At 42.2% G+C, this 72,089-nt stretch overlaps 1 protein-coding gene and 1 long non-coding RNA gene across 2 annotated transcripts; one reads left to right on the top strand and one right to left on the bottom strand.

The window, feature by feature from the left end:
* Nucleotides 1-14,729: 14,729 nt before the first annotated feature.
* Nucleotides 14,730-35,147, bottom strand: LOC110492873 (uncharacterized). Its single transcript, XM_090188538.1, has 11 exons — nucleotides 35,137-35,147; nucleotides 21,638-24,999; nucleotides 21,372-21,436; nucleotides 21,025-21,179; nucleotides 19,960-20,609; nucleotides 19,729-19,793; nucleotides 19,415-19,569; nucleotides 18,043-18,716; nucleotides 16,065-16,123; nucleotides 15,842-15,975; nucleotides 14,730-15,712 (listed from the first exon to the last, which is right to left on the bottom strand). Exons 1-2 carry the CDS (start codon nucleotides 35,145-35,147, stop codon nucleotides 21,864-21,866), a joined length of 3,147 nt encoding a protein of 1,048 aa, XP_090044664.1. The 3' UTR covers nucleotides 14,730-15,712; nucleotides 15,842-15,975; nucleotides 16,065-16,123; nucleotides 18,043-18,716; nucleotides 19,415-19,569; nucleotides 19,729-19,793; nucleotides 19,960-20,609; nucleotides 21,025-21,179; nucleotides 21,372-21,436; nucleotides 21,638-21,863.
* Nucleotides 35,148-37,649: 2,502 nt separating this feature from the next.
* On the top strand, nucleotides 37,650-52,397 carry LOC149980101 (uncharacterized). Its single transcript, XR_016483854.1, has 3 exons — nucleotides 37,650-37,791; nucleotides 51,321-51,433; nucleotides 51,869-52,397. It is a non-coding gene; the product is annotated as an uncharacterized LOC149980101 (long non-coding RNA).
* Nucleotides 52,398-72,089: the final 19,692 nt, after the last annotated feature.

The raw sequence follows: 72,089 nt of genomic DNA, 5'->3' as shown, positions 1-72,089 counted from the left end.
TTGGAAAACAGCACGTCGCTCTCAGCAAAAAAATCTGCACGCTCATTGAAAGAGACAGAAAATCTCAATGTAATCTATTTTAAAATCAGGCTGTAACACAATAAAATAAAATAAAAAGTCCAGGGGTGTGAATACTGTCAGAAGGCACTGTATTTCTCAAATCTCTGAAGGGCTGCCAATCAGATGTAGAATCAGTCCGTCTAGCCATAGCCCAAGCTACATTTATTTCCTGTAATTTCTCAGACAATTCATGAGTAAACCATTGCATCAGTCTTTTACCCTTAGTCTTTTGTATGGTACATGTTTCTCTGCATCAGAGTGAAACAGGGAACATAAATAATTAAGGGCCCGATTCGAGTCAGGATAGGGCAGGTAATTTTGTAGGAGGACATCATGAAAACATTCTCCAGTTACAGTCTCTAGTAAGGAAAACTTCTAGGACAGAGACATAATAGTAACATCATATTCAATGCTGTCTAATTTTAGTATAACGAAGCCAGTATTTTTTATATTTTCTGTCCTCATTTACTGAGAGCTGTGAAAACCTGTCCACAGATGAAGCGGTCCCAATGAATGTCCCAAGAGATGAGGGGTATATCCTTGTATACCACAGGCTATATGTGTACCTATTAGCAAAGGTTGTATACAAGTTACAAGTCATACACAATAGCCCTATTGTATAGTCTGCTGGGTGTGCAGGCTTCTGTTCCAGCCCAGCACTAACACAACTGATTCAACTGATTCAAACTAACGAGTTGACAATAAACGGTGCCATTGCTGGGCAGGAATAGAAGTCTGCTCACCCAGTAGATCAGGAATCAGTGGAACATGGTTGAACTATTTTTGTTCATCTGAAGTTATGTTTTATTAATAATAGCCTGCATGTTGCTCAATTATCTATTGTTGATTGGACTAATATGTCTAACCTTTACGTTGGACGGGGCCATAGTGTCCCCTGACCCCCCCGTCTCAGTGTCCAGTATCTATGCTGCAAAAGTCTATGTGCCGTTGGTCTAGGTTCAGTCTGTCCTATCTGGTGTCCTGTGATCTTAAGTATGCTCTCTCTCTCTCTAGTTCTCTTTCTCTTCCTCCCGGAGGACCTGAGCCCTAGGACCATGCCTCAAGACTACCTGGCCAGTATCTTTGGAACCCTGACCTGATCACCGGGCGTGCTACCTTATCCCGGATCTGCTGTTTCGACCCTCTCCCTCTTTCTTTCTGTCTCAACCTCTGAATGCTCGGCAATATAAAGCCAACTGACATTTACTCCTGTGGTGAAGATTTATTATTGTTTCTAATTTATTACAAACATCTCAAGGATGATCAATGGAAACAGGATGAATCTTAACTCAAATTCGCATCTCATAGCAAAGGGTCTGGATACTTTTGTAAATAAGGCATTTCTGTTTTTTATATTTAATACATTTGAAAAAAACTCTAAAAACTTGTTTTTGCTTCGTCGTTTGATGTGGTATTGTGTGTAGATTGCTGAGGATTATATATATTTTTATCAATTTTAGAACTTTTCAGCGTAACAAAATGTGGAAAAGGTCAAGGGATCTGAATATCTTCGGAAGTCACTGCATGTGTTTATCATGTAGTCTTAGCTTCACCACAGCTGTTTTGACTGGGATGTTCCTGTGGTACTTTTTGGTGAACTACTTGTTCTGTGGTAACTATAACAAAATAAATAAGTTACATTTAAACCAATAAAAGCAATTGAAATACTGTATTTTACAAATACGATGCATAAAACAAGATTGTAAAGAATGAATTAGAACAAAGTCTAAGAAATTAACTCTTAATATTTTTCATTGACAAGCATTTCTGGTGGGGTTGAAAATGTATCACTCTGGCAGCAAGACTCCCTCAACGTCTCCACCTCTGGATGCAGAAGCATCACTTTCTCTGAAAATATAAGCTAAGACCGTATATAGATCAGGATTCATTCACATTTTGAGAGATGGAATTTCATTACTTTTATATGACTTCTCCATGACTTTTAACCACATTTCCATGACCAACACATCTCTATGTACAGTATACATGAAAAAGTAAGCATAAATATGGTATTTATGCTTACCTTTCATTCGTTTTTATTGCTGTTTAGGTGTTGAGGCCTTCAACAAGAATGTGCAGGTAAATGAAAATGTATCTAATTTTGGACTCAACTGTCTATTGACTGCCACCTGTGAGGAGTGACTGCTTTGGATCTTGGGTCCTCTCTGTCCCTTTCAGACAGCCCTACCTAATCTAGTCTTTCTGTCACTCAGTGGGAGGTTTGTTGGGGAATGTGCACTTTGTGACTTCAGGGCAACACATGGGTGTCATTCAAAAGAGCTCATGTACTGAGATGATCGGTCGGATTAATAGGGCTGTTTACACCAGTTTATTGGCAAAGTGGAGTCTTGTGCATTCCAAATATTCAAAAGGTGTAAACGTCATGGAACTACTGATGCTGTTGGTCGAGCTATTATTGGTGGTGTTCCTGTATATGCATAACAGTACAAAACCATGACATCTCATGGTGGGAATTTCTGTAACCTGAAACCATATGCCAAGTCTTCTTCCTTGCTGAGAAGGAAATAGACACAATTTCCTGGATCAGGACAGTGGATTTCACTTTGGACATGTGGAGTAGGTTGCGTAGATCATTGAAAAAGCCCAATAGGAACTGTTGAGGTAGATTAGATAGAACCCGTAGAGAAAACACCACCAGTGTTGTGTGCACACACTTAAGGTCTGACACTACTGACCTGTAAGTATGTCAACAAATAATGAAGACTGATCTTTTCTTTACTCAGTTAGACAAATAGTTGTATAGAGTATAAAATGTCACTTTTATTGCCAGTTATTGATAGCACAGTATGATATTAGTTTATGCTCTTTCGTTGAATGAGGGTAAGAGGGAAGTAGTTGTGAAAATACTTCTTACTGTCGCTAAATTGCTTACAGGGTTAGACAATTGCTAATGACAATAGAGCATGCACCTCATAGTTTAATTGAAAAGGATTAATGCATATAGAGTCAAATAAACATTGTTTCCTCCATTATTGAGAATACTGTCATGGGACTTCTAAATTATTGTCATGGACCTTCTGAGTTTGTCTGATCACACCAGCATTGTCAATAAGCATTTATATTATAATCAATATACTCAATAATCGAAAATATACATATTATTATCAAAAAACATCTATATCTATATTCAGCATCTACAATGAAATGTGAGCTGACGTAACCAGTGATTAACTGAATACTTGAGCAAGTATTCATCAGAGTTGTGTCAGGGTTTTCTCATGACTTAGCTTTATCGTCTTGGATCATTTGGAACAAACATGTTGTGTTATCTGACTTAATCGTTTCTCATAAGTCATATGACTTCTCAGAAACTTCCAGAACTATCCCTTAAAAATGCACTCAATGAACCGAGATCGATAAATCCTGTTTTACACATGTCCATGTCATCACTTTTCACTTTGATAGTATGCATCTTTCCTTAAAGTGATTTGCACATCGAGTTTGTATTTATCTATATGGTATCAGAGTATTTTATTAATATAGTCATCGAGATCTGATGAATATAATTTATAAATGCCTCATGAGCGCAGTTCAACTGTCTTACCCCAACAAAGCCCAAATAGGCTTGTTTTAGTTTGGATACAAACACTGTATAGCTTTCTAGCATAATTCTGATCTCATGGATGGTCGGTTCTTGTCTTCATAGTTCTGTCTATGAATTAGACAGTGGTTTCATTTCTTTATCCCCATCGCTCAGCTGTTAACCAAAAAGTGGTGGGGTTGCCGTTTTTGTGTTGTTTGAATTACAGATTGTAGCTTTTAAATTACAATATTATATGAATAGATACTGTACGTGATAGTATTGTCATGACGTTGGCCTGGAGGTATGTTTATGACAGTCATAAATACCTCTTCCCTTTTTCCTCTCTACAGACCCATATGCCAGTTTATAGGTTATATAAAGATGAAATACCAAGATGTCAGCATTTTGACGGTTTCTAATCATAACATGATGGAAATTATGACAGTCAAACAGAAAACAGATACACAGATACACGCATCTGCCCGAACCTGAATTTACTTCTTCAATCCTCTTAGATCATTACACTTGGGGCCAATGGCATAGGCAGAAATCCCTTGATGGGCACTCAAATCCTCATAAAATTATCATAAATTCATAGCTTACCCAATACCCTACTGTAATCGATCACACACAACAAACCATGTAACATGTGATTTCGCATTACCGACCAAATAGCCTTTTAGGCCTATGTAAATCCATGACTCTTGCATTTCACATTTGACTCAAATAGACCCACACATAATACATCATAGCCCTACAATTAATAGGCTATGAGACTAGAACATAATGCCCTGATGTAACAGTAATTATCACAATAGGCTTGGCAACATCTAACTGGCTCATTGACAAGGAGCTAGTAGGCTAGGCTAGGATCAGTGACCAGGAGATAGTAGGCTAGGCTCAGCGACCAGGAGATAGTAGGCTAAGCTTAGCGATCAGGAAATAGTAGGCTAGGCAAATGTAACTATTTAACACTAAGAGAGAATCATATTGATGACTCCAAGTGTATGTAAACTTCCAACTTCAACTGTAGCGTAGAGACTGTTATATTTCGAAACATGAGTCTCAAGTTATTTATATGATTACACTGGTAATAGGACAGTTGTAGCCTATTTTTTGCAAGGCACATCAGAGTATAAATGTGAAGAATTTGGAGAGGTTCTGGAATTGGCTATACCTGTGAAGTTTTCCAGGATTCTAAATAACAGATTTTCAAACTTTCTTCCCTGATCGTGATGGATTTTTGATACAAAGTCTATCTTTGGTAAAAAGTCCTCGAATACGATTTGGGCTGCAGTTTTCCATGACTTATTTCTGTTGACGTAGGCTTGTGCAAATTTTGTAAAGTTATCTAAAATAACTCAAATGTACTCGTAGCCCCCTCTGCTTTTCTTCAAATGCACATTGTCAATTGAAATCATCTGGAAAGGAGCTGTAGACCGTACGTGTTGCATTGGGGACATAGTTCTTACACTGGATTTCATTTGTTTGATTCACTTACACACTTTAGTGATGAAGTGTTCAATGTCATGCTGCATGCGTTGCCAAAAAAAGCATTCTCGCGATAAATTCAACACTCTTTCTGTTCCTAGATGGGCCATTTCAGTGTGTAAGTACTTGTAAGTAAGTGTTCCGTACTGACTTGGTACCACAACTTTTATTATTTTTGTTGTTTCTGTTTTCCTTTGTAAACATTCCCTGTCTTAGGTCAGTTAGGATCACCACTTAATTTTAAGAATGTGAAATGTCAGAATAATAGCATAGAGAATGAATTATTTCAGCTTTTATTTCTTTCATCACATTCCCATTGGGTCAGAAGTTTACATACACTGAATTAGTATTTGGTAGCATTGCCTTTAAATTGTTTAACTTGGGTCAAACGTTTCACAATACGTTGGGTGAATTTTGGCCCATTCCCCCTGACAGAGCTGGTGTAACTGAGTCAGGTTTGTAGGCCTCCTTGCTCGCACACGCTTTTTCAGTTCTGCCCACAAATATTCTATAGGATTGAGGTCAGGGCTTTGTGATGGCCACTCCAATACCTTGACTTTGTTGTCCTTAAGCCATTTTGCCACAACTTTGGAAGTATGCTTGGGTTCATTGTTAATTTGGAAGACCCATTTGCGACCAAGGTTTAACTTCCTGACTGATGTCTTGAGATGTTGCTTCAATATATCCACAAAATGTTCAATCCTCGTGAAGCCATCTATTTTGTGAAGTGCACCAGTCCCTCCTGCAGCAAAGCACCCCCACAACATGATGCTGCCACCCCCGTGCTTCACGGTTGGGATGGTGTTCTTCGGCTTGCAAGCTCCCCCTTTTTCCTCCGAACGTAATGATGGTCATTATGGCCAAACAGTTATTTTTGTTTCATCAGAGCAGAGGACGTTTCTCCAAAAAGTATGATCTTTGTCCCCACGTGCAGTTGCAAACCGTAGTCTGGCTTTTTTATGGCGGTTTTGGAGCAGTGGCTTCTTCCTTGCTGAACGGCATTTTAGGTTATGTTGATATAGGACTTGTTTTACTGTGGATATAGATACTTTGTACCTGTTTCCTCCAGCATCTTTACAAGGTCCTTTGCTGTTGTTCTGGGATTGATTTGCACTTTTCGCACCAAAGTACGTTCGTTTCTAGGAGACAGAATGCGTCTCCTTCCTGAGCAGTTTGACGGCTGTGTAGTCCCATGGTATTTATACTTTCATACTATTGTATGTACAGATGAACGTGGCACCTTCAGGCATTTGGAAATTGCTCCCAAGGATGAACCGGACTTGAGGAGGTATACATTTTTTTTCTAAGGTCTTGGCTGATTTCTTTTGATTTTTCCATGATGTCAAGCAAAGAGGCACTGAGTTTGAATGTAGGCCTTGAAATACATCCACAGGGACACCTCCAATTGACTCAAATTATTTCAATTAGCCTATCAGAAGCTTCTAAAGACATTACATCATTTTCTGGAATTTTCCAAGCTGTTTAAAGGCACAGTCAACTTAGTGCATGTAAACTTCTGACCCACTGGAATTGTGATGCAGTGAATTGTAAGTGAAATAATCTGTCTGTAAACAATTGCTGGAAAGATTGATTACTTGTGTCATGCACAAAGTAGATGTCCTAACCAACTTGCCAAAGCTATAGTTTGATAACAAGAAATTTGTGGTGGGGTTGAAAACTAGTTTTAATGACTCCAACCTAAGTGTATGTAAACTTCCAACTTTAACTGTACATAAGTATTCAGACCCTTTACTAGGTACGTTGATGAAGTACCTTTTGCAGCAATTACAGCCTCAAGTCTTCATGGGTTTGAAGCTACAAGCTTGGCACACTTGTATTTGGGGAGTATCTCCAATTCTCTGCAGATCCACTCAAGCTCTGTCAGGTTGAATGGGGAGCGTCACACTCCAGCTATTTTCATGTCTCTCCAGCGATGTTTGATTGGGTTCAAGTCTGGGCTCTGGCTTTGCCACTCAAGGACATTCAGAGACTTGTCCCAAAGCCACTCTTGCGTTGTCTTGGCTGTGTGGTTAGAGTCTTTGCCCTGTTGGAAGGTGAACCTTCGCCCCAGTCTGAGTTCACAGGGAAGATTTTCATCAAGGATCTCTCTGTACTTTGCTCTGTTCATCTTTCCCTCAATCCTGACTTGTCTCCCAGTCCCTTCCACAGAAAAACATCCCCACAGCATGATGCTGCCATGACCATGCTTCACCGAAGGGATGGTGCCAGGTTTTCTCCAGACGTGACGCTAGGCATTCAGGCTAAAGAGTTCAGTTTTAGTTTCATCAGACCAGAGAATCTTTTTTCTCAATGGTCTGAGAGTCCTTTAGGTGCCTTTTGGCAAACTCCACATGGGCTGTCATGTACCTTTTTCGGAGGAGTGGCTTCCATCTGGCCACTCTGCCATAAAGGCCTGACTGGTGGAGTACTGCAGAGATGGTTGTCCTTCTGGAAGGTTTTGCCATCTCCACAGAGGAACTCAGGAGTTCTGTCAGAGTGACCATTGGGTTCTTCGAAGGCCTTACTCCCCCGATTACTCAGTTTGGCCGGGTGGCACTTCTAAGAAGAGTCTCCGTGGTTCCAAACTTCATCCATTTAAGAATGACGGAGGCCACTATGTTTTTGGGGACTTTCAATGCTGCAGAAATGTTTTTGGTACCCTTCCCCAGATCTGTGTCTCGACACAATCCTGTCTCAGGGCTCTACAGACAATTTCTTCGACCTCATGGCTTGTTTTTTTCTCTGACAGGTACTGTCAACTGTGGGACCTTGTATAGACAGCCTTTCCAAATCATGTCCAGTCAATTGAATTTCCACAGGTGGACTCCAATCAAATTGTAGAAACATCTCAAGGATGATCAATGGAAACAAGATGCACCTGAGCTCAATTTGCAAAACGTACTAAAAACCTGTTTTCGATTTGTCATTTTGGGGTATTGTGTGTAGATTTTTGAGGAAAATGTTTTATTTATTCAATTTTATAATAAGGGTGTAACGTAACAAAATATGGAAACAGTCAAGCGGTCTGAATACTTTCCAGATGCACTGTATGTCAATGGGTTATTTTCACTGTACACTGTCACAGAGGGAGCATAAAAGAGCTAATCTCAGAACCGTTCAGTCACTGTCCATCTGAGGGCCAATAATTCCAGTTTCCCCAAGTGAGGGTGATAGTTTCTCTCTGCTTGTGCTAGGGTGCGGGAGACATATCCAATGACTTTCAGTTCGCCACCTCCCAACCCCTCTTCGGAGGCATCAACGTGCAAGATAAGGGTCCATAAAATCTGGGTAATGAAGCACATGTGCATTAGTCAACACACTCACCAACTATTCTAATGCTATCTGGTGAGCATCCTCCCATATAACCTTCTGGTGGGACAGCTGCATAGCTACCATGGGCCTTCGCTTCCCAGATGCTGGGGTCCCAGACTTCACTGCTAGTAAGTCATAGAGACATTTTGCGTGTTGTGAGAAGTTCTGTACATAACCCCTGTAGTACCCTAGAAACCCCAGTAGTTTCCTCACTTGTTAGTGGCCTGTTAACCTGTTCTTGCACTGCTACAATTTCTTTAACAACCATTCTGTAATCTTCAGAATAAATCATTTTTACAAAATAATGGACCTCATTCTGGAATAGGGGTCCGTTATTTTACCCCATTTATTTTGCTGCCTGATTACCCGACGGACATCTTCCACATGCTATCCAAATGAATGACTAAAAATAAGCACATCATCCAAATATGTTATACAGATTCGATCTCTTATACCCTCTAAACTTTCCTCCATGCTTCGTTGCAAGGCAGGGGGCTGTTTGATAAGTCAAACGTTATTCTGTTCCATTCATGTAAGGCCCAAGGAGGGCTGAAAACAGTGTATTTTCTGGACTCCTCTCCCACAAAGCATTGATGGTTTGCCTTTCATTGATCTAAAACTGTAAACCATGAGTTTCAACCCAAACCATCAAGAATTTCCTGTATTCGGGGTTTGGGTTGCCTTTCCAGAACAGTCTTCTTTTTCAATCCCCTGTAATCAACACAAAGTCTTAAACACCCATTTTTCCATACACAGACCAGAGGTGATGCAGTGGTAATTCATTTTATATTCAGGAGCCTCTGAAGGTGACATTTCTCCTCGGCATTCTGAAGGGGCCATTGTGTTTCTTTTCAACTGGTATGTTATAAGTTAATGTTATCTCAATTTGGAGATTTTTAATGCACCCTATGTTCATGTCATCTAGGCAAAAATGGCAGATTCCTCTCTGAGCATCTATTTGACTAATGCTTGTTGTTCTTAGCTCAAGTGCTGTACATCTACAGGTGGTTCCCACCACTCTGTGTGACAGGTGTCAGTGCCAGGCTTCGGTGGGGATCTGTCATGAATGTGTGCTATAGTAACCTTTCCTTCACTGGGTGCTGGAACCAGGTGACACGCTACCACTGTCTGTAATGCCTTTATCACTGACATTTTCAACATGCCCATGATTGAGTCTGCAATACCAACATGTTTCAAGCAGACCAACATAGTCCCTGTGCCCAAGAACACAAAGGCAACTTTCCTAAATGACTACAGACCCGTAGCACTCACGTCCGTAGCCATGAAGTGCTTTGAAAGGTTGGTAATGGCTCACATCAACACCATTATCCCAGAAACCGTAGACCCACTCCAATTTGCATTCCACCCAAACAGATCCACAGATGATGCAATCTCTATTGCACTCCACACTGCCCTTTCCCACCTGGACAAAAGGAACACTTATGTGAGAATGCTATTCATTGACTACAGCTCAGCGTTCAACACCATAGTACCCTCAAAGCTCATCGCCAAGCTAAGGATCGTGGGACTAAACACCTCCCTCTGCAACTGGATCCTGGACTTCCTGACAGTCCCCTCCTGTACTCCTTGTTCACCCATAACTGCAAGGCCAGGCACGACTCCAACACCATCATTATAGTAATTGTATGTGTGAAATACAGAGATGAAGTAGTCATTCAAAAATCATGTTAGACACTATTGTTGCTCACAGAGTGAGTCCATGCAACTTATTATGTGACTTGTTAAGCAAATGTGTACTTTTGAACTAATTTAGACTTGCCAGAATGAAGGGGTTGAATTCTTGACTCAAGACATTTCAGCTTTTCATTTTCAATTCATTTGTAAAAAAGTAAAAACATTATGGGGTATTGTGTGTAGGCCAGTGACAACAAATCTCAATTTAATCCATTTTCAATTCAGGCTTTAACACAACAAAATGTGGAAAGAGTCAAGGATTGTGATTCGTTTCTGAAGCCACCTCAAGGCGTTGTGTGTGTGTCTGGCACATCTTGGTTGTTGAGAAACCAGCCCTTCCCCATGAACTTCCAGACACCAGAATGTATACTACAAAACAATGTGGACACAAGCGGCAGTTGGTGACGTTTAAGATGAGGGAGGAATATCATTTGTTTCTATTACCTTCACCCTGTGCATGCAGGAAGTGTGTGATCAGAAGAGACGAACCAACACGAGGCTCTGTGCAGATGTCGAAGTCATGTTCCGTAAGGTAGAAATTCTTCTATAACAAAAAGTGCTCTGAAATGTCTCTCAAAAAATAAAAGGAAGGCTCTGCAAACATGACGTAGCATGTGACCTGAGAATGAAATAACCTATTTTTTTCTTAAGAGTCATTCGTCCTGTTTTCTAATCTCAAGTGGTTATGCTTTATTGTCTGCAGTACCACCTGTTTCAAGTGTTTCCAAGAAGCCATGCAACCTAAAAAAACATTGATGTAGTCAAATAAAATTTTATACAATTTGGCGAGAGAGAGAGAGAGAGAGAGAGAGAGAGAGAGAGAGAGAGAGAGAGAGAGAGAGAGAGAGAGAGAGAGAGAGAAAGAAAGAATGCATTTGCTACACACAAATGACCCGTGACTGATGTGGTTCTAACCCTCCCTTTCACTGATGTGGTTCTAAACCCATCTCCGGTTCTATCTCTGTCTTCAACTGATCTAGTTCTATCCCTTTCTTTAACTGATCTGGTTCTATCCCTCTATTTAACTGATATGGTTATATCACTCTCTTCAACTGATCTAGTTCTATCCCTTTCTTTAACTGATCTGGTTCTATCCCTCTATTTAACTGATCTAGTTCTATCCCTTTCTTTAACTGATCTGGTTCTATCCCTCTATTTAACTGATATGGTTCTATCACTCTCTTTAACTGATGTGGTTACATTCCTTTTTTTTAACTGATGTGGTTCTAACCCTCTCTTTAACTGATGTGGTTCTAACCCTCTCTTTAACTGATGTGGTTCTATCACTCTCTTTAACTGATGTGGTTCTATCACTCTCTTTAACTGATGTGGTTCTATCACTCTCTTTAACTGATGTGGTTCTAACACTCTCTTTAACGGATGTGGTTCTATCACTCTCTTTAACTGATGTGGTTCTATCACTCTCTTTAACTGATGTGGTTCTATCACTCTCTTTAACTGATGTGGTTTTAACTCTCTCTTCAATTCTCAGTCATGTATTTATGCCACACAATATGGGATTAGGTTAACAGACATACACAATGCAGCCCAGATATACACCTTTGTATTTACCAAGCTCCATTTTAAAAGTAAATTGTACTACAAATGGCCCTGCAGCCGACTTATGTCTTCTTCAAAAAGTCTGCCTCTTTTGCTTTGTGTTATTGGGCAGTCACTGTTACAGCTTAAAATTTATACAATTTAGATTTTTGTCACTGATCTACACACAATAGCCAATAATGTCAAAGTGGAATTTTGTTTGTAGAAAATGTCCTACATTAATAAACATTTAAAGCTGAAATGTTTGGAGTCAACAAGTATTTATTAACCCATTTTTATATGGAAAAACTAAATAAGTTCAGGAGTAAAAATGTGCATTACAAATCACATAAATCTCATGGACTGTGATGCTAGTGGTTAACATGATTACTCAATGACTACGCCATCTATGTACCCCACACATACAATTATCTGTAAGGTCCTTAATTCAAGTAGTGAAGTTCAAGCACAGATTCAACCACAAAGACCAGGGAGGTTTTTCAACACCTCGCAAAGAATGGCACCAATTGGTCTCCCAAGTGGTGCAGCAGTCTAAGGCACTAAAATCACAATGCTGAGGTACCACTAGAGCCGTGGGTTCGATCCCAGACTATGCCACAGCCGGCCGTGAGCAGGAGATCCATTGGGCGACGTTAGGGCAGGGTTTGGGGGACTGGGATTTACTTGTGTCATCGTGCTCTATGGTTAGTGGCTACATTTCTTTACAGTTATTTAGATATGTAATTGTATCGGTTGGTATTGAATTACGCTTTTGACTGCAAGTTCCAGAATGCCTTGCGACAGGAATGAGAGAGATAACGCGCCAGTTATGTGCAGGTGTAAAGTGTTAAGCTGACCTTTTCGCTAGCATCTTACTTTCATTGCTCTGTAGACTCTAAAGTTGTTAAATGTAACGTGAACAAGTATTATTACTAAAATAAGCTTTCATATCAAACCCGACGTCCCGAGTCATTACTTTGAAGACAGTTATTCTAAATGATCTCATTCAGCCCCACTTGACAGTAGAAGCATCAAACAACGTTCTAAAGCCTATTGACTTCTAATCGAAGCCTTAGGAAGTGCAAGATGACCAATATCCCACTGTATCTTCAATAGGGGCTGAGTTGAAAAACTACAAACCTCAGATTTCCCACATCCTGGTTGGATTTTTTCTCAGGTTTTTGCCTGCTATATGAGTTATGTAATACTCACAGACAGCATTCAAACAGTTATAGAAAATTCTGAGTGTTTTCTATCCAATACTACTAATGATATGCAAATATTAGCATCTGGGACTGAGTAGCAGGCAGTTTACTCTGGGCATGCTTTTCATCCAAAGTGATGCAGCCCAAACAGGTAAGGAAACTGCTCAGGAATTTCACCATGAGGCCAATGGGGATCTACGGCATCGGTGTCCCTAAACCGGGACGGTTGTTGCTCAATATTCGATAATGTGACTAGAAAACGTTGCGAACAACAGCCAACTTTCCGGAACATGGACATGTCTTATATGGGCAGAAAGCGTATATTCTTGTTAATCTACCTGCAATGTCCAATTTACAGTAGCTATTACATAAAAAAGTTTGAGGATAGTGCAAAACAACAAAACACTTTCATCAAGGCAACTGGTTTGATACATTCACATCTGAAGGTAAATAATGTACTTACACTCAGTATTCTTGCTCTGATTTGTCATCCTGAGGGTCCCAGAGATAAAATGTAGTGTAATTTTGTTTGAAAAAATTCATGTTTATATTAAAATGTAGGAACTAGGCAGTACAGTTTGACCCCACTCCTGTCTCTGGCTCCACACCCTTCCCGCCCGGCCATCTAGATGTGTGAAGGTTAGTGTCTTTTCTGTAGTGAAGATAATAGTTCGTCATGTATGACATTCCTGGGAGTGTGTACATTTAAAACCTTTATTACCATAGGACTTGTATATGTTCTCTATAGTTATGAACTTGAAAATGTATAAGTTGACCAATTCAGCACATTTGAGCAAACTCCTGGCAGACTTGATGCAAAATAATGTGTAGGAGGTAATACTTCACTGGATCAGTCTGAAATGTTGCACAGACACACTGCTACCATCTTGTGGACAACACCTAAATTACACATAGGCTCCTGTTTTAATAATGTATGGCCTTTCTCTTGCTTCTCAAAGATGATGGAATTAAAAATATAGAAAACGCATATTTTTTTGTTTGTACTATCTTTTACCAGATCTAATTTGTTAAATTCGTCTACATAAATTTCACATTTTAACAAATGTCCAAGTGTTTCCTTTCAAATGAATATGCATACTGTATCCTTGCTTCAGGTCCTGAGCTACAGTCGGCTAGAACTTTCTTCTGACACCGCCTGTTATAGAGGTCAAGAAAGCTCGGCCCCAGTGATCTACTGGGCCTAATGCATTACCCTCTATAGTGCCTTTACCGTCGGATGCCAAGCAGTTAACATACCAAACAGTAATGCTGCCAATCAAGATACTCTCAGTGGTGCAGCTTTATGACCTTTTGAGGATCTGAGGGCCCGTGCCAAATCTTATCAGCCTCCTGAGGTTTAAGAGGCATTGTCATGCCCTCTTCACAACTGTGTTGATGAGTTTGGACCATGAAAGGTCCTTAGTGATGTGGACTTTGAGGAACTTGAAGCTATCGGCCCGCTCCACTACCGGATGCCACAATTGCCTAGTTAGAAGTTGTACACATGGGCCTGATGTGACAGCTCAGAGCTTCTGCTCCTAACTGTTCATATACTTTTCTTGGGTGGGAGGAGGAGGAGGCAAGGATCAAGGGGTTTACTGATGGTGAGAATTGGTGGTCTCATCATTGAACATTAATTTGCCTAACAGTTTTGATTTATGTTCATCATAATCGATTACACCCCATATTATGCTACTTAGTAATAATATAGAAATATACTTTTCATACTACAAAAACAAGCATACAACGTTGTAGGAGATTTCTAAACTAAACTATTTTCAATTGAAGAAACTTATTTTGTGGAGTGATTGATACTACTAAAGGACAGAAGGAAACTTAAAAAGAGACAATTTCATGGCATTAATTAAGGAGCTTGATGGAGGTTGGTTTATGGTTTATATTTTTGTACAGTATAAATATAAGATTACTGTTTATAAATTTAATTTGGGGTGCAGGTTTGTAAATTGTTACTCACATGGTAACTCATACTATAAATGTTTTATGAATAAATTATTCAACCCAATTACATGACCCAAAAAAGAATTATATTTAAAACAGTAATGAAGAAAATGTACTTCTACGTGTTTTACATATTGGATTGAATATTAACAAGATAAGAAGTTACAATGTTTTTAAAACAGTGCAGTGCTCAGCATTACTTCATCGGCCCCTTTGACACACTTCAGTGATTTGCCCAAAATAACTCAAAGTAAATATCATAAAGGTATTTGGTATTTGGTCTTGGTGAATTTAAAAACAGATATAAAGTAGTTACAATCAGTTAATAACTAAAAATGCAACTATGATCATATAACACAATAAAAAAAAGGAAAGGTTTTCTAATCTTTCAGTTATTTTCCATATTAATCTAACAGATAAAACATGTGCAACCTGCTGTGTGCAAGATGCAAATAAATAAGTCATGTCTTTGAGAGCCTATATGGTTAAGTATAAATACAGTCACTTGAAAGAAAAGGTATATGCATTTAATATTCATAAGCAGAAAAATAAGCAGAAAAAAAAACTATATGATGTCACAAATATCATACTTGACATCAAAATGTACAATTAGGTGTGTTTTGTTTGTGTATGTACTTGGGGGAATGTACATGAAATACATATATATTTTGGCAATTAACACAGGCACAATCCATTGTGCATTCTTCTCCCAAAGCAGGTCCTTAATCTTAAGGCTGTCTCTATGAGAGCTGGAAAATCGTTCATTGGTGAAAAAAATGCCATAGGAGCTATGACACAGGCTATTAGTTAGCCAGCAACTGTACCATTAGCAGTGCCAAAGTGAGAGGCAAGAAAGCCAGACAGAAGGAAGTGGGTCGGGGAGCACTTCCTGAATTGACTGATGACTCTGAAAAAGTAGGAAAAATAAAGATATGGTTCAGTGAATGATGAAAGTAGATTGTCTTTTCATGTTTCAGTTCAAATGTTGACTTTGCTCTTACATATGTGTAGTTGTATTGTGACAATTAATACATACCAACAATGACGCTGCCCGGTAGGATTTCCAGGGAGGTGGAACTGATGGCGAAAGTTGTCTGTGAGCTGCATGCGCTGGGAACCAAAGATTTGTCACTGAACACGAGGGTCATGTTGGTAACTACAGATCCACTCCTAGGAAAGAAAATGGACAACCCACAGAAATCATTATCATCACTGTCATAATCAAAGTATTCAAGTCGGTAATGAGAATTCATACTTACTTGAATGAGTTGACAATGGAACGAAGGAAGCTTGGGGTTCTAGCAAAAATCTTGTTCACCTGCATTGAAATATTAAAATATGATTATCAAAGCTTAACAGAGTCAAAGAGTCAAAACACCAAGCGCTACAAGAAGGTGCCCCAGACTCGTCTGCTAATTGGGATACTTTAGCTGTTTTTTTTCTGAGAGAGGGAAATGGTGTAAATCAAGAGGACTTGATGTGTTCTGAAAAATGAGATGTTGAGGATTATAATAAATTACGCTTTGATGTCATAGAACAAAGCCCAGACTGCTCAAGATTGACCTTGAAATTGGATGCCTGTCCATGTCGTAAAGACATCAGGAAATCCCATAATCCCATAACAACAGATACAAAGGTTGCAGGTTCAATACCAGTTGTAGACACTAGTCTATTAGGTTTTTGTTTCAACTCTATCCCAAACATTAACCGTTAACTTAACCTTTCAGAATGAATGCCTAAACATACTGTTTTAACCCTATCCAAAACCTTAACCATTAAAATGTGTCATGCTATACATGAATGCTGACATACAATACAACGTCAAATTTCGAAGTTGCTCCAAACTTCAAATTTCAAAGTTAGGAATACGCCACTCAAAAACAGACTTGTATTATTTGTTTCATTAGTCAATTGTTGATATAATCCTCAAAATGTTTGCATGTCAGCAATCACATTTTCAAGATATAAACCTCTTGAAACTAGGGGGCACTATTTTCATTTTTGGAAAAATAACGTTCCCAAAGTAAACGGGCTATTATTCAGGACCAGATAGAATATGCATATAATTGACAGCTTAGGATAGAAAACACTCTAAGGATTCCAGAACTGTTAAAATATTGTCTGTGAGTATAACAGAATTGATATTGCAGGCGAAAGCCTGAGAAAAATCCAATCAGGAAGTGACTCTTATTTAGAAACCTCTGCCTTCCTATGCGTCCCTATTGAGCAGTGAAAGGGATATCAACCAGATTCCTTTTTCTATGGCTTCCCTAATGTGTCTAGTGTCACAAGACATAGTTTCAGGCTTTTATTTTGAAAAATGAGCGTGAGCGACAACATTGCGTCAGTGGTCAGCTGGTGGCTCTCAGAGTGATATGTTTCTCTCGCTCCTACTAAAAAGCCAACTGACCCGGTTGATATATTATCGAATAGATATTTGAAAAACACCTTGAGGATTGATTATAAAAAACGTTTGCCATGTTTCTGTCGATATTATGGATCTAATTTGGAATATTTTTCGGCGTTTCTCAGTCAAACGTGAAGAACAAACAGAGCTATTTGGCTACAAAAATATTTTTTATGGAAAAAAGGAACATTTGCTATCTAACTGGGAGTCTCCTGAGTGAAAGTATCATTTCAAAATCTGAGATGACAGGGTGATTAACAAAAGGCTATGCTGTGTTTCAATATATTTAACTTGTGATTTCATGAATATGAATATTTTCTAGTAATATTTTTTGTCCGTTGCGTTATGCTAATTAGTGTCAGTTGATGACACTTCTCCCGGATCAGGGAGCGGTAGTTCCAAGAGTTAACATTCAAAATACAGAAACACAGCAGGTATGATCCATTTTGCATCATAAGATGCTGTGTTTGCTTCATATGATGCTAAATTCATCACACTGGCTATATTTCTGCATTTAAAAGTTGTTTAATATCTTAATGACTTGATTACTGACATACAAAACTGTAAATATTTCCCATGTTGTGCACATTGTACTCTCTGTTGCCCATAATAGCTGTTAGGCAGGCACAAGGGTTCATAGGTAGGCACAAGGGTTCATGTTCACTAAGAAAACCGTAAAAAAAATCTGGACATTGTTCTCAACGGGGAGGTCCAAGAGTACGATAACTTTGTACTGAATAATCTTTGGTTCTATCTAACAATAAGATGCCCACTGATATCCAGTCTCTTTGGTGTGGTGTGTATTGATGAAAAGGCATTTGGATACTTACCTCTGAGACCACTTTGCCAGCCAGAGCCTTGAATGCTGAAGAGGACGGGTTGGCAAGATCCGAGGTGAATATCTCATTGAGACTGAACCGAAGAATCAGGGTTCCTTCACTAGGAGAAGGAGGGTCAGTTGGTGCGAAAGCAGTGGTGGTGGCTGCTGCCGGACCAGTGGTGGTGGTGGCTGCTGCCGGACCAGTGGTGGTGGTGGTTGCTGCCGGAACAGCGGTGGTGGTGGTGGTTGCTGCCGGAACTGCGGTGGTGGTGGTTGCTACCGGAACAGAGGTGGTGGTGGTTTTTACCGGAACAGCAGTGGTGGTGGTTGCTGCCGGAACAGCGGTGGTGGTGGTTGCTACCGGAACAGCAGTGGTGGTGGTTGCTGCCGGAACAGCGGTGGTGGTGGTTGCTGCCGGAACTGCGGTGGTGGTGGTTGCTACCGGAACAGAGGTGGTGGTGGTTTTTACCGGAACAGCAGTGGTGGTGGTTGCTGCCGGAACAGCGGTGGTGGTGGTTGCTGCCGGAACAGCGGTGGTGGTGGATGCTGCCGGAACAGCGGTGGTGGTGGTTTTGGCCACTGCAGGAGGGGTCGTGGTGACTGCCAGTGTGGTGGTGGTCACAGCTGCAGTTGGAGCAGCAGTTGTTGCAGCTGAGGTGGTTGCATTAGTCATTGTAGTAGCGCCTGCAAAAATGCAACATTCAATGCAATGTTTACATTTTGCAATTAATAAAAAAAATATATATATATATTGGTCACATACACGTGTTTAGCAGATGTTACTGTGTGTGTAGCGAAATGCTTGTGCTTCTGGTTCCGACAGTGCAGCAATATCTAACAAGCAATATCTAACAATTTCACAACATATTCCGCAAACACACAAATCTAAGTAACGAATGGATTTAAGAATATATAAATATATGGGTGAGCAATATCAGAGTGGCATAGACTAAGATACAGTAGAATATTATAGAATACCTTAATAAACATATGAGATGAAGTGCCTGATCAGTTGTGTTTTGGGATCTCATGAAGGACAGAATAACAACATAACTGTATATTTGAATGTATATACAGTATTTCCCAGTTGTCAGGGTCATACCCACATTTTGGGGAACTGATATGATTAAAATTGAAACCATTTGTGAGAAGATGTAATGTGCTGGTGAGTTACCGTTGCTCTGATATCTAATAGTGCTTCCCAGCTGTAATAAATAACACGTACATTTTCTGGGCTAACAATGTGAGAAAAAATACATAAAAAAACGAAACACTGCAAAGTCTCCTAAGAACTAGAAGCGAGGCAGCCCTATCTTTCGGAGCCATCTAGTGTTTTGAGTGTGTGAGAATAGGTAAAGCGATGTGTTGATGAATTGTCTTACGTAAGACCACAATGGAGGATGAATTGATAGGTAAGGTCAGGCCAGACGTGTTGGAAGTAATGGCAGTTTGTAACGTTTGTGCTACCAGGCTATCGTTAGGCACTGAGCTGATGTTGTTGAATATCAACGTAGAATCCACCACAATTGACCCTGACCTGAAAATAATATGAGAAAAATGTTAAGAACTTTTACAAGCATTACTTCAGTAACAACCCACTCCCAAGGCATACTAAATAACAATACTCATTGAAATGTTATTTTTCTCCATCATCCACACTGTTTCAAAGTCATTCAGATGATAATTATGTACCCACCTGAAACTATTGACAACAGTTCGAAGGAATCTGACTCCAAATAGAGCCTTGAACAAATTATCCAGCTGAAAAAAATGTATACAGAAGTTATATGATAATAACAATTCAACAATGTAAGGCTGGTATCAAGATGCCATATGATGAATTTTGACGAAGATGATCATGATTATGATTTTTGTCATGCGTCTTTCAAACAACTAACGACACTGTATTAAATTGAATGAAAGTTACCTGTGTAGTCACATGATTTGCCAAAGCCAGGAACTCTGGTGACCTGCTGTTGCTCAGAGAGCTATTGAAGGTAGATGTCAGGCTGAACTGCAGTGACAGTTGTGGGCTGGTCAGTGGCGCCTCTGTTGCACGGGATGCCGTTGTAGTTGGCACTTGGGTAGTTGGTACCGGCGTAGTTGGTAATGGGGTAGTTAGTACTTCGGTCAAATTGGTTATTGGAGCGGTTGGAGCTAGAGATGTTTTTACTACTGCAGTAGTTGGAGGAACTGTTGTGCTGACTACTGGGGTAGTTGGAGTTGCTGTTGTGTTGACTATGGGGGTAGTTGAAGGAGCTGTTGTGTTGACTATTGGGGTAGTTGACAAAGATGGGGTTGTAGTTGATAGTGTTGAAGTTGTATTGCTTTGTGTTAGAGGTCCTGATGTGACATTGACAGCATTTTGGGCTGATGTTAACACATTTATGGGCGCTGATGTTCCATTGGGCACTATGTGTGTTGTTGACAGGTTCACAGGATCCGATGTTGCATTGACAACCATGTTTGTAGTTGACCTGTTTGAGGGGGCCGAAGTTGCGTTCATGACCGTATATGGTGTTGATATTGGAGGATCTGGAGTAGAAGTTGTAGTTGTAGCTGAGGTTGAAACGACTCCTGGAAGACAGCAAATCACCAGATACCATTATGTGTGTATAACAGAAGATGTATTGATCTTAAAGAAAAAAAGAAACATTAAGCATTGCACACAGCTTTGACAACATCTGATCACTGTTAACGATCAGAATTTTATTGTGACATGACAAGATAGAATAGATTACTTGATGTCCAATCAATAATCGTTTACAGGAATTTGTTTCAGTTGTTATAATATTCTTAGAATGTTAAACAGTTAAGTAATATAGAGACCAGATTAATATAATTAATTGAGTATACTCAAACTTAGGACAGTAAAATGCAGATATATAAAGAAGTGCAGCTGTATGATAACTTGATATTTAAAACACCTGAGGTAGAGAGAGTGCAGGGAAATACTAAGTAACTTAGAGTTCAGAATATTAAGGTGTCGTACTTGTTGCCACGATAGAAGTTGTGTTCAGTGGGAGAGAGATAGAAGAGCTGTTGCTTGAGATGTTCTCTATCAAGGTTTCAACAACTGCACTGGACTCAGGGACTGAGCTGTCATTGTTAAATATCAGCTTAGCATCTACCACAACCGAACCTTGACTGGAAAACCAAAAAATGAAAAACAATTAATATGATACCAGTAAAGCAGAATCATATTTAAATGCTATGACAATTATGAACACTTAAACAAAATAATGAGTTCCCTTTAAAATAATTGATGAATACAATTATCTTAAAATGTATTCCAATAATGGCCCAAAATAAAAATAAAACTCAAGAATAACTACGTACCTGAAACCTAGAACCTCTGTGCGATTAAAACTGGATCCATATTTGTTTCGATAAACTTTGTCCAGCTGTAAAAGTAATATAAGCAATTTTAGCAATTTATCTTGAGAACTGAAATGTTGACATAAACAATTTGAGGGAATGTGTTTGACATAATGACAAATATAAAAACTTATTTGGGGGATGAAATGCCCCTTTAAGAACCTGACAGCAGTACAACTGAAGATGAACAGTATAATTGAAAGACTGGAAAGTAAAACAGTATTTACCGCTGTAGCCACAGTATTTGCTAATTCTTTGAACTCTGGTGAAGAAACATTTTTCAAATCTGCTTTGAAGTTTTGCTCCAATTTGAACTCCAACTTAACCTCTGGTGGTGGAGGGGCAGGTTTTCTGATAGTGGTTGAGGAACCAGTTGTAACTGTGGTCAGAGCAACTGTGGTTGTTGTGGGAGTAGCTGTGGTTGTTGTGGGAGAAGCTAAGGTTGTTGTGGATTTAGCTGTTGTTGTTGTTGTGTGAGCAGATGTGGTTGTTAGGGGAGCAGCTGTGGTTGTTGTTGGAGCAGCTGTGGTTGTTATAGCCGCAGTTGTTGTTGTTGTTGGAGCAGCTGTGGTTGTTATGAGGGAAGATGTTTTTGTGCTCGGAGCAGCTGTGGTTGTTTTTAGAACATCTGGGGTTGGTGATGGAGCAGCTGTGGTTGTTGTTGGAGCAGCTGTGGTTGTTGTTGGAGCAGCTGTGGTTGTTGTTGGAGCAGCTGTGGTTGTTGTTGGAGCAGCTGTGGTTGTTGTTGGAGCAGCTGTGGTTGTTGTGAGAGCAGCTATGGTTGTTATGGGAGCAGCTGTGGTTGTTGTTGGAGCAGCTGTGGTTGTTGTTGGAGCAGCTGTGGTTGGTGTTGGAGCAGCTGTGGTTGTTGTTGGAGCAGCTGTGGTTGTTGTGGAAGCATCTAGGGATGTTGTGGGAGCAGCTGTGGTTGTTAGGGGAGCAGCTGTGGTTGTTGTTGGAGCAGCTGTGGTTGTTGTTGGAGCAGCTGTGGTTGTTGTTGGAGCAGCTGTGGTTGTTGTGAGAGCAGCTATGGTAGTTATGGGAGCAGCTGTGGTTGTTGTTGGAGCAGCTGTGGTTGTTGTTGGAGCAGCTGTGGTTGTTGTTGGAGCAGCTGTGGTTGTTGTTGGAGCAGCTGTGGTTGGTGTGAGAGCAGCTATGGTAGTTATGGGAGCAGCTGTTGATGTCGTAGCAGCAGCTGTGGTTGTTGTGGAAGCAGCTAGGGTTGTTGTGGGAGCAGCTGTGGTTGTTGTTGGAGCAGCTGTGGTTGTTGTTGGAGCAGCTGTGGTTGTTGTTGGAGCAGCTGTGGTTGTTGTTGGAGCAGCTGTGGTTGTTGTTGGAGCAGCTATGGTGGTTGTTGGAGCAGCTGTGGTTGGTGTGAGAGCAGCTATGGTAGTTATGGGAGCAGCTGTTGATGTCGTAGCAGCAGCTGTGGTTGTTGTGGAAGCAGCTAGGGTTGTTGTGGGAGCTGCTGTGGTTGTTAGGGGAGCAGCTGTGGTTGTTGCTGGAGCAGCTGTGGTTGTTGTTGGTGCAGCTGTGGTTGTTGTTGGAGCAGCTGTGGTTGTTTTTGGAGCAGCTGTGGTTGTTGTTGGAGCAGCTGTGGTTGTTGTTGGAGCAGCTGTGGTTGTTGTGGGAGCAGCTGTGGTTGTTAGGGGAGCAGCTGTGGTTGTTGTTGGAGCAGCTGTGGTTGTTGTTTGAGCAGCTGTGGTTGTTGTGAGAGCAGCTATGGTAGTTATGGGAGCAGCTGTGGTTGTTGTTGGAGCAGCTGTGGTTGTTATTGGAGGAGCTGTGGTTGTTGTGGGAGCAGCTGTGGTTGTTAGGGGAGCAGCTGTGGTTGTTGTTGGAGCAGCTGTGGTTGTTGTTGGAGCAGCTGTGGTTGGTGTGACAGCAGCTACGGTAGTTATGGGAGCAGCTGTGGTTGTTGTTGGAGCAGCTGTGGTTGTTTTTGGAGCAGCTGTGGTTGTTGTTGGAGCAGCTGTGGTTGTTAGGGGAGCAGCTGTGGTTGTTGTTGGAGCAGCTGTGGTTGTTGTTGGAGCAGCTGTGGTTGGTGTGACAGCAGCTACGGTAGTTATGGGAGCAGCTGTGGTTGTTGTTGGAGCAGCTGTGGTTGTTTTTGGAGCAGCTGTGGTTGTTGTTGGAGCAGCTGTGGTTGTTGTTGGAGCAGCTGTGGTTGTTGTGAGAGCAGGTATGGTAGTTATGGGAGCAGCTGTGGTTGTTGTTGGAGCAGCTGTGGTGGTTGTTGGAGCAGCTGTGGTTGGTGTGAGAGCAGCTATGGTAGTTATGGGAGCAGCTGTTGATGTCGTAGCAGCAGCTGTGGTTGTTGTGGAAGCAGCTAGGGTTGTTGTGGGAGCAGCTGTGGTTGTTAGGGGAGCAGCTGTGGTTGTTGCTGGAGCAGCTGTGGTTGTTGTTGGAGTAGCTGTGGTTGTTGTTGGAGCAGCTGTGGTTGTTGTTGGAGCAGCTGTGGTTGTTGTTGGAGCAGCTGTGGTTGTTGTGAGAGCAGCTATGGTAGTTATGGGAGCAGCTGTGGTTGTTGTTGGAGCAGCTGTGGTTGTTGTTGGAGCAGCTGTGGTTGTTGTGGGAGCAGCTGTGGTTGTTAGGGGAGCAGCTGTGGTTGTTGTTGGAGCAGCTGTGGTTGTTGTTGGAGCAGCTGTGGTTGGTGTGACAGCAGCTATGGTAGTTATGGGAGCAGCTGTGGTTGTTGTTGGAGCAGCTTTGGTTGTTGTTGGAGCAGCTGTGGTTGTTGTTGGAGCAGCTGTGGTTGTTGTTGGAGCAGCTGTGGTTGTTGTGAGAGCAGCTATGGTAGTTATGGGAGCAGCTGTGGTTGTTGTTGGAGCAGCTGTGGTGGTTGTTGGAGCAGCTGTGGTTGGTGTGAGAGCAGCTATGGTAGTTATGGGAGCAGCTGTTGATGTCGTAGTAGCAGCTGTGGTTGTTGTGGAAGCAGCTAGGGTTGTTGAGGGAGCTGCTGTGGTTGTTAGGGGAGCAGCTGTGGTTGTTGCTGGAGCAGCTGTGGTTGTTGTTGGAGCAGCTGTGGTTGTTGTTGGAGCAGCTGTGGTTGTTGTTGGAGCAGCTGTGGATGTTGTTGGAGCAGCTGTGGTTGTTGTTGGAGCAGCTGTGGTTGTTGTGAGAGCAGCTATGGTAGTTATGGGAGCAGCTGTGGTTGTTGTTGGAGCAGCTGTGGTTGTTGTTGGAGCAGCTGCGGTTGTTGTGGGAGCAGCTGTGGTTGTTAGGGGAGCAGCTGTGGTTGTTGTTGGAGCAGCTGTGGTTGTTGTTGGAGCAGCTGTGGTTGTTGTTGGAGCAGCTGTGGTTGTTGTGAGAGCAGCTATGGTAGTTATGGGAGCAGCTGTGGTTGTTGTTGGAGCAGCTGTGGTTGTTGTTGGAGCAGCTGTGGTTGTTGTTGGAGCAGCTGTGGTTGTTGTGAGAGCAGCTATGGTAGTTATGGGAGCAGCTGTGGTTGTTGTTGGAGCAGCTGTGGTTGTTGTGAGAGCAGCTATGGTAGTTATGGGAGCAGCTGTGGTTGTTGTTGGAGCAGCTGTGGTTGTTGTTGGAGCAGCTGTGGTTGTTGTTGGAGCAGCTGTGGTTGTTGTGAGAGCAGCTATGTTAGTTATGGGAGCAGCTCTGGTTGTTGTTGGAGCAGCTGTGGTTGTTGTTGGAGCAGCTGTGGTTGTTGTTGGAGCAGCTGTGGTTGTTAGGGGAGCAGCTGTGGTTGTTGTTGGAGCAGCTGTGGTTGGTGTGAGAGCAGCTATGGTATTTATGGGAGCAGCTGTTGATGTCGTAGCAGCAGCTGTGGTTGTTGTGGAAGCAGCTAGGGTTGTTGTGGGAGCAGCTGTGGTTGTTGTTGGAGCAGCTGTGGTTGTTGTTGGAGCAGCTGTGGTTGTTGTTGGAGCAGCTGTGGTTGTTGTTGGAGCAGCTGTGGTTGTTGTTGGAGCAGCTGTGGTAGTTATGGGAGCAGCTGTTGATGTCGTAGCAGCAGCTGTGGTTGTTGTGGAAGCAGCTACGGTTGTTGTGGGAGCTGCTGTGGTTGTTAGGGGAGCAGCTGTGGTTGTTGCTGGAGCAGCTGTGGTTGTTGTTGGAGCAGCTGTGGTTGTTGTTGGAGCAGCTATGGTTGTTGTTGGAGCAGCTGTGGTTGTTGTTGGAGCAGCTGTGGTTGTTGTTTGAGCAGCTGTGGTTGTTGTTGGAGCAGCTGTGGTTGTTGTGAGAGCAGCTATGGTAGTTATGGGAGCAGCTGTGGTTGTTGTTGGAGCAGCTGTGGTTGTTGTTGGAGCAGCTGTGGTTGTTGTTGGAGCAGCTGTGGTTGTTGTTGGAGCAGCTGTGGTTGTTGTTGGAGCAGCTGTGGTTGTTGTGAGAGCAGCTATGGTAGTTATGGGAGCAGCTGTGGTTGTTGTTGGAGCAATTGTGGTTGTTGTTGGAGCAGCTGTGGTTGTTGTGGGAGCAGCTGTGGTTGTTAGGGGAGCAGCTGTGGTTGTTGTTGGAGCAGCTGTGGTTGTTGTTGGAGCAGCTGTGGTTATTGTTAGAGCAGCTGTGGTTGGTGTGAGAGCAGCTATGCTAGTTATGGGAGCAGCTGTGGTTGTTGTTGGAGCAGCTGTGGTTGTTGTTGGAGCAGCTGTGGTTGTTGTTGGAGCAGCTGTGGTTGTTGTTGGAGCAGCTGTGGTTGTTAGGGGAGCAGCTGTGGTTGTTGTTGGAGCAGCTGTGGTTGGTGTGAGAGCAGCTATGGTATTTATGGGAGCAGCTGTGTATGTCGTAGCAGCAGCTGTGGTTGTTGTGGAAGCAGCTAGGGTTGTTGTGGGAGCAGCTGTGGTTGTTGTTGGAGCAGCTGTGGTTGTTGTTGGAGCAGCTGTGGTTGTTGTTGGAGCAGCTGTGGTTGTTGTTGGAGCAGCTGTGGTTGTTGTTGGAGCAGCTGTGGTAGTTATGGGAGCAGCTGTTGATGTCGTAGCAGCAGCTGTGGTTGTTGTGGAAGCAGCTACGGTTGTTGTGGGAGCTGCTGTGGTTGTTAGGGGAGCAGCTGTGGTTGTTGCTGGAGCAGCTGTGGTTGTTGTTGGAGCAGCTGTGGTTGTTGTTGGAGCAGCTATGGTTGTTGTTGGAGCAGCTGTGGTTGTTGTTGGAGCAGCTGTGGTTGTTGTTTGAGCAGCTGTGGTTGTTGTTGGAGCAGCTGTGGTTGTTGTGAGAGCAGCTATGGTAGTTATGGGAGCAGCTGTGGTTGTTGTTGGAGCAGCTGTGGTTGTTGTTGGAGCAGCTGTGGTTGTTGTTGGAGCAGCTGTGGTTGTTGTTGGAGCAGCTGTGGTTGTTGTTGGAGCAGCTGTGGTTGTTGTGAGAGCAGCTATGGTAGTTATGGGAGCAGCTGTGGTTGTTGTTGGAGCAATTGTGGTTGTTGTTGGAGCAGCTGTGGTTGTTGTGGGAGCAGCTGTGGTTGTTAGGGGAGCAGCTGTGGTTGTTGTTGGAGCAGCTGTGGTTGTTGTTGGAGCAGCTGTGGTTATTGTTAGAGCAGCTGTGGTTGGTGTGAGAGCAGCTATGCTAGTTATGGGAGCAGCTGTGGTTGTTGTTGGAGCAGCTGTGGTTGTTGTTGGAGCAGCTGTGGTTGTTGTTGGAGCAGCTATGGTTGTTGTTGGAGCAGCTGTGGTTGTTGTTGGAGCAGCTGTGGTTGTTGTTTGAGCAGCTGTGGTTGTTGTTGGAGCAGCTGTGGTTGTTGTGAGAGCAGCTATGGTAGTTATGGGAGCAGCTGTGGTTGTTGTTGGAGCAGCTGTGGTTGTTGTTGGAGCAGCTGTGGTTGTTGTTGGAGCAGCTGTGGTTGTTGTTGGAGCAGCTGTGGTTGTTGTTGGAGCAGCTGGGGTTGGTGTGAGAGCAGCTCTGGTAGTTATGGGAGCAGCTGTTGATGTCGTAGCAGCATCTGTGGTTGTTGTGGAAGCAGCTAGGGTTGTTGTGGGAGCAGCTGTGGTTGTTAGGGGAGCAGCTGTGGTTGTTGTTGGAGCAGCTGTGGTTGTTGTTGGAGCAGCTGTGGTTGATGTTGGAGCAGCTGTGGTTGTTGTGAGAACAGCTATGGTAGTTATGGGAGCAGCTGTGGTTGTTGTTGGAGCAGCTGTGGTTGTTGTTGGAGCAGCTGTGGTTGTTGTTGGAGCAGCTGTGGTTGGTGTGAGAGCAGCTATGGTAGTTGTTGGAGCAGCTGTGGTTGTTGTTGGAGCAGCTGTGGTTGTTGTTGGAGCAGCTGTGGTTGTTGTTGGAGCAGCTGTGGTTGTTGTTGGAGCAGCTGTGGTTGTTGTTGGAGCAGCTGTGGTTGGTGTGAGAGCAGCTATGGTAGTTATGGGAGCAGCTGCTGATGTCGTAGCAGCAGCTGTGGTTGTTGTGGAAGCAGCTAGGGTTGTTGTGGGAGCAGCTGTGGTTGTTGTGGGAGCAGCTGTGGTTGTTAGGGGAGCAGCTGTGGTTGTTGTTGGAGCAGCTGTGGTTGTTGTTGGAGCAGCTGTGGTTGGTGTGAGAGCAGCTATGGTAGTTATGGGAGCAGCTGTGGTTGTTGTTGGAGCAGCTGTGGTTGTTGTTGGAGCAGCTGTGGTTGTTGTTGGAGCAGCTGTGGTTGTTGTTGGAGCAGCTGTGGTTGTTGTTGGAGCAGCTGTGGTTGTTGTGAGATTAGCTATGGTAGTTATGGGAGAAGCTGTGGTTGTTGTTGGAGCAGCTGTGGTTGTTGTTGGTGCAGCTGTGGTTGTTGTTGGAGCAGCTGTGGTTGTTAGGGGAGCAGCTGTGGTTGTTGTTGGAGCAGCTGTGGTTGTTGTTGGAGCAGCTGTGGTTGGTGTGAGAGCAGCTATGGTAGTTATGGGAGCAGCTGTTGATGTCGTAGCAGCAGCTGTGGTTGTTGTGAAAGCAGCTAGGGTTGTTGTGGGAGCAGCTGTGGTTGTTAGGGGAGCAGCTGTGGTTGTTGTTGGAGCAGATGTGGTTGTTGTTGGAGCAGCTATGGTTGTTGTTGGAGCAGCTGTGGTTGGTGTGAGAGCAGCTATGGTAGTTATGGGATCAGCTGTGGTTGTTGTTGGAGCAGCTGTGGTTGTTGTCGGAGCAGCTGTGGTTGTTGTTGGAGCAGCTGTGGTTGTTGTGAGAGCAGCTGTGGTTGTTATGGGAGCAGCTGTGGTTGTTGTTGGAGCAGCTGTGGTTGTTGTGAGAGCAGCTATGGTAGTTATGGGAGCAGCTGTGGTTGTTGTTGGAGCAGCTGTGGTTAATGTTGGAGCAGCTGTGGTTGTTGTTGGAGCATCTGTGGTTGTTGTTGGAGCAGCTGTGGTTGGTGTGAGAGCAGCTATGGTAGTTATGGGAGCAGTTGTTGATGTCGTAGCAGTAGCTGTGGTTGTTGTGGAAGCAGCTAGGGTTGTTGTGGGAGAAGCTGTGGTTGTTAGGGGAGCAGCTGTGGTTGTTGTTGGAGCAGCTGTGGTTGTTGTTGGAGCAGCTGTGGTTGGTGTGAGAGCAGCTATGGTAGTTATGGGAGCAGCTGTGGTTGTTGTTGGAGCAGCTGTGGTTGTTGTTGGAGCAGCTGTGGTTGTTGTTGGAGCAGCTGTGGTTGTTGTGAGAGCAGCTATGGTAGTTATGGGAGCAGCTGTTGATGTCGTAGCAGCAGCTGTGGTTGTTGTGGAAGCAGCTAGGGTTGTTGTGGGAGCAGCTGTGGTTGTTAGGGGAGCAGCTGTGGTTGTTGTTGGAGCAGATGTGGTTGTTGTTGGAGCATCTGTGGTTGTTGTTGGAGCAGCTGTGGTTGGTGTGAGAGCAGCTATGGTAGTTATGGGAGCAGTTGTTGATGTCGTAGCAGTAGCTGTGGTTGTTGTGGAAGCAGCTAGGGTTGTTAGGGGAGCAGCTGTGGTTGTTGTTGGAGGAGCTGTGGTTGTTGTGGGAGAAGCTGTGGTTGTTAGGGGAGCAGCTGTGGTTGTTGTTGGAGCAGCTGTGGTTGTTGTGAGAGCAGCTATGGTAGTTATGGGAGCAGCTGTGGTTGTTGTGGTAGCAGCTGTGGTTGTTAGGGGAGCAGCTGTGGTTGTTGTTGGAGGAGCTGTGGTTGTTGTTGGAGCAGCTGTGGTTGGTGTGAGAGCAGCTATGGTAGTTATGGGAGCAGCTGTGGTTGTTGTTGGAGCAGCTGTGGTTGTTGTCGGAGCAGCTGTGGTTGTTGTTGGAGCAGCTGTGGTTGTTGTGAGAGCAGCTGTGGTTGTTATGGGAGCAGCTGTGGTTGTTGTTGGAGCAGCTGTGGTTGTTGTGAGAGCAGCTATGGTAGTTATGGGAGCAGCTGTGGTTGTTGTTGGAGCAGCTGTGGTTAATGTTGGAGCAGCTGTGGTTGTTGTTGGAGCATCTGTGGTTGTTGTCGGAGCAGCTGTGGTTGTTGTGGAAGCAGCTAGGGTTGTTGTGGGAGAAGCTGTGGTTGTTAGGGGAGCAGCTGTGGTTGTTGTTGGAGCAGCTGTGGTTGTTGTTGGAGCAGCTGTGGTTGTTGTTGGAGCAGCTGTGGTTGTTGTTGGAGCAGCTGTGGTTGTTGTTGGAGCAGCTGTGGTTGTTGTGAGAGCAGCTATGGTAGTTATGGGAGCAGCTGTTGATGTCGTAGCAGCAGCTGTGGTTGTTGTGGAAGCAGCTAGGGTTGTTGTGGGAGCAGCTGTGGTTGTTAGGGGAGCAGCTGTGGTTGTTGTTGGAGCAGATGTGGTTGTTGTTGGAGCATCTGTGGTTGTTGTTGGAGCAGCTGTGGTTGGTGTGAGAGCAGCTATGGTAGTTATGGGAGCAGTTGTTGATGTCGTAGCAGTAGCTGTGGTTGTTGTGGAAGCAGCTAGGGTTGTTAGGGGAGCAGCTGTGGTTGTTGTTGGAGGAGCTGTGGTTGTTGTGGGAGAAGCTGTGGTTGTTAGGGGAGCAGCTGTGGTTGTTGTTGGAGCAGCTGTAGTTGTTGTGAGAGCAGCTATGGTAGTTATGGGAGCAGCTGTGGTTGTTGTGGTAGCAGCTGTGGTTGTTAGGGGAGCAGCTGTGGTTGTTGTTGGAGGAGCTGTGGTTGTTGTTGGAGCAGCGGTAGTTGTTGTTGGAGCAGCTGTGGTTGGTGTGAGAGCAGCTATGGTAGTTAGGGGAGCAGCTGTGGTTGTTGTTGGAGCAGCTGTGGTTGTTGTTGGAGCAGCTGTGGTTGTTGTTGGAGCAGCTGTGGTTGTTGTTGGAGCAGCTGTGGTTGTTGTGAGAGCAGCTAGGGTTGTTGTGGGAGCAGCTGTGGTTGTTGTGGGAGCAGCTGTGGTTGTTAGGGGAGCAGCTGTGGTTGTTAGGGGAGCAGCTGTGGTTGTTGTTGGAGCAGCTGTGGTTGTTGTTGGAGCAGCTGTGGTTGGTGTGAGAGCAGCTATGGTAGTTATGGGAGCAGCTGTGGTTGTTGTTGGAGCAGCTGTGGTTGTTGTTGGAGCAGCTGTGGTTGTTGTTGGAGCAGCTGTGGTTGTTGTTGGAGGAGCTGTGGTTGTTGTGGGAGAAGCTGTGGTTGTTGTTGGAGCAGCTGTGGTTGTTGTTGGAGCAGCTGTGGTTGTTGTGAGAGCAGCTATGGTTGTTATGGGAGCAGCTGTGGTTGTTGTGGTAGCAGCTGTGGTTGTTAGGGGAGCAGCTGTGGTTGTTGTTGGAGGAGCTGTGGTTGTTGTTGGAGCAGCTGTGGTTGTTGTTGGAGCAGCTGTGGTTGGTGTGAGAGCAGCTATGGTAGTTATGGGAGCAGCTGTGGTTGTTGTTGGAGCAGCCGTGGTTGTTGTTGGAGCAGCTGTGGTTGTTGTTGGAGCAGCTGTGGTTGTTGTGAGAGCAGCTGTTGATGTCGTAGCAGCAGCTGTGGTTGTTGTGGAAGCAGCTAGGGTTGTTGTGGGAGCAGCTGTGGTTGTTGTGGGAGCAGCTGTGGTTGTTAGGGGAGCAGCTGTGGTTGTTAGGGGAGCAGCTGTGGTTGTTGTTGGAGCAGCTGTGGTTGTTGTTGGAGCAGCTGTGGTTGGTGTGAGAGCAGCTATGGTAGTTATGGGAGCAGCTGTGGTTGTTGTTGGAGCAGCTGTGGTTGTTGTTGGAGCAGCTGTGGTTGTTGTTGGAGCAGCTGTGGTTGTTGTTGGAGCAGCTGTGGTTGTTGTTGGAGCAGCTGTGGTGTTTGTGAGAGCAGCTATGGTAGTTATGGGAGCAGCTGTGGTTGTTGTTGGAGCAGCTGTGGTTGTTGTTAGAGCAGCTGTGGTTGTTGTTGGAGCAGCTCTGGTTGTTGTTGGAGCAGCTGTGGTTGTTGTGGGAGCAGCTGTGGTTGTTGTGGGATCAACTGTGGTTGTTGTTGGAGGAGCTGTGGTTGTTGTTGGAGCAGCTGTTGTTGTTGTTGGAGCAGCTGTGGTTGGTGTGAGAGCAGCTATGGTAGTTATGGGAGCAGCTGTGGTTGTTGTTGGAGCAGCTGTGGTTGTTGTTGGAGCAGCTGTGGTTGTTGTTGGAGCAGCTGTGGTTGTTGTTGGAGCAGCTGTGGTTGTTGTGAGAGCAGCTGTTGATGTCGTAGCAGCAGCTGTGGTTGTTGTGGAAGCAGCTAGGGTTGTTGTGGGAGCAGCTGTGGTTGTTGTGGGAGCAGCTGTGGTTGTTAGGGGAGCAGCTGTGGTTGTTAGGGGAGCAGCTGTGGTTGTTGTTGGAGCAGCTGTGGTTGTTGTTGGAGCAGCTGTGGTTGGTGTGAGAGCAGCTATGGTAGTTATGGGAGCAGCTGTGGTTGTTGTTGGAGCAGCTGTGGTTGTTGTTGGAGCAGCTGTGGTTGTTGTTGGAGCAGCTGTGGTTGTTGTTGGAGCAGCTGTGGTTGTTGTTGGAGCAGCTGTGGTGTTTGTGAGAGCAGCTATGGTAGTTATGGGAGCAGCTGTGGTTGTTGTTGGAGCAGCTGTGGTTGTTGTTAGAGCAGCTGTGGTTGTTGTTGGAGCAGCTGTGGTTGTTGTTGGAGCAGCTGTGGTTGTTGTGGGAGCAGCTGTGGTTGTTGTGGGAGCAACTGTGGTTGTTGTGAGTGCAGCTGTGGTTGTTAGGGGAGCAGCTGTGGTTGTTGTGGGAGCAGCTGTGGTTGGTGTCAGAGAAGCTGTGGTTGTTGTTGTGGCTGCTGGGGGTTGTGTTGTTTCGATGACCTCTGTAAATATAAAATGGATTGTTAGGTATTCTATTGATCAATGGGTGTTCTATAGGATTTAATTATACCCAATGTTTATTAACTGTACAGTGTCTAAACATTGTGTAATACTCTAAACAAGTTCTTACAGTCAACTAAGTTATAGAAGTTTCATCAACAATGTTGAGGACATAGGGTTTTGCTTCTTGTTATTGAGCATAAGTTAAGAAGGTAATGTGTTTTCTCTTCAGAATATTTTTTTTTTACAACCACATTTGTTGCTTTGTTTTCTATGTCAAGTATCAATAATAAAAGACAGATAATCAACTCCAGGCTGCGTAGTTAAATGGAAATGACCTTCGTCACCTGTTTGGGACCGTATCACACCCCCTACGTTGTGATTTATTTTAATAGAATTGCACAGTCTTGAATGAACCATTCCTTGCATATGCAAGTTATAATGAACTGATATGTTATAACAAATTAGTAACAGGAAATCTGTGATGAACAACTAGTGCAAATAATATGTGTGTCTCACTTGTTGCCACAATGGAGGCTGTGTTCACAGGGAGAGAGAAATTAGAGCTGTTGCTTGAAACTGCCTCTGTCATCGTGGCAGCCACATCACTGTTCGCAGGGACTACGCTGGTATCGTTAAATACCAGCTTAGTGATTACCACAACTGAACCTTGACTGGAAAACAACCACAATTATTATTTTAAATTATGATTTCATCAACAGATCAGATTCATGTTTAAATTCTATGATAATTATGAACAATTAAACAAATTACTTCTACCTTAAATAGAACCCCAAACACGATGTCAGAAAAACATGCTTACAAGTAGTTCTTACCTGAAACCTATAACTTCTATGCGAACGAAACTGGATCCATATTTACTTTTGTACACATTTTCCAGCTGTAAAAAAATAATATGAATATATCATAATTTATACATGAATATGTCCTGAGACATTGCGAAGGTTTTACATTGAAATATACTTTACAACTCACCCTAACCCTAATTTAAAGGTTTGCTTATCATTATGAAATGTTTTCTTCATTACTTGTAAACTACTTTTAAGTCAATATATCAATCAATCATTTAAATTCAGTCGAAGCAATCATTGAGCAGAAAAGTTTTAGATTTTATTCTCTGACTTAATAGCATGTTATTTTGTTTACTGAATTGACTAGACTAAGCCTTTTTTGTTAAGGAATCTAAAAGTATGATATTAAAAGGGTTGAAAATGAAAGTAAAACAGTATTTACCGCTGCAGCCACAGTATTTGCTAATTCTTTGAACTCTGGTGAAGAAACATTATTCAAATCTGCTGTGAAGTTTTGCTCCAATTTGAACTCCAACTTAACCTCTGGTGGTGGAGGGGCCGGTGTTGTGATGGTGGTTGAAGAACCAGTTGTAACTGTGGTCAGAGCAGCTGTTGTTGTTTTTGGAGCAGCTGTGGTTGTTGTGGCAGCAGAAGTGGTTGTTGTGGCAGCAGAAGTGGTTGTTGCTTGAGCAGCTGTGGTTGTTGCTGGAGCAGCTGTGGTTGTTGTGGGAGCAGAAGTGGTTGTTGTGGGAGCAGAAGTGGTTGTTATGGGAGCATATGTTGTTGTTGCTGGAGCAGCTGTGGTTGTTGTGGGAGCAGAAGTGGTTGTTGTGGCAGCATATGTTGTTGTTGCTTGAGCAGCTGTGGTTGTTGCTGGAGCAGCTGTGGTTGTTGTGGGAGCAGCTGTGGTTGTTGTAGGAGCAGCTGTGGTTGTTGTAGGAGCAGCTGTGGTTGTTGTAGGAGCAGCTGTGGTTGTTGTAGGAGCAGCTGTGTTATTATTGAATACTAGCACAGTATATACCACAACCGAACGTTCACTGCAAAACAAAACCTTTTTTATTAGTCCATTAGCAAATCATGTTCATATTATTATTATTATTATTGTTGGGATTATATTCATTCAAATACATGACTTAATAACCTCTAAATGAATTGATGAATATAATGTGAATCTACAAAAGAAACCCAAGAATGTTCCAATGTCAATAACTACCTACCTGAAACCAAGAACCACTGTGCGATTGAAACTGGATCCATATTTGTGTTTGTAATCACTGTCCAGCTGTAAATATAAGTGTTATGTATAATATTTAGTCATGAATAGATCCTAAAACATTGAAAATCTATCAGAAGGTACAACTGAAGAGCAATAGTATAACATTAAAAAAAGGCATAACTAATCATTAATCAAAATCATTGACTTTATTTGAAGGTCTACTTATTAACTAAATCAAATTTACCACTGTAGCCACACTTGCTGCTAATGCTTGAAAATGTGGTGATGATGCATTATTCAAGTCTGCGGTGAAGTTTTGCTCCAATTTGAACTCCAGCTTAACCTCTGGTGGTGGAGGGGCTGTTGTTGTGGAAGTAGAGTTGTTGCCTGGTTGTGGAGAAAGTGTTGCTTTTATTGTCGATGTAGCATTAGCATATGACGTCATTGCAATGATATGTGTAGTTGGAGGTAGGGGTCTGTGAGGGACTGATTTCTTCATCCCACTACCGCCCACACCAGTAGGTTTTCATACCACACTCCACCAGCACCCGCTTTCTTTCTGTCCAACTCCCACCCACTACCACAAGATCTGGTCCCAAACCCAACAGCAGCTCTGCAATATTATTTTAGGCGTATGTGATGCAGCTCACTTGCCAGCCATGCTCCCAGATATGTTGCGCCCTATAGGCAGGTGTGCATCTTTCACTGGGGACAGGGGGGGACATGACCCCCCTCACACACACACATCCTCAAATAGCCTTTTTGTCCCCCCCAGTTATATCATTGCACTGTAACACAAAAAACACCACAAAGTGTGCCGACAGTCTTTGTGAAAGAAAAGCTTCACGGGAGAGATGAAGAAAGGCAACTGCTGGGAGACGGCAGTGCAGCTTGTAAATAGTCCTAGCTGGTAAATAGTCCTAGCTTCTCTAGGTTTTGTAGCTGATGAGGAGGAAGAAGATGGCGGACAAGGAAGAAAGGGGAACATATTATTAATATAGTAGATATGAAGAGGGGGGTTATGGTTGTGTTGCAGATCATTCTGGACTCAATAGAATTTAATGGAAAATAATGTATTGTGTCATTATGGAGTCACTTTTATTGTAAATAAGAATAGAATATGTTTCTAAACACGTCTACATTAATGTGGGTTCTACAATGATTACAAATAATCCTGAATGAATCTTGAATAATGATGAGTGATAAAGTTACAGACGCACAAATATCATACCCCTAGGACATTCTAACCTCTCACCATTTGAATAACAGGAGAGGTTAGTATTACTTGGGGGGAGAGGATAATATTAGTGCATCTTTAACTTTCTCACTCATCATCACTAAAAACCCAAGTTGTGCCCCCGCCAACTGGCAATATCAAATGTGCAAAAATAACTTAAGAAATGGGTTAAATTACCAGAGATTCTCACATGGTCCATTATATTAGGCTATCGGTATTAATGGGCTATATCTGCCAATATGCTAGATGTAGTTTGAAGAGAGCAGAGTTGGAGAGACTTGCATTTTCTCTTGAGATTTTTTTTAGAGCCTACCTTTTAGGAGTATGAATATTTAGGCCTAATTCTAGGCAATGTAGTAAACTATAGCCTAATCATATTAGGAAGTACATTTCTTTGGAAAGATATCTGCCCTGTGCTTCTCCGCCCATGCTACAGCCTACTCTATTTAACTGAGACGACACGCGCACGTATGGCTACTGAACCTGAAGCAGCAAGAATGATGAAAGCGACCCTTGCTACGTTTTGCATATACTGTAGGACACAACCTACGCTTTAGGAGTACATTTTACAGGCAGAGACAAATAAATGGGTAACCGTTACTTATTGAAAACGAAAAGGTGCAACGCTCGCTCGCCATAGTAACCTCCTTTTCAATGATGAAAAATAAAGATTGAACCTTGACCCAAGTTGGTTTGAGCGCCATCGACTTCTTTTCATTATCGATAAGTATCTGCAGACACAGTAGGAAACTACCGTCTAATCATATGTAAATTCATTTCCTTGGAAAGATAACTGCCCCCCTGATTCTCCATCCATGTAGAAAGACCACTCTGTTTCAATGAGAACACACATACTGCGCGCACGTTAACTTGCACGCCCAACTAGGAGAGTGTTAACCTATACAAAGCAAACAATCTGCTGGACAAAAAAAAACCATTTTAATCCCAAAGTAATCTGTCTGACCACAATACAATGATCTCTGTCAGGACCTGCAGGCATCCTGCGGGAATGCAGCCCTCTAGTTGGAATTGTTATCACTTTTGAGAAATTTAAGCTGTATTCAAGACTGGTTGCAAAGTCATTGTCACATCAATAGGTTATGGAGTTGTTATAGTGTGTGGTTGTGGGGAAACAGCAACACTCAGTGGTAATGTAGTATTCATATCTGGTGTCAGTGTAGTCATATTATGGAGCAAAAGTAATGTGGCTAATTGGTTGTGGTGTTGTCACATTTAAAGACACTGAAGTTGTGTTGGCATCTGGTTGTTGTGATGTGCAGTGCTTCACTTGAGCGTGCTGGAACAAGATCTGGCACCTCCCAGTTTTGTTTTGTTAAGTTCTGGAATCCATTTGCCACGATCCACTACCTCTTGTGGCATGAAAAATAATTGTCACTCTGCAGTGTAAAAATGATAATGAAAGCATTCAGAGTTAATTCAAGTTGCCTCCTCTGTATTATCCCACCCTCTAAAAAAATGTTGATTTAAAAATGTTCCTGATATTCTAAGAATGTATTTGTTTTGGTCCGGCCCGGGTTTATGGTTTCCATGACGTCTCTCTCCTTGCTCTGAAGGACATGAGCCTGCAACTCTCATCTGTCCAGCATTGCACTTAATTTATTTCCTCATAGAATCATAGCTGCTGGAAGGGTGCTGAAAGTGCTGAACACCCCTGATGAATAAAACATGTATTTGCCATAGTTATAGAATTACTGCTGTCTAGAAAGAAAATTAATTACTCAGAATACTACACCAGGAGTAGACCTATGACTTAGCCACAGAGGATCAAAAGCTTATTTAGCTAAAGTTGGGATGTCAGTGAACAGCATGAAGTCAAAACAGTCCTTTCACAATATTTCAAAAACAATAGCGTGAAAACACAGGTTGGAAAGCAAATAGCTCCTGCTGAAAAGAAAAGACTAATCTGTCTGTAGGCTACCAAATATGTAATCAACTTCCAAAAAGCCTATTGAGCGAAGAATATTGTTTTAGAAAGTAAAACAAGAGAGATGGGCTTTTGTTTCACCAGTGCATTGGTCATCGCAAGTGAGTGAGCTGCACATCATTGGTGAGTCAGTGAAACTGGAAAGCTTTTTGAGGACTATAATTTGAACTTAATGTTGTACAATATGTGTTTTCCTACACCTAGGCCATTGACAGATTCAAAACAGGGTCATTTTTATTGATCTCAGATGCTCAGTTTGTCAGTGTCAAAGTCGCCTGTATATCTGACATATAGAATAGATTGTTTTGGTACGTTTACTCTAACCATTTGGTAGCATCTGTTTGTGGCATTGTTCAGTAGCTGTGTTGATAACTGCATATTGTCATTCTAAATGTTATGAGGCAGGGATTTTGACCGCATCAATTAACATTGGGGTTTGTTTCAATGGATTGTGTTGAAGTCGTTGGAATGTTGATTCATATGAAGGTATATTACCTATTGCTGTTGTGTCTGTCGCTGTCTTCCCTGCTAGTCCTGTTAGAAAACAATTCATAAAAATGTAAGACAAGACTATACATTCCAGTCCAATATATCTATCTGCCTTATACACTGTACAAGAAACACCAAGTAGGCTAATAAAGTCTTAATTATTATTTCCAACTATAGTGGTAAAAGGTGGCTTTGCAACCCCTGAGGAACCTGTCAGGTTAACCCGAGGAACACACCCACACACAACCACCCCCCCACACACAAAACACACATAGATACACACACAAACACACAAACACACAGACACTTAGATACACACACATACACACACACATATAACTACCCACACATACACACAAAACACACACACCAAGTGTTTTACCTGCTAGCAGAAGTAGAATCATCAGAGGCTCCATATCCGCCACGTCCCTGTAGAGGTATACAACATCAGTCCACGCACATCAAACCTTAAATTAAGCCCATTACATCTCACATTAACGCACATTGAAATACTTATGATATAGACCAGGGTTCCCCAACTGGTGATTTTTTTGGTCCCCCTAAGTTTTCTGATTCAATTTTATACATTTCATAAAAGACTGTAAAAACAGTCTTAAATATATATTTTTTAAATAGATTTTTATTTTAGAAATCTATTCCGAAGTATTCCCTACCATAATATAGAGATATATGTGGCCGTATACAAATGTAAGGAAGGTTTAAATGATTGTTTTTTCAAATATTATATCTGTTTGGTGTCAATTTGCAGTCAATTTACTGCGTTCAATTTATTGTGGTCAATTATTGCTGTCAATTTGCAGTCAACTAATTATTTGTAATTATGTTTCCGGCCTCCTGACCATCTGCTCAAGAAAAAATCGTCCCGCAGCTGAATCTAGTTGATGATCCATGATATAGACTAATAAGACATTTTCATATCATATGGACTAACATTAATTAGTCCACAATATGTGAGATCAGTCAATATTCCAAAATCATATATATTGGATTTATTTATTTATTTGTATTTTTATTTTACCTTTATTTACCTAGGCAAGGCCAACCAAAAGGCAAAATGCCTCCTTCTGTCACGTCCTGACCACAGAAGACCTTTATTTTCTATAGTAGAGTAGGTCAGGGTGTGACTAGGGGTTTAGTCTTGCTTGTATTTTCAATGTGGGGTTCTAGTTTTTTTTATGTTGGTGTTTTGGTATGATTTGCAATTAGAGGCAGCTGGCTATCGTTGTCTCTCATTGGGGATCATACTTAAGTAGCATTTTTTCCACCTGTGTGTTATGGGATATTGTTTTGAGTAAGTGCACGTAGCACCTCTGTAGTCACAGTTTGTTGTTAGTTTATTGTTTTGCTTTGCTAAGTTTCACTATTAAGAAATGATGTGGAACTCAACATAAACTGCGCCTTGGTCCGTCTCTACAAACGAACGTGACAGAATATCCCATCAAACCAGGACCAAGCAGCATGTTGCCCAGTAGGAGAAAGTATCCTGGACATGGAAAGAGATTCTGGATGGGAAGGGATCCTGGACTTGGAAAGAAATCCTGGCAGGACAGGATCGCCTTCCATGGCGACAGACGGAAGGAGATAATGGAGGACAACGACGACAACAGGGTTCGCGGCCACGACGCAAGCCCAAGAAGCAGCCTCAAAAAAAATGGGGGAAGCACACGGGGTGGTCGGCGAAGTTGAGGGGTGAGTCAGAGACCGTCGAGGAGTTATTGGATAAATTGGAGGAGAGTGAACGGGGGGGAGAGTTAGAGACCTTCGAGGAGTTTTGGGATAAATTGGAGGAGAGTGAAGCGAGAGAGCTGTTGGTTTGGCGTAGTATGCACAGCATTTGCCTTGAGGAGCGTGTTAGCCGTCCGATGTCACCCAAGTCAGCTCCCCGTACTCGTCCTGAGAAGTCTGTTAAAGTTCCGGTACATTTGATGCTGGCTATACGCACCAGGTCTCCAGTGCGCCTTCACAGCCCAGTGCATCCTGTGCCAGCTCCTCACACTTACTGGGAGAGGAGTGTCATAGAACCGGTACCATTGATGCCGGCTATACACACCAGGTCTCCAGTACGTCTCCAGAGGCCAGTACGTCCTGTGCCTGCTCCTCGCACTCTCCCTCAAGTGCGCCTTCCCAGTCCGGTATGTCCTGTGCCTACTCCCCTCAAGTGCGCCTTCCCAGTCCGGTATGTCCTGTGCCTGCTCCTCGCACACTCCCTGAATTGCATGTCCCCAGTCAGGTACGTCCTGTGCCTGCTCCCCACACTCGCCCTGAAGTGCGTGTCACAAGTCTGGCGCCACCTGTCCCGACTACACGCACTAGGCCTCCAGTGCGCCTTACTAGTTCGGTGCGTCCTGTGCCTGCTCCTCGCGCTTGCCCTGAGGTGCGTGTCACTAGTCCGGTACCACCAGTGCCGGCCCTATGCACCAGGCTTCCTGCGACGGTCCCTGGTCCGGAGCTTCCGAGGACGGTTCCCGGTCCAGAGCTTTCGGCGACGGTCCCCGGTCCAGAGCTTCCGGCGACGGTCCCCGGTCCGGAGCTTCCGGCGACGGTCCCCAGTCCGGAACTTCTGGCGACTTTCCCCAGTCCGGAGCCTTCCCCTGCGCCGATGCCCAGTCTGAGCAGGGTTTCCAGTTCAGCTCCAAGGCCAGAATCTTCTTCTGCGTTGGTGCCCAGTCCAGGCACAGCGTCCAGTCCCGCTCCATGGCAGGAGTCTTCCTCTGCGCCGATGTCCAGTCCGAACACGGCGTCCTGTCCAGCTTCATGGCAGGAGCCCTCCTATGCGCCGATGCCCAGTCTAGACATGGCGTCTAGTCCCGCTCCATGGCAGGAGTCTTCTTCTGCACCTAGGTCCAGTCCAGGCACAGTGTTCAGCCTGCGTCCATGGCTGGATCTGCAGGATGAGCGAGTACCAGAGCACCAGAGCCGCCACCGACACCGACACCCCCTCCCCCCCCCCAACCCTCCCTTTTTGTTTCAGGTTTTGGGGGGGGGGGGGGTGGTACTGTCACGTTCTGACCATAGAAAGCCTTTATTTTCTATGGTAGAGTAGGTCAGGGCGTGACTAGGGGTTTAGTCTAGTTTATATTTTATGTTGGTGTTTTGGTATGATTCCCAATTAGAGACTGCTCGCTATCGTTGTCTCTAATTGGGGATCATACTTAAGTAGAATTTTTTCCACCTGTGTGTTATGGGATATTGTTTTTGAGTAAGTGCACGTAGGACCTCTGTAGTCACGGTTTGTTGTTAGTTTAATGTTTATTGTTTTGTTTTGCTAAGTTGCACTATAAATTATGTGGATCTCAACATACGCTTGGTCTGTCTCTACAAACGAACGTGACACCTGCAGGGACGGAGGCCAGGGATTAAAAATATTAAATCAATACAATATAAATATAGGACAAAATACACATCACAACAAGAGAGACAACACAACACTACATAAATAGAGACCTATGAAAACAACATAGTAAGGCAGCAACACATGACAACACAGCATGGTAGCAACACAACATAACATCAACATGGTAGCAACACAACATGGTAGAAGCATAAAACATGGTACTAACATTATTGGGCACAGAGAACAGCACAAAGGGCAAGGAGGTAGAGACAACAATACATCACGCAAAACAGCCACAACTGTCAGTAAGAGTCCATGATTGAGTCTTTGAATGAAGAGATTGAGATAAAGCTGTGTAATGTTTATTTATATTCAAAAAGCAATCCCCTAACTACTTACAGTTAACAGTATCCCTATGCATTAACTAGTAGGTCCATGTCTCATAAGCTTGATAAATGCATTCAACCCATTTCTCTACTTTCAGTCAGTGGAGGCTCCTCAGAGAAGGAAGGGAAAACATAAAAAAGTTAGCATTTTTAGATTCAACTATAGTATATATATTCATATGTCACCAAACAATTGGTTCAAATATACTGTTTTGCAATGAAGGTCTACAGTATCTTCAACAGCACTGTCTGGGCTAACACCGTGGTGTAGCCGGAGGACAGCTAGCTTCAGTCCTCCTCTGGCTACATTGACTTCAATACAAAACCTAGGAGGCTGGTAGGTCCCACCATCCTCCAACCAATCAAAGCTATTGCATTATGAACTGATGTGTTGTCCATCCAATCATAGATGTAGGATCAGAGAACGAACCTAGTGTGTTGTATTGGGATTACGCCACAGAGCATTATGGTGGGTCTATGTTGAAGAACCCCTTTCATTCTCTGGGGTATACGGAAAAGGTGCGAATTAGAAGCGAGGTTCGAGCTCTGCCTGCGATCAGTTTCATGAAGAAGGATGAAAAGGTGAGAGCTTTCAATACCAACAGGTATCAAATGTATAGCTGGTTAACTATCATCAAGCCGCCTGTAATTGCACGTTACGATACTTTACACGCTGATCATCTTTTCTGTCAAAAACAATTTTGAATGATTTGATAGCTTCCACCGCATCATCCATTAAAAGTTTGATTAAAGAGAGAGGTTGACGCAACAAAAAATTTAACGTGCGCTCAAGTAGGCTTTGCACTTTCCTCCGGTATTTATTGAGCAAAGATGAAAACACATAATCACTCCGAACAGACACAATGTCACGTTCTGACCTTTATTTCCGTTGTTTTGTATTTATTTAGTATGGTCAGGGCGTGAGTTGGGTGGGCAGTCTATGTTTGTTTTTCTATGTTTTGGGGCATTTCTATGTTTTCGGCCTAGTATGGTTCTCAATCAGAGGCAGGTGTCATTAGTTGTCTCTGATTGAGAATCATACTTAGGTAGCCTGGGTTGCACTGTTTGTTTGTTTGTGGGTGATTGTCTATGTTGATGGCTTGTTTCAGCACAGGTCTCATTTTGTAGCTTCACGGTCGAATTTGGTTTATTGTTTTTGTTACTTGTTTGTATAGTGTTCAGTCTTTCTTGATTAAAGATTTGCCATGGACACTTACCACGCCGCGTATTGGTCCTCAGATCCATCTCGTCTCTCCTCTTCAGATGAAGAGGAGGACGGCCGTGACACACAAGCAGAACTCATGACATTAATGTTGCAGTAGCCTAGACCTAAATATTAGAAATCTGACATGATGTATGGGATGAAAACAAGACAATTTTTCAGTCTGATCAACTGTAGGCTACTAATAAGAGCAGCTGCATACAGCCTATGGTCAGGGTAAACTAATTGGTAACATTATGTATTTATGTGTGTTAAGAAAAAATGTGATCAAATTTAAATTATATACAACATTGGGAACGGCTAGGCTGCCTATACGTTTTTAATCCAAAATTAGTACCTGGAATTAATCTATCGATATAATAGTGATGGCAGATGTGAGTATTTTTTAAATAATACAGTCGCATAGTCCTGCATGATGCAAACATGTTTAAAGCAATCTCAGCCCTCTGAGTTATATTGTCTATCAGTTGTTGTCTATGTGTCTGGGTAGAGGAAATCCCCCTCATAATCTGGTCTAAATATAATTTATATTAACAATATAAGGTAGCTGCAGTTTGACAGGGCTTTCATCCCCCCCAGGGCCAGGAGTTTTTTCAGGAGTTTTTTAAAACCATGTGACAAGATTAGGAAATACTGGTCCCATCATAGCCCATATAAAACCTTTTTACAACTGACGAATCACTGTCATACCTTATAGGGTCCAGAGTTTTCCTAGTTAGGTTAACATATAAGGAAAAACTCCAGGTGCTAAGAGGTAAAAATTGCCCCACTGCTCTGGGACCTATGGTGGCACCAGCCTGCTTGCAGTTGTCAGTTATCGTCAAGTATGTGGATGATCAGAGCTTTATTCAGGAACGTTTCTTGGGCAGTCTGTGTTTGACTTTATGAATTTTGAGATGTCTGAGTTTAACTTCATAGAGAAACTTGTTGTCCAAACCTACGATGACAAACCGTAGGTTGGTATTACACTGACAGTACATACTGTATATACACACACAGTGAGGAGTTTATCCAACCAGATCAGAACTTCAAAACACAACATCCAAACCTGCACAATCCCATTCTATGTTACTGTGTAATCTTTGTAGATCCTATTATAGTGAGTGTTCTGAAGGCTGTTACAACTCTTATATTTAGTGGACTCTAAAACAGATGAGAGAGATGGATCAAAACCATTACTATTTTATCTCAGCTCAACATCGGCCTACTTTGCATTTCTAGGTCATCTGCCCCTGTCATCTATATCTGGACTATCAAACACCCAGTGCTGCTGAAAGATGAGAACCATTTATAGCCACACATTAAAACCTGTTGGGGGAAAATGTGTGGCAATCAAACAAAGCTCACAGAACCAGTCTTGGAGAGGATGAGTGATAATGCCACTATCTCTCACTCGCTCTCTCATGACAAGATGGTTAATTTGATATCAAAGCAACTCAACTATGCATCAAATATTGCCGGTCTTGTCTGCGCTATCAACCTATCATCTTTAAACCTTGATAGATACAGTCAGGTCCAAAACTATTGGCACCACTGATAACGATCAGCAAAAAATACTATATCAAATAAATAATACAAACACTGAGCTAATTCTGAACAACTGAAGTAGAAACTCAATGAACAAGTTGAGAACATCCTGAATGACTCACATTACTCAACAAAATGACCTCATTAGTGTAGGTGTCTGTTTAAGGTGTCTGTTTCTTTACTTTCGAGCAGAAAACTGTCAAGTCACTAGCTGTGTCAAACCTGGGGGCAGGATATTTGGGGCAGACTTTGTACAAATTATTGTTGAAACTAATTCTTGCTAAGGTGATGAGCGTCATCCGTCTCTGTACTAGAATTTTCCTCCATATTGCCAAACTTGCTGGCCAGTACACGTTGCGCTGCTGAAGGACATGTTATTGTATAAATGGTGTCTCAAATGATCCCAGTCTATCAGGAAGTAAATTGAAATTTTTACAGAAGAAGAATATTTACCGCTCACAAAATTTGCCTTCACGGTTACAGTTGACCTCTTTGGAAATGCAGCCCAAGTTGTTATATCTTTAAAGACTATAAAACCCCACCTCCTCCAAAGAACACGATGTGTATTTAACCACAATTGAACCCTCGATATCCTCAGATCACATTCAATGTCACAATAGAACTGCAAACATTTGGTGTTGGATCCTTCATTATCACATAATGCAATATACAATAACTTATTTGCCTTTGGAAATGCAGCCCAAGTTGTTATATCTTTAGAGACAATAAAACACCACCTCCTCCAAAGAACACGTTGTGTTTTTAGCCACAATAGAACTCATTATTGTGTCCCTCTTTATCCTCAGATTGTTTTCAATTTCACAATAGAACTTCAAACATTTGGAGCCTTTTTATGTTGGATCCTTCATTATCCTTCAATAACTTTTTATCCAGACAGTGCAATTTTCAGAACAGGTATCAATCAATGATGCATATAAACCCTTGATTGCTAATTGCTATGTATTGGCCATTGAGAGGCTTTGAAGCCACCGTTCGGCCATAATATTGCCACTTCTCATCGGAGCAGTTCCTCATAGGAATTAATGGGTTTCTTCTGTATTTCAATTAAATGTTTCAAGGACAAAATTATTATTATTTTTTTGTAGTGGGGTGAGTAACATTAGACATCTCAAAAAATTATACTTTAAGGAAAATGTTTGTATAATGTAATTTAAAAGTATGCATTAATGTGTGGGTAATATGATAAACATGGCAAGAACTAATTCATAAATGCATTTCTAAAGCTTCCAAAATATTGTCTACGATGGTGATGGAGTGCCAAGATGGAGGCCCAGTGGCTCCAACACAGCCATCCCTATCAGTCATCTAGTCTATATATAAGTCATTGGTATCAATGTGGAAGATCAGATTTGTATCCATTTTCAAAGCCTGCACACTTTCAGAGTAGAATATTTCACATGCATCATGATGTCCATAAAACACAGAACCCTTTATCAATGACAACGTCAATCAAAGTAGAACTTCTTGTCTTTGCAGTGGGAGAAATTATATTTCTTTGCAGGGTAGCATGTTTGGCAGCCCCATCGTCACATTAGAATGACTACCATTTAGTGGTTTAGGACAATCATTCATATCAAGTCATTCATATACTTATGGAGGTTATTTAAGGTAGAGATATGCATTCTGAGAAGCTGCTCAAGTCTGACATTACATGAAGTGAGAACGGTTGAATGCACACAATAATACAATTGTTTTGGAAGGTCAGATTAATATAAAAGTTTGTTTAAAACGTTTATATGCTTTGAAAGAAAAACGATTTCCCTAATAATCCTGCTAACATGGAAATCAGACATCAGGCTACCTGATGGGACTTTTGAGGAATGCAGAAAATTGGCAACCAAATAAACATTCTACCACAGCGACCACGTTATTTTTGCGAAACCTTTTTGATTCTGAGTTCGGACATATAAAGTGTGTATGTGAAAACTACTTCTAAGATGCACAGGAGGCTGTTGAGGGTAGGGCGGCTCATAATAATGGAATCTCGCTATAGTTTCCAGCCCCTACTGGATTGGATGTTGATACGTAGCACTACGTAGCCTGCTTGATAGCTTGCTAGCACCAACATGAAGGCAAAGCAATCTTGGCTATCCGTATTTACATGTTAAAAAGATCTCGGCTGGAAGAACGAGGCTTGCTCTATTGGTGCGCAGATCAAATTAACCGCTGCCCAATTAGGCTGTTTACATGTCCTAATAATTCAAAAGATTGCTCAGGAAACCAGGCGTTTTACTCAGCGTATGCTTACTTCGATTTTAACCTGTTGCCGATTAAGATAAGCAGAGTAAGGTGTTAAAATGACTATTTCCATACTATACTGAACAAAAATATGAATACAACATGTAATGTGTTGGTCCCATGTTTCATGCGTTGATCCCAGAAATGTTCCATATGCCCACAAACTGTATTTCTCTCAAATGTTTTGCACATCCTTGTTGGTGAGCATTTCTCCTTTCCCAAGATAATCCATCCATCTGACACGTGATCATTACACAGGTGCACCTTGTGCTGGGGATAATAAAAAGGTCACTCTAAAATGTGAGGTATTGTCACACAACACAATGCCATAGACGTCTTAAGTTTTGATGGAGCATGCAATTGGCATGCGGACTGCAGGAATGTTCACCAGATAATTGAATGTTAATTTCTCTACCATAAACTGCTTACAACATTGTTTTAGAGAATTTGGCAGTACGTCCAACTGGCCTCACAACTGCTGACCGTGTGTCTGGCGTCGTATGGGCAAGCTGTTTGCTGATGTCAACATTGTGAACAACATGGTGACGACGAGCTCTTGAGGCCCATTTTTTTTGGAGGTATCTGTAACCAACAGATGCATATCTGTATTCTCTGTCATGTGAAATCCATAGATTAGGGCCCAATGAATGTATTTCAATTGACTGATTTCCTCATATGAACTGTAACTCAGTAAAATCGTTAATAGTAGCATGTTGCGTTTGTTTGTTCAGTATATTTCCATAATTAGTTTAATATTAGTCTAATTATTAATGTGCATGTACATCTACTTTTATGACTAGGTTTCTTAATCCATTAACCCAATTAAGGACGTTTTCTGAAATATGTGTTTGACCAATAGGAAATACATAAAAAATGACTGCAGACATTATTCCAAATATCAATAAAACGACAAATATAAGTTGTTCTCAAACCTCTCCTATCCTTTCGGTGTTTAATTTATTCCAGAGCTTGTACACTTGATTTAAATTGTCAACTAATCATCAAACCAGTTCAGGCATCCCTGAGGAGAGGTTTGAGAAACAATGGCTACAACAACATCTAGGCTACATCAACAACTGTGTGCACCGCTATACAAATATTCTGTCAAGCAATTACTCTACATTGTACATTCATGGGGTTTCCCTATAGACGCACCACACCTTTAATTGCCACCAAAACTTCAGAATTAATTGGCTGTATTGTCTTTGGAAGATGTCCCGTTAATAACAGGTGGTGCAGATGTGCCAGCTTTCAATTGCATAGGTAAGCCTACAAGGTCTTGAAATATGAAGAATATTTGCTGTGAAATTTGATTAAGCAATCAGGCCATCAAATCTACTGCAGCTGCATATTACCTGAGAATAAATTGTCCTATATCCGAGACGTTGTCAGCTAGGACCTGCGGATTGTAGCCTTCTCAAATGAGAAACGATGCACAAATACCTTCTCCTCCTCGCTTTCTGAAAACTGAAGATGAACAACTTCTGGGCAGATGTGTTTTGTATGATGGAAAAGAATGAGACTTGAAATTTGGCCAACCAGTGTGGTTCTAACACATTTATAGGCTAGGTGGTTCAAACTTGCACGACTCGTTTGGCAGCTGCCATTGATGAGCATCATTCATGCCTGTCAAAAAGTGTATCCACTGTGTAACCTACTATACTCAAGATAGGGGCAAAGATGCAGTAGCAAAAATGATACAAGGAACTTCCTCATTCCTCCTCCTCAAACCTCAACTCTTCCTTAGGCAAGTATCAAAAGGGCTGTAACGGGCCGTGCCCCTCATTCCGCAGTTATGGTTCTAGGAACTGACATGGCCACTCATTTTTTAGTATACACATTTCAACAACATGCTGGTTATCGTGGTTTAAATGTTCAATAGAAAAAAAAATCTCTGGTGTGAACCATTAATTTAAAAGATTAGAAATCCCGTAAAAAAAACTATGATCTATGAATAAAAAAAGCCAAGGGTACAACGCTGTGTACATACCAGAGTTAGGGGGCAAACAACCTACTCATTCCATACAGCATTGCAGTCTGTATCATCAAATTAGAGAGCAGATACAAGTCAAGTGATCTGTTAGCGATCACTTAGCGATAGTTAACTTTACCATATCCTGTAGCTAAGGGAATCTAGCTATCGTGATGTTTATCACTTTCAAATCACAAACTTAAAAAGAGACACGCTGCAAAAAGGGAGAGAGTAGGCTACTGAATATTTTATTTTATTTGACCTTTATTTAAACAGGAGGTCACCATTGAGACCATTGAGACCCAAGTGGCATTAGAGCAACCAATTGCACTTTGCAGTTGGTTCCAGCAATGAGGTACATTCAAATTAGGACCTAGTTCGGTGAGCGGGTTTAGTATCTCATCTTTTTATACTTTAACAACACAGTAAGGTAAGTTGGAAGCTTGTGTAGTAGGGTTTTCTAAACAAAAAGGGAATAATTAATTGATCTACCGGACTTTAATGAGGACCAGCCAACCTTTTAATACAGGATGCAGTGGTATTAAGTATTAAAACTGTTACCAGTGGTAAAACGAATTGCGTTATGGTAGACAGCATCCAAAGATTTAGATTAGTGATTGCTGCAATCTGGTAAATGGTGTCACCATAATCAAGAACTGTCAGGAAGTTGACCGTACAATCTGCTTCCTGCTATTAGGGGGAGGCAAGAAGCCTCTTTAAGTCTTAGCTTTTTAACAAGCTCAACCATGTTATTGAAACATTAAGTCTTTGCTATCCAAATGCCCAGATATTTGTAGGCGGGAACCCGATCAATGGGAGACCCATCCAATAAATAACTATGTAGTCCATCTGAAAAAAATGTGTGAGAACTTAAGAACAATATGTTATTTTCGTGCCCGCATTAACTATACATTTTAAACCAACCAGAGCTTTCTTTAACGTAACAAGGTCAGATTGCAGATCTAACAAAGCCTGGTCAAAAGTTGGGTAAATCTGCATACAGGTTAATATTGCATGTTTTAACAGATATATATTTATATAAATAGTTAGAGAACAGGTCCTAGTACCGTCCCCTGTGGTACACCTTTTGTTATTACAGGAAACTAGATTTAACACCATCAGAGATCACACACTGAGTCCTGTCTGACAGATAATTGTCAAGTCCCTTACAAGAAGCCTGATCCAGGCCAAAATCAGTCAACCGTTGATTAAGAATGTGATGGTCAACGGTGTCAAAGGCGTTGGAAAGGTCTATAAATAAGGCAGCACAATTATTTTTATCATTCAGGCAATTTAAACACATCATCTAAAACAAGCGTAGCAGGTCTAAAGGTCCAGGTCTAAAACCGGATTGGTGCACATGTGATTCAGCCCTTATGTTTTTTTTTACCTCATTCTTTAGCAAAGCACTTAGTACATAATAGACATCAAAGAGTTCAAATGAAAATCAAGTATGTGAGAATGTTAGTGCATCATTCTCTACATTCTGTTCTGAGGTGATTAAAGGACTCTTGTCTAGTGGGATGAGAGGAATTTTCTCCTAGCACAGCCATTCAACTCTGCAACTGTTTTAAAGTCACCATTGGCCTCATGCTGAAATCCCTGAGTGTTTTCCTTCCTTCTACGGCAACTGAGTTAGGAAGGACATCTGTATCTGTGTAGTGACTACACCATCCAAAGTGTAATTAATAACTTCACCATGCTCAAAGGGATATTCAATGTCGGCTTTTTTATTTCTACCAATAGATGCCCTTCTTTGCAAGGCAGTGAAAAACCTCCCTGGTCTTTCTGGTTGAATCTGTGTTAGAAATTCACTGCTCAACAAAGGGACCTTATAGATAATTGTATGTGTGGGGTACAGAGATGAGTTATTTTTACTCCTGAACTTTAGGCTTGCCATAACAAAGGGGTTGGACAATTCCGGGGAAAAAAATGTATTCCAGTTTGACATTATGGGGTATTGTGTGTCAGCCAGAGACAGATAATCTCAATGTAATCTAAAGTATTTTAAAATCAGACTGTAACACAATACATTTTTGAAAAAGTCAAGGAGTGTGAACACTGTCAGATTTCTCAAATCTCTGAAGGGCTGCCAATCAGATGTAGAATCAGTCCGTCTAGCCATAGCCCAAGCTACATTTATTTCCTGTAATTTCTCAGACAATTCATGAGTAAACCATTGCATCAGTCTTTTACCCTTAGTCTTTTGTATGGTGCATGTTTCTCTGCATCAGAGTGAAACAGGGAACATAAATAATTAAGGGCCCGATTCGAGTCAGGATAGGGCAGGTCATTTTGTCGGAGGACATCATGAAAACATTCTCCAGTTACAGTCTCCAGTAAGGAAAACTTCTAGGACAGAGACATAATAGTAACATCATATTCAATGCTGTCTAATTTTAGTATAACGAAGCCAGTATTTTTTATATTTTCTGTCCTCAGTTACGGAGAGCTGTGAAAACCTGTCCGCAGATGAAGCGGTCCCAATGAATGTCCCAAGAGATGAGGGGTATACCCTTGTATACCACAGGCTATATGTGTACCTATTAGCAAAGGTTGTATACTGTTAAAAGTCATACACAATAGCCCTATTGTATAGTCTGCTGGGTGTGCAGGCTTCTGTTCCAGCCCAGCACTAACACAACTGATTCAAGTGATTCAACCTAACGAGTTGACAATAAACGGTGCCATTGCTGGGCAGGAATAGAAGTCTGCTCACCCAGTAGATCAGGAATCAGTGGAACATGGTTGAACTATTTTTGTTCATCTGAAGTTATGTTTTATTAATAATAGCCTGCATGTTGCTCAATTATCTATTGTTGATTGGACTAATATGTCTAACCTTTACGTTGGACGGGGCCACAGTGTCCCCTGACCCCCCCGTCTCAGTGTCCAGTATCTATGCTGCAAAAGTCTATGTGCCGTTGGTCTAGGTTCAGTCTGTCCTATCTGGTGTCCTGTGATCTTAAGTATGCTCTCTCTCTCTCTAGTTTCTCTTTCTCTTCCCCCCGGAAGACCTGAGCCCGAGGACCATGCCTCAAGACTACCTGGCCAGTATCTATGGAACCCTGACCTGATCACCGGACGTGCTGTTTTGACCCTCTCCCTCTCTCTTTCTGTCTCTGTCTCTGTCGCTGTCTCTGTCTCTCTACCTCACCTGTTGTCTCAACCTCTGAATGCTCTGCAATATAAAGCCAACTGACATTTACTCCTGTGGTTGTTGCTAATGTATTACAAATAAAAAAATGAAAATGTCACACTTCCATAAGTGTTCAGACCTTTTACTCAGTACTTTGCTGATGCACCTTTGGCAGCATTTAACCCGGACCTGATGTTTCAACCCTCTCTCTCTCTCTTTCTGTCTCTGTCTCTCTCTCTTTCTGTCTCAGTCTCTCTACCTCACCTGCTGTCTCGACCTCTGAATGCTCAGCAATATAAAGCCAACTGACATTTACTCCTGTGGTCTGAATTTTATTGTTGATAATTTCTAACCAATAAAACACTGAAATATCACATTTACATAAGTGTTCAGACCCTTTACTCAGTACTTTGTTGAAGCACCTTTGGCAGCGATTACAGCATCGAGTCTTCTTGGGTATGACGCTACAAGCATGGCACAACTGTATTTGGGGAGTTTCTCCCTTTCTTCTCTGTAGATCCGGTTAATGCACAGCTATTTTCAGGTCTCTCCAGAGATATTTGATCAGGTTCAAGTCTGGGCTTTGGCTGGGCCACTCAAGGACATTCAGAGACTTGCCCCGAAGCATGTGTTGTCTTGGCTGTGTGCTTACGGTCCTGTTGGAAGGTAAACCGTCGCCCCAGTCTGAGGTCCTGAGCGCTCTGGAGCAGGTTTTCATCAAGGATCTCTCTGTACTTTTCTCCAATCATCTTTGCCTCGATCCTGACTAGTCTCCCAGTCCCTGCAACTGAAAAACATCCCCACAGCATGATACTGCCACCACCATGCTTCACCGTAGGGATGGTGCCAGGTTTCCTCCAGATGTGACTCTCAGCATTCAGGCCAAAGAGTTCAATCTTTGTTTCATCAGACCCGAGACTCGTGTTTATCATGGTGTGAGAGTCCTTTAGGTGCCTTTTGGCAAACTCAAAGTGGGTTGTCATGTGCCTTTTACTAAGGAGTGGTTTCCATCTGGCCCCTCTTCCAAAAAGGCCTGATTGGTAGAGTGCTGTAGAGATGGTTGTCCTTCTGGAAGGTTCTCCCATCTCCACAGAGGAACACTAGAGCTATGTCAGAGTGAGCATCAGGTTCTTGGTCACCTCTCTGACCAAGGCCCCTCTCCCCCGATTGCTCAGTTTGGCCGGGCGGCCATCTCTAGGAAGAGTCTTGGTGTTTCCAAACTTCTTCCATTTAAGAATGATGGAGGCCACTGTGTTTTTGGCTGTAACGTAACAAAATAGGGATAAAGTCAACGGATTGGAATACTTTCCCAAGTCAATGCATGTGTTTATCATGTAGTCTTAGCATCACGACAGCCGTTTTGAGTGGGGCTATATGTTCCTGTGGTACTTTTTGGTGAACTACTTGTTCGATGGTAACTGTAACAATATAAATAAGTTACATTTAAACCAATAAAAGCTATTGACATACTGTCATTTACAAATACGACATAAAAAAAACAAGACTGTAAAGAATGAATTCGAACAAAATCTAAGGAATTAACATTTTTCCCTGACAAGCATTTCTGGTGGGGTTGAAAATGTGTCACTCTGGCAGCAAGCCTCCCTCAAGGGTTCCACCTCTGGGTGCAGAAGCATTACTTTCTCTGAAAAATATAAGTAAACACACCACATAAATCAGAATTCATACACATTTTGAGAGATGGAATTTCATTACTTTTATATGACTTCTCCATTACTTTTAACCACACTTCCATGACCAATACATCTCTATGTACAGTATACATGAAAAAGTAAGCATAAATGTGATATTAACACTGAGTGGCTGCTCTCTGATTTCATGTACCATCTCCTGCCATTGTGCCCTTGAGCACGGCACTTAACTTCACTGTATAAAACATCTGGTCAACCCTCCATCTGGAGAGCTACTGTCACACCCTGACCTTTTAGAGATCCTTTGTATGTCTCAATTTTAGTATGGTCAGGGCGTGAGTTTGGGTGGGCATTCTATGTTTTGTGTTTCTTTGATTTTCTATTTCTATGTTATGGTCGGGTATGGTTCTCAATCAGGGACAGCTGTCAATCGTTGTCTCTGATTGGGAACCATACTTAGGTACCCTTTTTCCAAACTGTGTTTGAAGGAAGTTAACTTTTTTTATTGTATTGTTTTGTCGGCGTCATTTTGAATAAAAGAGAAAATGTACGCTTACGACGCTGCACCTTGGTCCAGTTCCTTCAACAGCCGTGACAGCTACTGGGAATGCAGGCTTTTGATCCAGCCCTGAAACACACCCTAGTCTGCTTGTCAAGGTCCTGTTGAGCAGCTGATTTTTAGAATATGCTGTGTCAGAGGGGGGCTGGAACAAAAGCCTGCATACCCAGTAGCTCTCTAGGAGGATGGTTAGTCACCCTTGATATTAGACATTGCAACATTACAACCAATACAATAACAGATAACTGAGTAGTAAAGTGTGTAGCAGTGAAGGGAGGTTGGACAGAAATGGTTGAACTTCTTATCTGGTCATAGCAGGTTTCCTATGTCTCCTTCATCTGCGTCACGTTTGCCCTTTCATATTTTTTTTGTTGCCGTTTAGGTGTTGAGGCATACGACAAGAATGTGCAGGTAAATGAAAATGAATCTAATTTTGGACTCAACTGTCTATTGACTGCCACCTGGGAGGAGTGACTGCTTTTGATCTTGGGTCGTCTCTGTCCCTTTCAGACAGCCCTACCTAACCTGGTCTTTCTGTCACTCAGTGGGAGGTTTGTTGGGGAATGTGCACTTTGTGACTTGGTTCAAAGGAGCTCATGTACTGAGATGATCGGTCAGATTACTAGGGCTGTTTACACCAGTTTATTGACAAAGTGGAGTCTTGTGCATTCCAAATATTCCAAAGGTATAAACGTCATGGAACTACTGATGCTGTTGGTCGAGCTATTATTGGTGGTGATACTGTATATGCATAACAGCACAAAACTATGACATCTCATGGTGGGAATTTCTGTAACCTGAAACCATATGTCAAGTCTTCTCCCTTGCTGAGAAGGGAATAGACAAAATTGTCTGGATCAGGACATTGTCTTTCACTTTGAAAATCCCAATCTAGGAACTGTAAATATATGTTCTGTCTGTACTATATTATCTACATCATATATTATACTATATTGGAATACATACATATTTCATCAAATCAAATCAAACGATCTGTCACATGCACTGAATAATAGATCACACCGTGAAATGCTTACTTACAGGCCCTTAACCAACAGTGCAGTTCAAGAAAGAGTTAAGAAAATATTTACTAAATAAAGTAAAAACTTGTTTTTTTAAGAAACACAATAAAATAACAATAACGAGGCTATATACAGCAGGTACCAGTACCGAGTCAATATGCGGGGGTATGGGTTAGTCAAGGTTATTTGTACATGTAGGTAGGGGTGAAGTGACTATGCATAGATAACAAACAGCAAGTTTTTATATTTTTAGATATTAAGCTTAAAATTAATAAATCAGCATTCAAGTGTTTACAATTCCACCTCCAAGTGCTCAGTAGGCCTCTGCAAAGAACTACAAGCAACTACAAGGGGTGTACTGTTGAGTTAAATTAGATAGGGTTCCATTTTGAGGCCGACTCTCTTCTCTGTATACATCAATGATGTCGCTCTTGCTGCTGGTGAGTCTCTGATCCACCTCTACGCAGACGACACCATTCTGTATACTTCTGGCCCTTCTTTGGACACTGTGTTAACAACCCTCCACACGAGCTTCAATGCAATACAACTCTCCTTCTGTGGCCTCCAACTGCTTTTAAATACAAGTAAAACCGATCGCTGCCTGCACCTGCCCGCCAGTCCAGCATCACTACTCTGGATGGTTCTGACTTAGAATATGTGGACAACTACAAATACTGTACCTAGGTGTCTGGTTAGACTGTAAACTCTCCTTCCAGACTCATATCAAACATCTCCAATCCAAAATTAAATCTAGAATTCCTATTTTGCAACAAAGCATCCTTCACTCATGCTGCCAAACATACCCTCGTAAAACTGACCATCCTACTGATCCTCGACTTCGGGGATGTCATTTACAAAATATCCTCCAATACCCTATTCAATAAATTGGATGCAGTCTATCACAGTGCCATCCGTTTTGTCACCAAAGCCCCATATACTACCCACCACTGTGACCTGTACGCTCTCGTTGGCTGGCCCTCGCTTTATACTCGTCGCCAAACCCACTGGCTCCAGGTCATCTACAAGACCCTGCTAGGTAAAGTCCCCCCTTATTTCAGCTTGCTGGACACCATAGCAGCAACCACCTGTAGCACACGCTCCAGCAGGTATATCCCTCTGGTCACACCCAAAAACAATTCTTCCTTTGGCCGCCTCTCCTTCCAGTTCTCTGCTGCCAATGACTGGAACGAACTACAAAATCTCTGAAACTGGAAACACTTATCTCCCTCACTAGCTTTAAGCACCAGCTGTCAGAGCAGCTCACAGATTACTGCACCTGTACATAGCCCATCTATAATTTATCCCAAACAACTACCCCTTCCCCTACTGTATTTATTTATTCATTTATTTTGCTCCTTTGCACCCCATTATTTCTATTTCTACTTTGCACATTCTTCCACTGCAAATCTACCATTCCAGTGTTTTACTTGCTATATTGTATTTACTTCGCCGCCATGGCCATTTTTTTGCCTTTACCTCCCTTATCTCACCTCATATACAGACTTATTTTTCTACTGTATTATTGACTGTATGTGTCACGACTTCTGCCGAAGTCGTTGCCTCTCCTTGTTCAGACGGTGCTCGGCGGTCGACGTCACTGGTCTTCTAGCCATCATTGATCGATTTTTCATTTTCCATTGGTTTTGTCTTGTCTTCCCACACACCTGTTTTCAATCTCATTGATTACCTGTTGTGTATTTAACCCTCTGTTTCCCGTCATGTCTTTGTCAGAGATTGTTTATTGTCAGTGTTGTGTTTATTGTATAGGTGCGCGACGGGTCCTCGTACCCATGTTTTGTTTATATTCTATTCTTATTAGTGTTATGGAGCATGTTACATGGACATTCATTAAAATAATAAATGTTACACTCCGTTTGACACTCCTGCGCCTGACTTCCCTGCCACCTATACACACGACTCTGACCGTATGTTTGTTTTACTCTATGTGTAACTCTGTGTTGTTGTATGTGTCAAACTACTTTGCTTTATCTTGGCCAGGTCGCAATTGTAAATAAGAACTTGTTCTCAACTTGCCTACCTGGTTAAATAAAGGTTCAATTTTAAAAAATTGAACCGTAGAGAACACCACCAGTGTTGTGTGCACATACTTAAGGTCTGACACTACTGACCTGTAAGTATGTCAACAAATAATGTAGACTGATTTTTTTCTTTACTCAGACAAATATTTGTATACAGTATAAAATATCACTTTTATTGCCAGTTATTGATAGCACAGTATGATATTAGTTTATGCTCTTTCATTGAATGGGGGTAAGAGGGAAGTAGTTGTGAAAATACTTCTTACAGTCCCTAAATTGCTTACTGGGTTCAACAATTGCTAATGACAATAGAACATGCACCTCATAATTTAATTGAAAAGGATTCATGAATATAGAGTCAAGTAATTGTTTCTTCCATTATTGAGAATACTGTCATGGAACTTGTAAATAATTGTCATGGGACTTCTGAGTTTGTCTGATCACACAGCATTGTCAATAAGTATCTACATCAAACTCAATAATCAATCATATATTATTATAAATACATATCTATATTCAACATCTAAAGTGAAATGTGAGCTGACGTAACCAGTGATTAACTGAATACTTGAGCAAGTATTCATCAAAGTTGTGTTAGGGTTATTTCATGACTTAGCTTTATCGTCTTGGATCATTTGGAACACACATTGTGCAATCTGACAACTTAATAATTTCTCATAATACATATGACTTCTCAGAAACTTCCAGAACTATCCCTTAAAAATGCACTCAATGAACCGAGATCGATAAATCCTGTTTTACACATGTCCATGTCATCACTTTTCACTTTGATCGTATGCATCTTTCCTTAAAGTGATTTGCACATCGAGTTTGTATTTATCTATATGGTATCAGAGTATTTTATTAATATAGTCATCTAGTTCTGATGAATATAACTTATAAATGCCTCATGAGTGCCGTTCAACTGTCTTACCCCAACAAAGCCCAAATAGGCTTGTTTTAGTTTGAAAACAAACACTGTATAGCTTTATAGCATAATTATGATCTCATGGACGGTCGGTCCTTGCCTTCATAATTCTGTCTATGAATTAGACAGTGGTTTAATTTCTTTATCCCCATCGCCCAGCTGTGGTTTGAATTACAGATTGTAGCTTTTAAATTACAATATTGTATGAAGAGATGCTGTACATGTCAGTATGTAGACATCCAGTGAGAAAAACTGGTTGAAATGTATGTTACATATGTAACTGACGTATTTAACATACAACCGATATTTGACATATAGCTGATACGTCCGTTGATGTGATGTACAACTGTAGAGCAAAGCCCTTATATGAAATAGAACTACAGACCCATATGCCAGTTTATAGGTTACATAAAGATAAAATACCAAGATGTCAGCATTTTGACGGTTTCTAATCATAACATGATGGAAATTATGACAGTCAAACAGAAAACCGATACATAACAATATAAAAAACACTTTCAACTGTTCAGTTTATAGGTATAATAAATCTTTATAGTCCAACCTGAATGTTTTAAGACCTGAATAATTTAACAGTGATCTGTTATTTCTGTCTGCATTCCTCTCAAGGTAAGCTATGGTGGTAGGTACATAGCTGTGGTTCCAATAATTGCTAGCTGACAGTGTCTCTGTTCTGTCTTTGGCATCTGCCAGATCCTGATTTTACTTCTTCAAACCTTTCAGATCATTACACTTGGGGCCAGTGGCGTAGGCAGAAATCCATTGATGGGCACTGAAATCATCAAAAAAATATCATAAACTCATAGCTGACCCAATACCCTACTGTAATCGATCACACACAACAAGCCATGTAGCATGTGATTTCGCAATACAGACCAAATAGCCCTTTAGGCCCACGTAAATCCATGACTCTTGTATTTAACATTTGACTCAAATAGACCCACACATAATAAATCATAGGCCTATAAGTAATAGGCCATGCGACTAGAACATAATGCCCTGATGTAACAGTAATAATCACAATAGGCTTGGCAACATCTCACTGGTTCAGCGACCAGGAGATAGTAGGCTAGGCTCAGCAACCAGGAGATTTCGTATTTTTTATTTCACCTTTATTTAACCAGGTAAGCTAGTTGAGAACAAGTTCTCATTTACAACTGCGACCTGGCCAAGATAAAGCAAAAGTGCGACAGAAACAACAACACAGAGTTACACATGGAATTAACAAGCGTACAGTCAATAACACACTAGAAAAAAATAAAGTCTATATACAATGTGTGCAAATGGCATGAGGAGGTAAGGCAATGAATAGGCCATAGAAGCAAAGTAATTACAATTCAGCAGATTAAACTGGAGTGATAGATGAGCAGATGATGATGATCAGATTATGGTCTGTAAGTAGTGATACTGGTGTGCAAAAGAGCAGCAAAATAGATAAAAACAATATGGGGATGAGGTAGGTAGATTGGGTGGGCTATTTACAGATGGACTATGTACAGCTGGAGCGATCGGTTAGCTGCTCAGATAGCTGGTGTTTAAAGTTAGTGAGGGAAATGTAAGTCTCCAGCTTCAGTGATTTTTGCAATTCGTTCCAGTCACTGCCAGCAGATAACTGGAAGGAAAGGCTGCCAAAGGAGGTGTTGGCTTTGGGGATGACCAGTGAGATTTACTGTTGGAGCACGTGCTACTATGTTGTGGGTGTTGTTAACGTGACCACTGAGCTGAGATAAGGCGGAGCTTTACCTAGCATAGACTTATAGATGACCTGGAGCCAGTCGGTCTGGCGACGAATATGTAGCGAGGGCCAGCCGACTAGAGCATACAGGTCGCAGTGGTGGGTGGTATAAGGCGCTTTGGTAACAAAACGGATGGCACTGTGAAAGACGACATTCACTTTGCTGAGTAGAGTATTGGAAGCTATTTTGTAGATGACATCACCGAAGTCGAGGATCGGTAGGATAGTCAATTTTACGAGGGTAAGTTTGGAGGCTTGAGTGAAGGCGGCTTTGTTGCGAAATAGAAAACCGATTCTAGATTTGATTTTGGATTGGAGATGTTTGATATGAGTCTGGAAGGAGAGTTTACAGTCTAGCCAGACACCTAGATATTTGTAGTTGTCCATGTATTCTAGGTCAGAACCGTTCAGAGTAGTGATACTTGTCAGGTGGGAGGGTGCAGGCAGTGAATGGTTGAAAACCATGCATTTGGTTTTGCTAGTGTTTAAGATCAGTTAGAGGCCACAGAAGGAGTGTTGTATGGCATTGAAGCTCGTTTGGAGGTTAGTTAACACAGTGTCCAAAGAAGGGCCAGATGTATACAGTAGAGGTGGATCAGGGAATCACCCGCAGCAAGAGTGACATCGTTGATATATACAAAGAAAAGAGTCGGCCCGAGAATTGAACCCTGTGGTACCCCCATAGAGACTGCCAGAGGTCCGGACACCAGGTCCTCCGATTTTACACACTGAACTCTGTCTGCAAAGTAGTTGATGAACCAGGAGAGGCAGTCATTTGAGAAACCAAGGCTATTGAGTCTGCCGATAAGAATACAGTGATTGACAGAGTCAAAAGCCTTGGCCAGGTCGATGAAGACGGCTGCACAGTACTGTCTTTTATCGATGGCGGTTATGATCGTTTAGGACCTTGAGCGTGGCTGAGGTCCAGCTCGGAAACCGGATTGCACAGCGGAGAAGGTACGGTGGGATTCGAAATGGCCAGTGAGCTGTTCATTAACTTGGCTTTCAAATACTTTAGAAAGGCAGGGCAGGATGGATATAGGTCTGTAACTGTTTGGGGCCAGAGTGTCACCCCCTTTGAAGAGGGGGATGACCGCGGCAGCTTTGCAATCTTTAGAGATCTTGGACGAAATGAAAGAGGTTGAACAGACTGGTAATAGGGGTTGCAACAATGGCGGCGGATAATTTTAGAAAGAGAGGGTCCGGATTGCCTAGCCCAGCTGATTTGTACGGGTCCAGGTTTTGCAGCTCTTTCAGAACATCTGCGATCTGGATTTGGGTGAAGGAGAAGCTGGGGAGGCTCAGGCAAGTAGCTGCGAGGGGTGCGGAGCTGTTTGCCGGGGTTGGGATAGCCAGGAGGAAAGCATGGCCAGCCGTAGAGAAATGCTTATTGAAATTTTCAGTGTCGCCTAGCCTCAGTGCAGTGGGCAGTTGGGAGGAGGTGCTCTTGTTCTCCATGGACAGTAGAGTTTAGAGCTACAGGATGCAAATTTCTGTTTGAAAAAGCTGGCCTCTGCTTTCCTGACTGACTGTGTGTATTGGTTCCTGACTTCCCTGAACAGTTGCATATCACAGGGACTATTTAATGCAATTGTAGTCCGCCACAGGATGTTTTTTTGCTGTTCAAGGACAGTCAGGTCTGGAGTGAACCATATCTGTTCTTAGTTCTACATTTTTAAAAAGGGGCATGCTTATTTAAGATGGTGAGGAAATTACTTTTAAAGAACGACCAGATATCCTCGACTGACGGGATGAGATCAATATCATTCCAGGATACCTGGGCCAGGTTGATTAGAAAGGCCTGCTTGCAGAAGTGTTTTAGGGAGCGTTTGACAGTGATGAGCGGTGGACGTTTGACCGCGGACCCATAGCGGATGCAGACAATGAGGCAGTGATTGCTGAGATCCTGATTGAAAACAGCAGAGGTGTATTTGGAGGGCAAGTTGGTCAGGATAATATCTATGAGGGAGCCCATGTTTATGGATTTAGGGTTGTACCTGGTGGTTTCCTTGATCATTTGTGTGAGATTGAGGGCATCTGGCTTAGATTGTAGGACTGCTGGGGTGTTAAGCATATTCCAGTTTAGGTCACCTAACAGAATGAACTCTGAAGATAGATGGGGGGCAATCAATTCACATGTGGTGTCCAGGGCACAGCTGGGAGCTGAGGGGGGTATATAACAGGTGGCAATAGTGAGAGACTTATTTCTGGAGAGATTCATTTTTAAAATTCAAAGCTCGAACTGTTTGGGCATAGACCTGGAAAGTATGACAGAACTTTGCAAGCTATCTCTGCAGTAGATTGCAACTCCTCCCGCTTTGGCAGTTCTATCTTGACGGAAAATGTTGTAGTTGTTATGGAAATCGCAACATTTTTGGTGGCCTTCCTAAGCCAGGATTCAGACACGGCAAGGACAGGGTTGGTGGAGTGTGCTAAAGCAGTGAGTAAAACAAACTTAGGGAGGAGGCTTCTGATGTTAACATGCATGAAACCAAGGCTTTTTCGATTACAGAAGTCAACAAATGAGAGTGCCTGGGGACACGCAGGGCCTGAGTTAGCCTCCACATCACCCGAGGAACAGAGGAGGAGTAGGATGAGGGTACGGCTAAAGGCTAGCAAAACTGGTTGTCTAGTTCGTTGGGCACAGAGAATAAAAGGAGCAGATTTCTGGGCGTGGTAGAATAGATTCAGGGCATAATGTGTATGATAGGGTGCGGGTACAGTGGAGGTAAGCCCAGGCACTGAGTGATGATAACAGAGGTTGCATCTCTGGACACGCTGGTTATACTGGGTGAGGTCACCGCATGTGTGGGAAGTGGGAAAGGTATAAAAGGAAGAATAAAAGACATGTAGAATGCGACTAGGGGCTCCGCAGTAAACAATGATAATTATCCTAAACAACAGTATACAAGGCATATTGACATTTGAGAGAGACATAAAGCGAGGCATAAAGCAATCACAGGTGTTGATTGGGAGAGCTAGCTAAGTCAACGACGGGTAGGACAACAATAGCTAATCAATAGCTAATCAGCTAATGACAGCAACAACAGGTAAAATGGCAATGAATGGGCAGGGAGGGTCGGTTAATTAACTACACACAGGGCCTGAGTTCGGGGCTAGGGCCGACAGATAAACAAAGGTAAACAAAGTGGAGTAACTTGATAAATGAACAGTCCAGCAGGCATCAGCTATGTAGCCAAGTGATCATGGGGTCCAGTGTACAGCAATAGATGGAACAGGGACACCGCGCGGTAGTCGTTGCTACGCTAGAACTGGGGAGAAACTGCGTTTAAAGTTAGCAGTCCAGGGTAAGTAGAAGCATCTGCTCCGTCGTCCAGCAAAGGCCCGGTTGAAGGCACAGCTGATGGAATTACGTCTGTGGACCAGTTGTGGTGGTATGGCGGGGCGCCGTGTCGACGAAGGGACCGGGCCAGATGGCGAAAGAGGTATTGTAGTTGTGGTAATTTTGTTTGCTAGCCGGGAGATGCGCCTGGCTCAGGGCTAGCTTCGGGGCTGGGTCACTCAGTGGCAGTGGCTGTGATGATCAATGGTCCCGGGTTTACGACAGGAATCTGGCATTGTAGTGGAGAAAAACAGTCCGAGGCTGGCAGGTATTATGCAGGCAAAAAAAACAGCTGGTGCCTGAACAGAGGTTAAAGGCCGCTAGCAGTGGCTAACAATCACTAAATAGCTAGTAACTTAGCTAATTAGCTGGCTACCAAATTATGAAAGTTTTGGCTATAGGGTCTAAAAAAATAGCAGATCCGTGTCACATTGGGTGAGGTATATTTAATTTAAAAAAATGGAAAAAGAGATTGAAAAATAAATTGGAATATATAAAAAAAATATGAAAAATACAAAAAGTAAACGAGGACAACAAACCACGTCTGCACTGCTACACCATCTTGGATTGTAGGCTAGGCTAGGAGGCCACAAATGTAACTATTTAACGCTAAGAGAGCCGAGAGCATCATATTGACTCTAAACAAATTAAATTTTCTTCATTACAGAATTTGTGTTATAAGCAGTTTTAAGAGAACATGTCCATGGCCTTGGGAAGTAAGAGTGCTGATAAATCCGTCAGCAAAAAAATTCCACAGCAGAATTGACACAGAGGGTGTGTTGGTAAATACAATCTGAAGTACAAGGGTGTTCGTAAATTCAGAGCGCTTTGCTCTTGGAGCGTTCAGGAGTAGGGTTGATCTGAGAGATCTGACCTCACAACGACAGTCAAGTTCCGAAGTTAACTGGCTAACGTTTTCAAGCTTACAAGATACTTCCAGACACAAATTAAAGAACACCTCACTCTGACCATTTTACTCCCCCTAGCAGAGCTGGTTAGGCTGTTTTCATGTTATCTAGAGGGTTGGTGACTGTGCTGTTGGCAACAATTGTATTACGTTTTTTTGCCAACGTTTACTGACGCCGTCAATATACAAATGGCGTTGAGCGTTCGTAAATTCATCACTTATTCTGCGCTCTGTATAGTAGATAGTCAGAGCGAATTTACGAACGCACCCAGAGGCAGAGAAACGAAGCGGAGTGCCAAAAAGTGACTTTTGCAAATTGCCAAACTCTTAAAAATTACCCTTTTGAGCTCTATTTCAAAATATAATATTTTTTGAGGCTGGATTACTACTATTACATGTGCTCCCCGCTTGTGCTAGCAACACTGAGATTGAAGTCAGACAACTCCACCATCCAGCGATGACCGGTTGCATTCAGTCTTGTTGTAGTTATTACATGCAGTGCATTTGGGAAGTATTCAGACCCCTTGAATTTTTTTACATTTTGTTACGTTACAGACTTATTCTAAAATGTATAAAATATATTTGTTTCCTCATCGATATACATACAATACCCCATAATGACATTGCACTAACCAGTTTTTTAAAACATTTTTGTTAATTTATTAATAATTAAAAATTTAAACATCACATTTACATAAGTATTCACACCCTTTACTCAGTACTTTGTTGAAGCACCTTTGGCAGCGATTTCAACCTCGGGTCCTCTTGGGTTTGATGCCACAAGCTTGGCACACTTGTATTTGTGGAGAATCTCCCATTCTCTGCAGATCCTCAGTCTTGGATGATTTCTTTGGATTTTCCCATGATGTCAAGCAAAAAGGCACTGAGGTTGAAGGTAGGCCTAGAAATACATCCACAGGTACACCTCCAATTGACTCAAATTATGTCAATTAGCCTAACAGAAGCTTCTAAAGCTATGACATAATTTTCTGGAATTTTCCAAACTGTTTAAAGGCACAGTCAACTTAGTGTATGTAAACTTCTGACCTACTGGAATTGTGATACAGTGAACTATAAGTGAAATAATCTGTCTGTAAACGATTACTGGAAAAATGACTTGTGTCATGCACAAAGTAGATGTCCTAACCGACTTGCCAAAACTATGGTTTGTTAACAAGAAATTGGTGGAGTGGCTGAAAAATAAGTTTTAATGACTTCAAACTAAGTGTATGGAAACTTCCGACTTCAACTGTATATAAGAAATATATAACAAATAAAACAAATCAATATCCAATCCAGAAATGCAATAACGGTCAACATTGAGAATGTAATTCAACAAGCAAAAATGGCTGGTGGTACTGATGTTGTGTATTACCTTTAATACTGTATATAGATGAAATAGTACATAGAGACATAAAAGTAATCTCAATAGTTGTCTGTCTCTCATTTTCTGGAAAGTTGCAGAACTAACATTACCGGTTGATCAATAGAACAATAACCATAGTAACCAGAATAACATCAACTTGCTACCAGGAAGCTACTACTGTTTTGAATTCTTTGAATAAGACAAATATTTTACCTGCAGGTGTGTGGCTGCGTAGGCCATTCAAGGATTGGCCTACGCAGACCCACAACACGCTGACAACCAACATTGGACCTCTAAAAGCTTAAAGTATTCTCTGGAGTCACGCAGGCTTCAGAAACATTCCACATTTTGTTGTGTTACAGCATGAATTGAAAATGGGTTAAATTGAGATTTGTTGCCACTGGCCTACACACAATACATTTTTCCAAATGAATTAAAAATGAAAAGCTGAAATGTCTTGAGTCATTAAGTATTCAACCTGTCACGAATCCCGCTTCCTGAGTCTGTGTTTGCCTGTGTTTCTGTCCTGGATTGTGTTTCCGGTGTCCTGGAACGCACCCTGTCTGGTTGCCGGGCGAATTAGCTTGTTGGGAGATCGATGTTCACCCGCACCTGTATCCCATCCGTAATCTGCACACCTGTCCTGATCATCACCTCTCCCCTTCAAAAGCTCTGACCTGACATCCATTCCCTGCCGGATCGTTAGCCATGAACATTACTCACCCGGATCATTTACCCCATTCCCGCCTGGTCGTCGGAGGATTCCGCTACCCCATTGGATCCACCTATTTACTCCCATCAACTCACCACCGCTGCCCGCTACGCCACCTGGATATATCTACCCATTCACATTCACTTGTAAATAAATACTCACCATCTTCCTACTCTCCTTGTCCTGGTCTGCTTCTGGGTTCGATTTTGAAAGAATGTGACACAACCCCTTTGTTCTGGCAAGCCTAAATAAGGTCAGGAGTACACATTTGCTTAACAAGTCACAAAATTAGTTGCATGGACTCACTCTGTGCGCAATAGTGTCTAACATGATTCTTGAATGACTGACTCATCTCTGTACCCCACACATGCAGATAATTGCAAGGTCCCTCAGTCGAGTTTTCCAATGCCTCACAAAGAAGGGACCTATTGGTAGTAAAAATTCCTCTGAGGATGGTGAAGTTATTGATTACACTGTATGGTGTATCAATACACCCAGTCACTACAAAGATACAGGCGTCCTTCCTAACTAATAAGGCCTGGCCATTTTAGTTTGTTTTACCTTAAAGGTTTGCTACTACTCACACACAATACACTTGTTATGACTATGTGTTGGTGTTTTTAAAATAATGTTTCATTCATTGTGTGTTCTATTTCCTTTGGGGTTTAGTGAGTTTTCCATTTGTCTTATTACCAAGGGATCGTAAAATGGCACACACACACACATGGATTTTTTAAAACATTTTTTATTAAAACACGTTAATTCTTTGGATAAAGAAATGTACTGGAAACCTGGGATATGACATGTATGAAAGGTTTGCTTGTTTTTCATTAATTTGACTAATATAGTAAGAAACACTTCTTTGAAGGATTTGTATGACCTCAGACCTCTGTCCTGACTTTCCAGTGTGGTTTGATCACCCTCACTGGAAAGCCCTTTGGATAATGAATTTAAGTTCATTTGTAATACTGATTTGAAGGTCATTTGTAATATTAATAATTATGATGAAGTTTATAGTTGTTAGCCATTTTTGGGATTTGGACCTATGTGAAGAAGGAGAGGGCGTTGCCTTTGACTAAGTGTAGGCTGTCTTAAGACTATTTTCCTATGACCGCATGGGTACAATTATTTTTATTTATGGAGTTATTAAGGGTAGTGATTCTAATTCGATTTAGTTATTTGAAATTATTTTGTTTTATTTTTTGACCAGTAGTAGTGTTGTTTTTACACATTACTCCCATGGGGAGTTATGTGTCAAAATGGGGCAGGTAACAGTACGCTGAGGTTTTGGATTGAAGTTTACACGCCTTGAGTGATATGTAGGAGAGTATTTTTGTGAGTTATGTGAAGGAGTGTATTTTTGTGTTGTTTGTTCTGTTTTGATACAAATCTCACCAGATTAGGTCTGCTGGATTGTTGGGATTTCTCCCGATGGTTCTAACATCCTGATCCTGTGTCTCCGCGATGATGTTGACAGTGTGATGGGGAGTATAAAGCCCATTTGAAAAAATAGTTTCAATAGAATGTGTTGTTATTCTCTTTGACACATGTTTAGACATTGCGATTAAGAATAATTGGTAAAAATGCTTGTCTAGATTTCCTGAATCAAAATGAACTGGACTGGTGTTCTGATCTGTTCTTTCTTGAGGTTATCGTGAAAGGTGACGTCAGTCGGTGTCTCAATGCATGAAAGTGATAATTGGACCGAACACTGTATGTACCTCAAAACCCCCTCTAACTGGCTGAAGAAGAGCAACAAAGGCGTTCAATACGGCCCTGCCTGCACCACTTCTACCGAGAGACCAGAGTCCTGAGTCAGCCACATGTATGCAGCGTCCAATCAGAGCTATCAACTGCTTTTCTCTCAGGAGTGTGACAGGAGTCCACGTGGAGTGAGCACGGGGAGAAATCTGTTCCAAACTTCTCTTATGTTGCTGGTATACTGGTTGACAAATGGACAAGACATAAGACATGAGACATTGAAATTGGGGCATTATCATGGGCCATCCACTTTGAACTGTAAAACTATCTGAAGTAGACAATGAAGAAGACGGCAGAAGAATCAGTGCCTGGAGTGGGAGGGGGGTCACCTGTGCCCGTATTTGATGTAGACTTGTATATAGTGTCAGCTATATAAAAACTCTGCATTGTAGGTAAAGGTTAGGCTCTTGGCCCAACAGTCAAAACTTTTGGGTTGACCAGTCTTATTATTGTAATAATTCATTCATATTGAATAAAGATGATTGTTTGAAGAAATGACAAAGTCTCTCTCACTTGGTTAGAATTTCCACCCCAGGAGCTTAATAAAGTTATATTCCAGCCACTAGGGTGAAGCCCATGGAAAAAAGGAAAGTGGATTCATCCTTGTATCCCAAGAGAGGCCCCCTTCAATTATGAAACTGTGTTATTTGAACTGGATGCGAGAGTTATCTGGGGCTTGGACCTACAAAGTCAAGTAGTGAAAAAAATCGCCCATCTCAAAAAGTTGACATTGCAATAGTGAATACTATTAAATATGACATAACCTTACCAAGACAAACAGTGAAAGTGGCATTACAGAGAGTGGTAGCGTGTCAACCGGTTCCTGTGCCCAGTGAAGAAAAGGTTACTGTAGCACACGTTCATGACAGTTCCTCACCGGAGCCTGGCCCTGACACCGGTCACAGTGAGTGTACAGCACTTGAGCCAAGAACAACAAGCATTAGTCAAATAGATGCTCACAGAGGAATCCGCCATTTTTGCCAAAAATGACATGGACATAGGGTGCACTGAAAATCTACAATTGGAGATAACATTAACTGATAACATACCAGTGGCAAAGAGATACAATGGTGTGCAACACCCCTTGTATGCGGAGGTGAAAAGTCACCTTCAGGGGCTCCTGAATAAAAAATTAAATCAGGAAGTCCACTACATCAGACCTCTGGTCTGTGTACGGAAAAAAGGATGGGTGTTTAAGACTTTGTGTTGATTACAGGGGATTGAACAAGAAGACTGTTCTGGAAAGGCATCCCATACCCCGAATACAGGAAATACTTGATGGTTTGGGAGGAAACTCGTGGTTTACAGTTTTAGATCAATGAAAGGCAAACCACCAAGGCTTTGTGGGAGAGGAGTCCAGAAAAGACACTGTTTTCAACCCTCCTTGGGCCTTACATGAATGGAACAGAATAACGTTTGACTTATCAAACAGCCCCTCTGCCTTGCAACAAAGCTTGGAGGAAAGTTTAGAGGGTATAAGAGATACAATGTGTATACCATATTTGGATGATACGCTTATTTTTAGTCAGTTATTTGGATAACATGTGGAAGATGTCCGTCAGCTAGTCAGGCAGCAAAATAAATGGGGTATTAAACTCAGGGCTGATGAGTGTGACCTAGTCTGTTATTTAGGAAAAATGATTTGTTCTGAAGATTACAGAATGGTTGTTAAAGAAATTGTAGTAGTGCGAGAACTGGTAAACAGGCCACCAACAAACATGAGAGAGCTGGGGAAACTACAGGGGTTTCTAGGGTACTACAGGGGTCATGTACAGAACTTCTCACAACATGCAAATGTCTCTATGACTTACTAGCAGTGAAGTCGGAGACCCCAGCATCCGGGAAGCGAAGGACCATGGTAGCTATGCAGCCGCCCCACCAGAAAGTTATATGGGAGGATGCTCACCAGATAGCATTAGAACACTTGGTGAGTGTGTTCTAATCCACCTGTTCTTGCTTACTCAGATTTCAAAGGACCCTTATCTCCCTAAGCGTCAGTGTTTTTTTTCGCTATGTTTCTTTGTCTTACCTTGGCCATTGAAACCACTGTTAGTGACTTTCACTGTGGCTGTATTAACCCCTCGCACGTCTGTGAAGGGAGTGGAGTTGTTTTCCACTCTCAAAGCATCTTGCTCTATTTCATCCACTACCCCTGCAATTGCCGTTTTTAATCACAGGTTTCAAACCTGCCATCAAAACCGAGAGCACAAATTATATCAATGTACTCCCTTTCCCAGTCTTTCTGTTGCTGAGTACATCTAAAAATTCAATTTTTATCGGTTATGCTCTTCTGTTGATAAAACGCCGACATCAAAACACGATTTCTCATTGATTTCATTGTGCCCGGTCATAATTGCCTCCCTGAATTCTTTATTTGTTTTGAAATCTCCATCAGCAGGATGGAAATTATTTCACTTCTAAAAGTGTGAGGGAAAATCCAAGAAGATAAATCTCAACAAACAAATTTGGAACAACAAAAGGTAAAATAATCTTCAGTTCACATTTGATGGTACATTCATACGATGCATTCGTTACATATGATTGACATATGGTTGCCCAATTTTATCCAGTTTGCTAAACGTTTCCCATATTCAAGCCGAATTGTTAGAATGCTCATGTGCTACTTTCAGCGTCTCCGTTGCGTTATTCAAATTCTCTCGCTCAATAGCTTTTATTCCCAATCCTCTTCCGATGGTGTCCAGGATGTTAAGATTTCTTCGGTCCCGTCTCTAATGCACACCTTCTATTAACTATTTTCCAAGGTAGCGCTACCCACTTCCCCTGAGAATAGTTACGGTATTTGTGCCTATTAATTTGTCACGGCACTTAATACCTTGCATTAGAACCAATACTATAGCGTCTGCAAATGTATTACTGGAGAATACGCATGACCTAAGGTCTTATTCCAGTGTTGCGCCTCAAATACTACTGTTGTTGATAACATGCATCACCAAAATGATTCACACTCGTCTTCCTATTTCCACAATCTGCCATGTTTCCTCACCCCAACAGGGCATAAAATGAACCCCTCTTTATTGCTACTGCTAATATACCCAAATCCAACAGCGTTCAAATAACGTATTGCTTTTCATCTGACCCTGAATGGCAATCTTTTTTCCTAGTACACAAGCAGGTGACTTTATCCATCCACACACACTCTACTGCCGCATGGCCACTGCGGCTGAGACCTTCAGCCTCCTTACGGGTCTGGCTGATAAACCGATACACTAAAGTTTTACCCTCCACAGGACCACCTGCTTGGAACTTACTCTCTATCTATGAGTCTTACCCTCTACAGGAAACGATCCTGCTCGGGACTTACTCTCTTTAAAGCTATGACCGGTGATTACTCAATGGTCCTATTGAATAAACTCAGGCTTTCTAGGTCCGTATCCTCTAATTGCTCAGCCGACGAATCTCATCTCCCCAAGATGTCAAAATGAGTGGAAACAGGTGTAGGAACCGTGTCTACCTTGTTTGTTGCAAGCTCCTGCTCCATTGATCTGGACTCTCTGGTTTGACTATAAATCGTGGTGAACCCTGCTCGCAGTGCCAACTGTTAGGTTCTAATTATTCGAGTAAGAACTCGACGGACACTGTGAAAGTCTAAAAAAAATAGTATTCTTCCCAAAGGATCGAACAGTTGAATCGACAAAAACATATTTACAATAGTGGTGGAATTTGTAATCCCACTTTGGGTGGAGTCTCCTCCTTCTCGCTAAACACTGTATCTTTATTGTTAGGCAGGAAACAAAGGGGTACGGGCAATAAACTTTTCCTTTAACATGACCTTACCTGACCTCGTCCCCTTCATAACTAATCCATAGCTCTCTCCCCTTTCCTGCCACATGTGATTGTTGTCCCGACACTCAGTACATTCCAAGCTTAATTGCACCCACCATATACCTTGCCCAATAGATAACCATTAACCTCTAGTGTAGTCTCTTGGCAATGGCACCCCTCAAGTCTCTTTTATAAACTAATGATCAATAACAGTTTAAGTTATTAATCCAAATCCATCAGTCTCTGT

This window comes from Oncorhynchus mykiss, chromosome 10 (genome assembly GCF_057628025.1).
Source record: "Oncorhynchus mykiss isolate SJ-2025 chromosome 10, ASM5762802v1, whole genome shotgun sequence".
Taxonomy (NCBI): domain Eukaryota; kingdom Metazoa; phylum Chordata; class Actinopteri; order Salmoniformes; family Salmonidae; genus Oncorhynchus; species Oncorhynchus mykiss.
This window is presented reverse-complemented; position numbering and strand designations above follow the sequence as displayed.